The sequence below is a fragment of the Cicer arietinum genome, chromosome 6 (assembly GCF_000331145.2).
Source record: "Cicer arietinum cultivar CDC Frontier isolate Library 1 chromosome 6, Cicar.CDCFrontier_v2.0, whole genome shotgun sequence".
NCBI classification, from domain to species: Eukaryota; Viridiplantae; Streptophyta; class Magnoliopsida; order Fabales; family Fabaceae; genus Cicer; species Cicer arietinum.
In genome coordinates, this window is record NC_021165.2 from 1,576,026 (window position 1) to 1,646,549 (window position 70,524).

The 70,524-nt window shown below is 32.5% G+C and overlaps 6 protein-coding genes across 12 annotated transcripts in view; 3 read left to right on the forward strand and 3 right to left on the reverse strand.

Moving 5' to 3' along the window:
• Positions 1-14,103: 14,103 nt before the first annotated feature.
• Positions 14,104-16,204, reverse strand: LOC101512092 (putative Hs1pro-1-like protein). Its single transcript, NM_001364760.1, has one exon. The coding sequence runs from the start codon at positions 15,736-15,738 to the stop codon at positions 14,362-14,364; it is 1,377 nt and encodes a 458-aa protein (NP_001351689.1). The 5' UTR covers positions 15,739-16,204; the 3' UTR covers positions 14,104-14,361.
• A 9,103-nt stretch (positions 16,205-25,307) lies between these two features.
• On the forward strand, positions 25,308-51,578 carry LOC101512424 (rhodanese-like domain-containing protein 8, chloroplastic). Of its 2 annotated transcripts, none has more exons than XM_073369958.1 (9): positions 25,308-25,702; positions 26,172-26,225; positions 26,577-26,726; positions 26,981-27,143; positions 28,515-28,606; positions 29,004-29,107; positions 42,755-43,027; positions 43,165-43,372; positions 51,092-51,578. In XM_073369958.1, the coding sequence occupies exons 1-8, from the start codon at positions 25,409-25,411 to the stop codon at positions 43,361-43,363; spliced, it is 1,329 nt and encodes a 442-aa protein (XP_073226059.1). In that variant the 5' UTR covers positions 25,308-25,408; the 3' UTR covers positions 43,364-43,372; positions 51,092-51,578. The 2 variants fall into 2 exon arrangements, with proteins under 2 accessions (XP_073226059.1, XP_004503237.1); XM_004503180.4 differs by having other exon boundaries at positions 25,312-25,702; positions 51,029-51,578.
• On the forward strand, positions 38,343-39,662 carry LOC113787159 (ATP synthase subunit a). Its single transcript, XM_073369959.1, is given in 3 exon segments — positions 38,343-38,522; positions 38,524-39,128; positions 39,421-39,662. Coding segments are annotated over 3 exon segments (969 nt in total). The 5' UTR covers positions 38,343-38,357; the 3' UTR covers positions 39,620-39,662.
• Positions 48,390-48,863, reverse strand: LOC140920929 (uncharacterized). Its single transcript, XM_073370262.1, has 2 exons — positions 48,682-48,863; positions 48,390-48,633 (listed from the first exon to the last, which is right to left on the reverse strand). The coding sequence occupies exons 1-2, from the start codon at positions 48,861-48,863 to the stop codon at positions 48,390-48,392; spliced, it is 426 nt and encodes a 141-aa protein (XP_073226363.1).
• An 11,731-nt stretch (positions 51,579-63,309) lies between the features above and the next one.
• The window catches only part of LOC101513507 (uncharacterized), a 12,129-nt gene continuing 4,914 nt past the window's right edge, over positions 63,310-70,524 (forward strand). Inside the window, exons 1-5 of one of the 4 annotated variants that reach the window (XR_189931.4) lie at positions 63,310-63,885; positions 63,953-64,002; positions 64,093-64,276; positions 65,344-65,460; positions 66,297-66,320. Coding sequence is in view for 2 of the 4 variants with exons in the window: in XM_073370077.1 (XP_073226178.1) it covers positions 63,448-63,885; positions 63,953-64,002; positions 64,093-64,180; positions 65,344-65,460; positions 66,039-66,188 (843 nt within the window). In the remaining 2 variants the exon portion in view is untranslated. Of the gene's footprint in view, positions 63,886-63,952; positions 64,003-64,092; positions 64,277-65,343; positions 65,461-66,038; positions 66,249-66,296; positions 66,548-70,524 lie in introns of those variants that run through there. The other 3 variants (XM_073370077.1, XR_003473220.2, XM_004503184.4) reach the window with 3 other exon arrangements.
• Positions 67,378-70,524, reverse strand: part of LOC101512959 (probable ADP-ribosylation factor GTPase-activating protein AGD15) — a 14,771-nt gene continuing 11,624 nt past the window's right edge. For 2 of the 3 annotated variants that reach the window (XM_012716607.3, XM_004503182.4), the window contains exon 7: positions 67,378-68,430. In XM_012716607.3, coding sequence (XP_012572061.1) covers positions 68,188-68,430 — 243 coding nt within the window. In that variant the 3' untranslated portion in view covers positions 67,378-68,187. The remainder of the gene's footprint in view (positions 68,431-70,524) is intronic. The other variant, XM_004503183.4, reaches the window with a different exon arrangement.

The following is a 70,524-nucleotide window of genomic DNA, read 5'->3' on the forward strand; positions in this document are numbered from 1 at the left end:
AAAGAGTGTGACGGCTACCGTGCATATGTCAAATAAAAGGGGAAAATTTCCATATCATGTTGTAAAATAATTTTAGGTTAAGAATATAAAACTCTATATTAAAATTAATTAGGTTTTTCCAACCTCCTTCTGCTCTTCTTTTACTTCAATCTCCCAAGTGCACAATATTTAGCATTTTGAAGTGTGTACTTCACTTATTTAGAATTAAACTAAATAGATACCTTTAATCTAAAATCAAAATTTAGGGTATTTATAGAAAACAGTGACTCTATTTTCTCTTTCATTTTCGTAGACTTTATATAGGAAATTATATTAAAATAAATAAATATTGTTAACATATAATTATATAAAGTTGTAAATGTGATTTATTTAATAATTACTTTTTTAAAATGTTAGGTTGAAAAAATTAAGTACTTAATAAATGCTTATATTAATTTTTTTTAAATAAATGATATATACATATGAAACTTACTTAATCCAAATATTAGAGCTCATTACATAAAAAAAAAAATGGAGGTGCTATAAGATCTTTTTTTAGGAACACATATAATTATAATTATGTTTTTATAAACACATTGACTATAAAAAAAAGTATCTGTAAACACACATGGTCTGCAATGGTCTTATATTTCCTCCTTTGTCACCACTCCCTTTCTTTCTTGTTGAATTTTTGAATTTGAGGGAATAGGAGAAGAAGAGGTTGAATAATTTTGAATTAAATTTTTTTATTTTAAAATTAAAAATTAGTATAATTTTTGAACTAAAAAACTATTTAGACTTGTCACATCAACACTATTTTAATGCATAATCCCTCCCATCACAGTTATAAAAAAATAGTTTTATGATTATTAATAAATTCATTTAATTCTAATTAGTTTTTTAGAATTTCTCTAAAATAAATTTATTAAATTGAGTGTCAACCACTTACCTATCCACATTAAATATTTTTGAATTAAATTGATGATATACTAATAATAATAATATTTAAATAGTTCAAAAATAATTAATTTTTAATTTTAATAACATTAAAAAATTTATTTATAATAGTGATCAATTTACCAACGATTACAGATAACATTACATCTGGTTTTGAATCAATTAAGTTTAAGTTATTTTTGATAAAATTAGTTGATAGTTGTTAAGCTAATTGAATATTTAATAAAATTAACGGTTTTAAATAGCTTAAAGATGCAAAATGATATAAAGTGATACTCTTAATTAAAAATAAATTTAATCAATTAATACTTAAAATATTTTAAAAGTACTATCATAAAAATTCTCAATGTGAATTATTTATTTATTTTAAATTAAAATAAATAAATTATTTACTTTAAAGTATTAATTATTTTTAAATTTAAGTTTTTTATAAATAAATTTAAAATTATCTATTAATCAGATATATTATTTATTTAGTTAGTTTATTTTTTAAAATTCTAATAATTAAATTATTTACTTTAAATTATTATTATTATTATTAAATTTACTTTAAATATATATATATATATTATTAATTTAAGTTATTTTAAAATTTCAATATTATTTATTTTAAATTATGATAAATAAATTTTAAAGGGGAAAAAATAGTTTTAGTTACAATAATAATACCGTAAAATTGTAAGACAAAATGATAATTTATAAGATACTTGAATTGACTTATCAAAAAATGGTATAAATTATAAACTATAGACTCATAAATGACTGATATCAAATAAAGTTTATAATTTATAAATTATAAGCTTGTTTCTCGCTTTTGGGCATGTAAAATTGAAGGGATTGAAATTTGGGCTTCAGAAATTTGATAGTGTTATTGGAATTTTCAAGTGAGAAGGAGCATTGGAGAGTTATGGTTGAAATGGAGAAGAGGGAAAATGGGAAGGGGAAGTGGAAGTGCGCCACATTTTTCTAAAACATATTTTCAGTATATTCATCTGGAATTCTAGATTAAAATTGGAAAAAAAATATGTATTGCAAAAGGTTGGGTGCAAATAGCAGTGTTCTGTTTTATTCGTTATGTTGAATTGTGATGATAAAGTACAATGCCCAATTTTATTTTTTGGGTAGCACAATTCAATTGTATCTAAATCCAAATTATACAAATTTTTATTGGGCCTTGAAATTTGGGAGCCTCCACTGTACACAAATCCCTTACATGGCATTTTAAGGTAAATTTTTTTGTATCCTAAACTTTGTTCGAAATATAGTATTTTGAAGGTAAAATTAATTTAAATCCTAATATTAAAAATGATATGACATTAAATAATTTGATTATAGTATCATACTCAACAAAACTCTTGAACATTAGAATGTTAATGATTTTTTTAATAGAAATAACCGATATTAGTAATTAATTGTTAGTTTTATTAGAGAGATGAGTTAAATTTATGATCTCCATATCACTTCAATTCTTCCAAACTACATTATGACTATTAACTTATTGTTGATATTTTAAATTCATTAGCTAGAAATGACAAAAGATGAGTCAAAATTCAAGAGACTTCAACCCATTAAGTTAGACAAAATGACAAACATTCCCAACGCTATTTAATGTTCACCATCTTCACAACTTATCATGAACAAAGTTTCTTTTCGTGTGATTTTGTGATGAGAATTGCTTATCCTTAAGTAGTATGACAAATCTTCCAAAAAAAAATCCAAAATACCTCTTTATAGATTATAGGATCTAATTTGGTAATTTACTAGATCGATATTGGAATCAAGCATCCCATAGACACCTTGATATAAGGCAAAACACCCTTTTCATCTATTCACTCTATTTTCTAAATTAAAAACTGTCTAAACCTCAATTTTAATTAAATTTCATTTTTTTACCTTAAATTCACACTAAAACTTTTCTTTTTTATTCACCAACTCTTGATCATCAAAAGGTAAATTTTTTGTTTCTATATTTTTTATTAATTTAAATATATTTTTTGTCCTTACAAATATACTTCATTTTGATTTTAGTCCTTGTAAATTTTTTATTTGATTTATACTCTTGAAAATTCTAACAAGTTTTAAAAAAGTCATTTATAAATATTTTTTGGTAAAAAATGGCGAAATGACTAATTTTGGATGAAGTGACACATGGTGACTCTGTAATTATTGTTGAATAGACAATATTAATATTTAAAATTAAATTAAATTTTATTTTATTACCTCATTTAATTATTTAATTAAAAGCTTAAAACTAATTAATTAATTAACCAATTAAATAATAAAAACTCAATAATTTTCATCTTCAACCCCAAATTTTTTTAATAAAAACTTAACAACCTTCGTCTTCAACCATAATTTCTTCATCTTCAAATCACAAATTCTTATATCCGAGAGTATACATGGGGTGCTACTGCTCTTACTTTCTTGTATAGTCAGTTAGGGAATGCTAGCAAGTTGATGACGAAAAAGCTAACTGGTTACTTGTCATTCCTCAAGGTAATTTTGAGTTAATTTAATTTGATTTTTTTATAATATTAGTTGATTTTATTGGGACATTATTTATAATTAAATTTTAATCTATTTTTGGCATGAATCATGCAACATTTTTCTACCATTAAGTTGAATACGAAGAGTCCCTTCCACGCGCATGTATATTCGTTCTACATCGAGGTCATCCACTAGCAAATATATACATGAATACATTGGATCAGGTGGAGGTTGAAGATTATAGGCTTTCTCCCCATGATGACCATCGCCTCACTTTTCTGAGCACGTGCTTAAGCAATTTTGATATATTTAGACCATCCCGAGACATCCAGACATATATGTGCATTCTAAATGAGTATATAGGAGGTCAATTATGCATATCTGGATTTTATATTACATCTAGTTACTCTAGATATGTGAGGGTTATTCGTGAACAAAAGTTGGAAACCGTAGTTGGACATGTTACTTGGTTTTATAGGATTTCTCATCCTTTCATGCAATCATTTATAAAGGAAAATCATTTGAGATATGTAGTCCTGGAGGTCGTTATACAATAGGAGTTCACGTTTGATGTAGTTAACACACTACATATTTTCAAAATAGTTAGAGATCTTGGACTAGAAGCATGTGAGACGATGGACGAGAAAACTCGTGCATATGATTGTGTACAATAGATCCTTGATCACACAAATAATGTATTTTATATCGTAGGAGGAGACCAAGTAACATTAGGAATATAGTTACACAATAGTATTTATGTATTATGGATTATTACTTTTGATTTAGATGTACATCGTTTTAATATTTTGGTTAATTATAATACTTTGGTTAAATGTACATGATTTTAATTTCAAATAATATGATATTCTTGTCATGGTTAAATGTACATGGTTTTAATTTTGAATAATTAACAAAATTTTATATTGATTTGTTATATAAGTCGAATCCATCACCAACACAGTCGAAAAAGTGTTAAATAACTTTACTTATTCAGGAAGAGCTAAAAAAATATCTTTAATTTCAGTTTCAAACTTATCAATCGTACTATATATGTATACATATTTTCGATCATCTAATCAATTAAATAGATGTTGCATTTATGATCTCGTACCTCTTAGAGTCTTCTAGTATCTTTGACGTGCAGTATAAACTTATTTAATTGTAGTCACACTTTCATATCTATGTCTTTCAAAGTCATTAGAATATTTCATTGTGGGACCATGTTCCTTGTCTACTCACCAACAAGTTTCTTCTCATCTTCATTTAAACCACCAACAACGAGATGATCTTATAATTTTTTTTATCTATCTAATGGTTATGTGATCCTAACACAACACTAAGATTTCATTCTTTGATTGTCATGAAATAAACACGCAACCTAAATGGACATTCACATTTCCTATATCATGTGTCTTTGTGTTTCAACTTCTTAGTGGTTCCTTTATACACACCAGTCATATCACAACCTAATACAAAATAAATTATTTTCTTCTATTAGAACTATGATCAGAATTTTGTAATACCAATGAAAATCCAAACATAGTTGTCTAACAACGAACCCAATCAAATATTTTGACAACTATATTTATTATCAGTAATAAATTTATCCCAACATCAATGTCAATCACCAGTGACTATGCAATATCCAATTTCAAATAAGTTGTTTCCTTCAGTTTCAAGTCAGGTATGGACTCAAGTATTTCTTCAACTGCAGACTCATGTTTCAAATTGAATACTGACAAATGTTTAGATTTAGCGTTAGACTCAACCATAACTAACTACAAACATTTAACACGAATTAAAACTCAATTATGCAGAAAACAAACCACTTTGGACTGCATTAACAACTATCAGATGCGTGAATCCTATAGTGTGAGGTTTTTGAAAAACACACTACCGAATACTTGAATCCGAAAATCATAAGTTCTTAAAAAACACACCAGATCCCAGATCAATCTAGTACCACTAAGTATAAAATTTCCGAAACTTTTACAACTAAAATGACAACGAGGAAGATTTTAGAGTTACATTACTTTTGCAATGAAAAAAAAAAAATAGAGTTGATGATGCCAATGATTAGAAGAATAGTGGATTTTTGAACTCCAAAAACGTAAAAATAAGTGAATGATTTGAGGTTAAGTGTTAAAGAAGAAATGTTTGGTGAGAAGGCTGACATGACTTATGTATTGGTGCATATCATTAGCCATAATCTAATATCTTAAATTAATGAATTCAGACATATGAGAAAGAATCGACGTAGAACGTGGGATCTAGTATAGGATAAATTTGAAATTTTGAGAGGTCATTAAACAACGATAGGATGGGCAACTCTCATTTGTGATTATTAGCCATGTGCTTATAGCTTACCGGATAACCTCTTTACAAGATGAAAATCGAATAAAAATTGTCCAGCACCAAATAATTATTTAGGTTTGTTTAGAAAATAGGACTATATCCCTTGTGCTAAAATAATGCCTTCATCCTTGAATTGACAAATAATGTCTCATTGTCTTTGCAAAACACATTCACTTTAGTATTTGTTTTAATCAATGCTATGTTTGTATTGTTAGTAACTGTTAGAATTATACTGACAATGAAAATTAAACTCATAACCTCCTTATCACTTAATTTTTAAATTGTACACGTAATATTTTATAAAATTTACTTAGATGAAGAGATATATTTGATTCTTCATTGAAAAAATAAAATCATACTAACTAAAGAAAAGTCGTCAACAATTGTTAGAAACCAATACAATTATAGTGTAAAGCGGCGTGATTCAATAATATTTTCAACTTTACTATTAATGTTGAGAAGTTAGATACAATACAATAAATAAAAAACAATTATAAAAAAATTAAATTATTTAAAATTATTTTAATAAAAAAATTGATTACGATGAGTATGATACATTTTATTTATATACACTGATCATAGCTGATACATGTTACTAGTATTAATTGCTTGGATTTGTAGATCCACGTATCCATGTTACATACGACAAGTTTGAATCAATACATGTAACACGAGTACATAAGACCGAACCATACCGATATACATTTCACCTCCAAAATACTGACACTGTTTTGATTAAAAAAAAATATGGACGTCTTTTTAATAGTTTTAACACAATTATATTATAGTTTTATTTAAACTTTAAATTCTTTTCTTTTTTGAGATACAAAATATATTAAGTAGTTAATTGCTGATTTTTAACACTTGAGACCTTTTATTTGTGGTAATTAATTATTTTTATATTTTTTAGGCCTAAAATGATATAAAAATAATTTTTTTTTGAGTTCTAAAACCCTTTATCAATTTGTTGTAATTAATTTTTATTTTTTTATTTTTATTGATCCAAACTTACATAAAAAAGTAATTATATTTTGGAATTCTAAAACCCTTACTTTATGATTTGGGCTTTAGAAATGAGCCCGAAACCCACCCAGCAGATAAACCTCAGCACAGGCACGCGGCTGATTAATCACAAATCAGCAACTTAAGAGTACAGTGGGAAGACTGGCAAATTAATTTTGAATAAATATTCTCATTGTTAAAAATGTTATTGTTTTTTTTTTTTCATAAAATTTGTGCCATAGTTTATTATTATTTGAAATTATTACACTTAGTTTTATATTATAACTTCATCTCTTTACTCTTAATTTAAACTCAATTTTTCTTCCACATTTTTTAAATTTCTTGCATATAATAGTTAAAAAAAAAAATCAGTCCTTAAGTATTTTTTCCTAGGCTAATATAAATCACAAATAAATGAATGAATATATCAACTTGACAAGTTTGTCTTCATTAATTATTAATTCTTAAACGTGACATAAATGCATGATGAGATATAATCAGAGGTGGACCCATGTGTAGATTAATTTAAAAAAAAATTACACATGCTACTCATGTTTTTTGCATTTTGCACACTTTATGCAGCACTAACACAAGAGACTCAGGTTTGTTTAATTCACATTTTAAAATCTCTATTTTAGTATTTAAAAATTAAAATATTTGCTTAAATTATTTATTTTTAAATTTTTTTAATATTATATTTTTTTAAATAAAAAAAAACAGATAAATAATATTTTATTTTAGTATTTAAAAATTAAAATATTTGCTTAAATTATTTATTTTTAAATTTTTTTAATATTATATTTTTTTAAATAAAAAAAACAGATAAATAATATTTTATTTTTCATTTTTCAGTTTTTTTAGCTCTCTAAATGTTTTTCTTATCTCTAAATCTATTTTTTTTTATTTAAATTTCCTTAATTCTATTCTTTAAAACAATTTTTTAAATCAAATTTATAAAATAATCTTAACAAACTAAAATACAAAAATGTTTCAAAAGAGACCTCACACTCTCATGTGAGATTTCACTTCTCACTTTTTTTTTTCTTCTTCTCACTACACTCTCCTATTTCATAGTGGGTTTTCAAAGTATCTGATTGCTTTGCTTTGTGTTTAGATAATTAGATTGTTTAATTCGATATGCCTATTTTATTTGTATCTCTTATTTTGCTAATGAAAAGACTATATGCTCACTTACACTCTCCCTTGATTAAGAGTTAGAATAAAGCTATTTTCACACACTTTACACCAACAGCAAATATCAAGTTGATTTGATGTGGATGTATTTTGCAAGGGTTATGATTTTTAGATGTAAGATCAAATAAAGGATAAAGTATTTTGACAAATGAAAGCAATCACAAAATTTATAAGTTTGGTGTGTATTAACCTATTAGATTATATGAGCACGGTGCAACAAAAATAAGTTTTCTACGGTCTTTATATGCTTTATTTGACAAATTGTCTGTATAAAGTGTTGAATTTTTTATTGGGAGTATGTTGCAAATCTTGAATAAGAGGAGGATAAACTTAATGTTCATCCTTGTGTTTTCATTTTTTGCCTCTAAAGTGTCTCTATTTATAGAAATACTCATATCAATTGGTGAAAAAAAAATAACTCTTGAACTCATAACAATTAGTGAAAGAAAACAACTCTTGAGAAAAATTGCAACATTCAGTAACTTAACAAATATATTAGTTTGAATTAAATCCAAATATTGCATCCACTTGACCAAATGATACATTTAAGTTATTTAATAATTTGTTACATTAATATAGCTATTAGAGATTCTAAATATGTTTTTAAAAATTCCCTTTAAATAAAGTGTTATATGAAGTAATATTGAGCATAATCCCACTTTTTGGTATGTATCTAGTTGCATCATTAAGAAGTTGCAAGCTTGTTGTGTTTATTCATTAAGAGTGAAATTTTGGTAGTTTGATTGTTGTTTTGGGGGAGCATCTGTGTGCAAATGATCAAATGCTGCTTGAAGATGTGGTTTGTGAGTGAGATCATCATGGGAATTCATTCATGTGATAAAATTGACTAAGTGTGTGGCCTGTGAGTAATTTTAGTGTTGCCGACAACTTTTTCTTGTCTGCCAGTTGGATTAATTTTGGTGTTCCCCATCTGGTTACATTGTGGATTGGTTTCATACTTTCATTTATGTTGACTGGGAAGAGTTATTGGATGGGTGCATTTTATTGTAAAACTTTGTTTTTGGCATAGTTCCCATTTAATTGATTGAAAATTCCCAATCTTTATAAAAAGAAAATATATCTACCTTTCTCAAACATGTTAAATTAAATAAAAAAATAATACTAACAACTTGACAACTATATGTTCATCTCAATCCTTTGTTCTTTTATTTTCCTACAAATTGTAACTAGTCCTTACTACTCCAATTGTCTAATTGAATGGATCAAAATTTGAACAATGACTTATATCAAAAGAGATTTGTTTAAGGACATGTCGATTATTTAAATGATTTCATAACATTAAATGGTATAATGATTATATAACATTAAATGGTCCAAACATAGGTGGAGCTACTTTAGTAGGTATATAAGGTTGCTACGGTCACTCTAATGTCTTTAATAATTTTTTTAATAAAAATAATTTATAAAATAATTATAAAAAATATCAATAAAAAATACATTATATTTTTCAATTAAAAAAATAATCAAAATCAATTAAATTTTTTTTTTTTTTTTTATGTTTGAGTTTAATTCGAATTAAACCAAATAAACTTAATCCAGATTAAATATATGTTGTATTTAAGAGGATTTTTTTAATTATTTATATATTATTTTTTTTATTGTAGTTTAAAAATTATTTACGTAATTATTTTAGTAGTATAAAAAATTTAATGTTTAAAAAAAAAATTATATTTTTAAAATAAATATCTTAATTTTTATTACTGTCAATTTGATGGAACAAAACTAAATCAACATAATATTCATCCGTTTGAGTTTAATTTTGTGAACAAAATTATAAAAACACAACCAAACGAACTATCTTTTTTATTTAGATTTTTTCTTCTCCAAACATACGAACTAAATTAATATGCTATACCTGTGAATCTGTCTCTCTCAAATATATGCAACTTTTCAGTTCAATTTGTCTTCTTTTTGTAGTTGTGTTTACAAAAAAATTTATATATTTACATCGCAAATTTACAACTTAAAATTATAATATACAATAAAATACTATATTTAATTTATCAATTAAAATTTTAAAAATTCAACACCCACAAAATATTTATTCAAGCTCCGCTACCGAATATAAATAACAATTATAAATATATTTTAATATTTATATTTATATTTTTATATATATGATTATTATAATTACTAATTGGAGTTAAATAATTTGCCCCCTAATCGAAGATCTTGGATCCATTGATGAATATAGTGAATCGAAACGGTAAATGGTGACACAAGTATATTAAGAAGAGATATTGATGATTAAAATAAATTATTTAAACGAGAGAAAATGATCGATTAAAATATACAAGATCTAGTTCAATCATCAAATGTCGAAAGTGTTTATCTCATAGTTGTATGAGAATTTATTTACTATTCTATTTACAGTTAAAAGAAACGATTGAGAAAAATATAAAGATAAAATTGAAATGACTCGCCATTAGCAAAATTTTAACATCAATTAATAAAAGAAGTGATGTAAATCAAACTTGGAGAGGACACAAATTTTGGTTTAGTGTTGTTGAAGGCTAATAGGCTTTTGTGTTACTATAGATTATTGGTGCACTCATCCGCTAAATTGTTTTGTTACAAAGGGGTTTAGTACGAATATAGGAGTTTTATATGTAGGAAGTGATTCACCTATGTTGCTTGTTTTCTACGATGCAAAATTTTTTAAAATATTAAATATACAATTTTTAAAATTAAATTTTTATTTTAATCTTTTAACAAGTACTATTTGTTAGATAATATTATTATATATTAATAGTTAGAGTATTTTAATCTTTTCAATTTTATATATATATATATATATATATATATATTATTTATTGTAACTCTATCTCACTAAGTTTTTTGTTTATTTGGTTTATGAAATTTTAGTGAGTTTTTTTTTTCACTTCCTCATCTCTTCATCTTCCTTCCTTCTATGTTTATCATTGTATCAAAAGAGTTTTAGTTGATTTTAGTATCTACTGTAAAGTGGTCCACATCTTAGTGTGGTTCGGTGCCAATTTGCTCCATCTGTTTTTGATCTGGTTCTGTCTCTATGTTTTCGGTGCGATTATGCTCTTTTGTTTCTAGCGTGATTCTGATCTTCTGTTTCAAGTGTGGTTCTACTCCTCTGTTTCAAGCGTGCTATTGGGCTTCGTTGGATATACAAGATCAAAACTAAGTCTGACGGATCAGTTGTGTGTTATACTCCATATCCCATTGTTAAGGGATTCTCTTAACAATATGGTACAAATTATGAAGAAACGTTTGCTCATGTATCCAAGATGACCATTATTCATACTCTTATTGCATTTGCATTTATTCGTCAATGACATATTTCTTAAATGGATGTAAAAAAATATCTTTTTAAATGGTGAGTTTCATGAGAAGTCTATATGGTCCCTCCATAAGGAGTTTCTCATAATTAGGGAGAAGTGTGTTAGTTAAAAAAGACTTTTTATGGTCTTAAACAGGCTCATCGAGTTTGGTTTAAAAAATTTTCTAATGTGATCACTTTTCTTGGTTTCTGTTCTAGTGAACATAATTCTGCATTGTTTGTAAGGTCTACCACTTATGGTCGCATTATACTTTCTTTGTATGTTGATGATATGATTATTACAGGTGATGATGTTAGTGGAATCAATGAATTGAAATTGTAGTTAGCCAAACAATTTGAGATGAAGAACTTGAGAACTCTTCACTATTTCTTGGAGATTGAAGTTGTCGACTCTCCTAAATGCTACCTTCTTTCTCAATCCAAGTACATTGCCAAGATTCTTTTTTCTTTTTATAATAGAACAATGTATACTTATCTTGAGTTGAATGTGAAATATGTTCCATCAGATGGTGTTATTTTACCAGATCCCACTTTGTACTGTATTTTGGTTGGCAGTTTGGTGTATCTTACGATTAACAGACCTGATATTGCTTATGTTGTTCATGATGTCAGTTAGTTTTTTGTCTCTCCCACTATAGTACATTGGACAATTGTTCTTCGTATTATTCGTTATCTTTGTGGAACTCAAATTCAGAGCCTTCTCTTTCCATCGTCGTCCTCATTGGAGTTACGTATTTATTATGATGCTGATTAGGCTGGTGACACCACAAATCGTAAGTCCACCATATGATTTTGTATCTTTTTTGGAGACTTTATTATTTTTTGGCAGAGTAAGAAACATGACATTGTCTCTCGCTCTTCTACATAAGCTGAATATCGTGCTATGACATCCATCACTGCTGAAATGATTTGATTGTGTTGGCTTCTGTCTTAAATGAGCATCTCTCTTTCTAAGCCAACTTCGATGCACTGTGATAACAAATGTGCTATTCAAATTGCTCATAACTCGGTCTTTCATGAACGCACCAAACACATTGAAATTGATTGTCATCTTACTTGTCATCATCTTCAGCATGGAACCATTGCTCTAATTTGTCTCCTTTTCCTTCCAGATTGTTGATTTATTCACAAAGATGCATTCCATTAAACATTTTCGTTTTTTAGTTGACAAACTCTCGATGCTCTGTATTAATGCATCGTGAATTTAAGGAGAAATGTTAGATAATATTATTATATATTAATAGTAAGAGTATTTTAGTCTTTCCTATTATCTTGTATATATTTATTGTAACTCTATCGCATTAAACTTTTTGTTCATTTGGTTTATAAAATCTTTTTTATATTTATCATTGTTACCACTCTTAAAGTATTTGTTAGCATTTTGAAATTTTTAATTGGTTTATTTACCGGTGGCTTTGGTTTGAAGTCTCTCACTTTTTGTTTAGTTTTGTGCACTGTATGTTGCTGACCAGCCATTTTATTGTGAATCTCTTGTGTGATTTCTAGTAGATCCTTGTTCAATTCAAACTCTTTTGGTGGTTGTAATCTTTCTCAAATCCGTTCGCCTAGCATTTTTTATTCTCTGTTTTTTTTTCCCTTATAAATATCCATTTTCGTATCAATACTTTGAGAGAAGAAAAAATGATAAATATAATATATTAATAATAATAATAATAATAATAATAATAATAATAATAAAATAAAATATAAAAAAATATCGCCATTTTTTTCTTTGAAAAAACAAAAGTGGTGAATCATTTTCTTTCTCGTGTCTAATTTTGTAATCGTATTAACTCGGAGAAGAGTTGAATATCTTGAATTGCACGATAAAAGCTGCCATTTGGTCGACTTTCTTTATTTTCTAGCTGTTTCTTCCTTTGGTATGTCTGCAAGTAATTTTGTTGGATCTTGTTGACTAATCAACATTTTGATTATTCCATTTTCGTACTAGTACTAGTTAGACGGAAAGAAAAGAATATTGATCTCCACAATTGTGTAGAATATTGAACTCTACAATTGTGTAATAGGAGCCACGTTCTAATCTCAACATTCATTCCATTCCATTCTTTTTTTTTTTTAGAAAGATTTAAAATCTATTTTGAATATATAAAATTATTTTGATATATATAAATATGACCAATTGATTTTGTTTAATTTTTAAAATAGAAGTAAAATTATATTTAATAGGAGTAAAAATTAAATTCAAATTTATAATTTTTTAACAAATATATAATTTTTAACGATAAAATTTATTATTTAATTTATTTTTATCTTAATAAATATCAACATAAATCACTTACAAATAAATTTTAACTAAAATTAATTTTATATAATCTATTCATTCAAAATCATATAACCAAATACACAATTAGTTTACCAACCCACCAACTCTTCAAATTGCTTGACATAATCCATTCCTTAATGACCATCTTGCATATGGATAAATCCCACTGTAAAGAACAATTTCAAAACTTTTAGGACAAGTATTCTCATTATTGTTTAATTTAAACCATATAATACCCAATTTAGATTAGTAGGCGTGATCAGATATATAAAGATAGACAACGGATACAAAACTTCAGTATTTTTGAATATACATTTTAATGGTTTGACATACGTTTCAAAATCATCTTTTATAAAAAAAATCACTATTGGCCGTTGAAACAAACACTAGTATAATTTTACAAATGATATATTCCACCTTTTATGTTTAATTAACACGGCTGGAAAGATAAATTTTCAGTTTTATCCTTTGAGACTTAATTTTTCATGTAGGAAGACATTTTTTAGTTTAGTTCAGTCAAAAAAATTGTTATATTTCTCACTAGAATTGACACATACACACCATCCACTTACAAAATTTAACCCACTTTAATATTTTAAAATAAAAAAGGAAAGAATTTAATGATTACAATGTTTTTACTCCTATTTTTTGTGTTTCACTATCAAACTAAAGTGAATGACCCATAAAATGTCGAAGGAGATGTAAGTATCATCACCTAGGTTGTATAATCATCATATACTTGTATTAAAATTAAATTAAACCATCACTTTCACACCCATTTATTATCATTATCCCAAAAGTATCCAAGAAACGTCTTCGCAGCATCCAAACTTGGAAAATAGGTAGGTTCAAGAAACATATGAGTCAACGAGTCACCGCCATCACAACTCAACCCAACTCGGTTTCCATTAGCTTCAGAACTCCCCATCACCACCGCCAACACCTGCTTATACGCATAGAAGAATCTCTTCATCGCAACCTCAATACCCTGCATAGCCTGCAACAAATGAACCTTCTCGAAACCACTTATCTTCTCCATTACATAAAGTTTCATTGCCGCTTCTTGTATCCTGGGCCCACCTTTAGGATCCACTTCAACATCCAATATCTCCGGCACTCTATGCCTCAAATCCCTACACATCTTCGTCACTTCAACTAACTCCTTTGACCGCATACAAAACGACGCCGTTTCGTAACAAGAAGATTTCATCGATAATTGATTCTTCAGTTTCAAGAAGTCGCCTGGATCCATCATCAGATGAACATCCTCAACCTCCGTTAGAAGCTTCCAGATCCTCTCCACCGTGTAACAATCCTCCGCCGCCTTCTCAAACCTTCTTCCGTTTATCGATTCGCCGATTCTTTCTAGAAGCTTCCGCGACGCGTGAATCCATGACTCCACGATCTGGTGCGTCGCGTGAACCGCGTGATTTTCGTAGTTCTCGATTCGGTCGTCGTACGGCGTCGTTTTAAGTGCGTGGATTTCGTTCGGTTTGCAAACGTCGTCGTATCGGAGGGTCGGTTTTCCCGCGAGGTTCGGTTCTCCCAAACCTAGCGTGTAGGTACACCTCATCATTTGGCACTCTACAGAGAGAAGGATCCTCTGCGCTACGTCTTTTGATTTGTACCACGTGGCAAGTCGTGGTAAAAGACTAGTTTCGCTGTAGCTTCTGATATTGCTATTGCCGCTGCTGAGATAAGCGGTTGGTGTTGTGCCACGTGTTTCGGGGTTATTTTCCTCGTCTTCGCATAGCATAGCGATTATTTCAATTTGTCGCGTGGCAATGGACTCTATTATGCGGTTCCATTCTCTGTGGTTAGCATAGGGTCTGGGGTCGGAGAGAACCGTAGAGAGGAAACGGAACGTGATTTCGAGTGCATGTAAAGCTGGTTTTAGGATTGATTCGTTGTTCCAGTTAGGGAATTCTCTTGAATTCCAAAGCTTACGGAGCTCCGGGAGGCGGAGATAGTGGTCGTAAGCTAAACAAAGTGGTGGCGCCGCCGCGGATATGTCGTTGGTGATTGAAGGTAGTGGCAAAGAGGGTAGGCAGGTGCGTGGTGAAGATTTCTCGGAGTGAGAAAGTTTTGGAGCTTTGGAAGGCATGTCGGAATTGGGCATGTTTAATTTCCAATGTAAATCAACCATTTTTGGAGAGAAGTAGTAAGATGAAAGAAGTTGAATATTATTTTTTCAATGATAAGAATATGAATAGAGTTTGTGTTGTGTTGTGTTGAGGAATTGAAATGGATAAGGGAAGAGAGAAGTATATTTATATGGACAGGTAGAGAATTAGATGTGGCTTGTGAAATTTGAAACAGCAAGGAAAGCAGAAAAAAAGACGTGTGGACTGGGATGATTTTAGGTGAGCATGAAGAGAACGAGGAATTTGAAAGTCGCGATGGTTTGAAATATTATTTTAAGATTTGTGTGGGAAAATTAAAGAAATGGAAAAAAAAAAGATTTTATTAAGAAGGTATGCTGATTAATTAAGCAGAGACAGCAGTATTGTTAGGATAAAATAATAATAAAAGTAAAAGGTTGGGAAAGGGAGAGGAATGGTGGAGCGGCACAGGAAGATTGAAGCTTATCCAAAAAAAAAATAAAGACAAAAAAAGAAGGCGTCTGTTTAGTTTGAAGTGTGGAAGGGAATAATAATGAAGTTAAATACCAATTAGTGGGAACGTTCAAGTTGGAAGGACTTTGGATAATACGCGTTGGAATCCATCGCGATATTTCGCCACTGCTATTTGACATTGTGGACAATCACTCGGCGCCTGTTACGTTATTAATTCATTCTTTTAAATATGGACTTGTTATGATACAATGGATTATGGGCTTGCTGCTTTTGGCACCATCCACAATCTTTTTCCCTAGAACCCACTCGCCAAATACCCTTTTGCAACCAATCCTCCAAATACACAATATTTTATCTCTTCTAAATTAATTACCCATTTCAAGGTTAAATGACTTGTCGCTTAATTCCAAGTAGAACATAGCAACTCTATCCTAAAAAATAAAGTAATAAAAGTTTATTCATTAAATATAAACAAACAAAAAATGTAAAAAAATTGTTATATATAATTAAAACATTAAGCAAATGAGACAAAGAATCAATGGAGTAGAAAAGTATCACATCTGGTCTAAGGTGATTTAATGTTTAAAAATTATTTAAAATTTCGACAACTATCAATATTCTCACCTTTAAGTAAAAACTTAACATTTTTTGTGGTTTAAGCTAGGGTAGTATATAATTCGATTGATAAAGATTTGACAAACTCAAAGAAAAAATAGATATAAATTAAATTTTAAAATAGTAATATTTGTTTTACTTGTTCTTTTATATATACACCAACACTTAATAAGTTATATATCATGCCATTCATGACAGCGGGTAATACTATAAGTCTACAAATAAAAAGTAATATCAATTTCTTTTTAGAAAGAAAAAAAATCAATATCAGTTGTGTTTTTGTTTAAATAATTATATCTACGTGGTTTGACTGATAAAAATACATGTACTCAAGTCTTTGGTTAATATTCAGATTATGAAACAATTCGGTCTAATCATTAAGTCGATAGTATTTGGTGTTGGCTGAGTTGTTGAGTAAAGTTATGTCGGTCCAAATTGCTATTAATATTTCAAATTATTTTGAAGTATTCATCGACTACTAACCATATAAGATGACATTTCATTCTAGATGTCGCAAATGAATAGTTATGATGCATGCTTCTTTGGCATGAAAACTAAATAACATGAGGTAGTCAAGGCGTGTGTGTGGATGGGGGAGTCAATGTATTTGGTATAATGTTTGGCTAATTTGGTGGCAAACTAGCATGTTTAGTGGCAGACTACTTGGGAATGGAATGAAAATAGGAATAAGACGGAATCAATCAATGGATGGACATGGACATTACGGCAGCCCCCACGTCATGAGGTGTGAGATGAAAAATAAGTGACTTTTGATGAGAACATTTTTATTTTTCTTTTCTTCCTTTCCAGTACCCATATTTTCACTCAAAATATATGTGAGTGGATTCAAATACTTAGTAAAAATAAATGAGAAATACGTGTGAAATTACGTAAAGGTCCCTTTAATAGATAAATAAAAAATAAGATATGAATAAGTTATTATATCGTATATGAATTCAGTGTTTGATGAACTAAAAGTATAATATGTTTATCAAAAACTCTATTATATATCATGTCTCTTTAGTTGAAAATTTTTATCTTGAATATGAATTAGAATATAAACCAACAGAAAATTAACAAAATAATAATTTATTAAATTACACTTATAAAATTGAAATATAATAAAATATAAATATAAAAATAATTTATAAAATATAATCTAAATATAAAAATATAAATCTAATCAAATATAAATATAAAAATAATTAATAGAATTTGATCTTATATTTAAAAATGAAATATTAATAATTAATTTAATTTTTTTAATGATTTTATCACAAGGATATTTTTGTCTCTTTATATAAGTTAATAAATTTGTATTTAAAATCATAAAAATATAAAAATTAATTAAAATTTTAAAATAAATATGATTTATTTACGATGTATTTATGTCATTTACATATAATATATATCATATCTTTATTAATATTTTAATAAATAAATATAATTATTTAATTATTCGTGATTTAAAAAAAATTGTTTATTTAATAGTATCAATTGATAATTTTAAATATAAATTTTTTTCATTATTTGATTAACTATTTAGTATTTTGTTGTTATTAATTTATAGTATCTAAAATATAATAAATTAATTTAAAAAAAATATTCATAATGGTAATTTTATTATTTAAATATAATATATATTATATTGATGATATATGTATCAAATACATGACAAAATAAAAATATTGCTATCATATTAGTTATCATATATGTATCAAACATTAATATAATAATGTCTATCTCGTTGTGTTATCTTATCATATATATATCTTATCATATGCATTAAACGTGCTCTAAGACTCTACTTGTTTGTTTACAAGAGAATAGATTAATAGTAGGAGTCTCTTTGAGTCACTTGTTAGTCAACTAAAGATAGATATATTTTATTGGAATTTTTGTACATAAAACTTTTATAAGTCTAAAAAATGTGTTTTCTAAATTAATGTTTTTATTTCTTTATTTATTTAACAAATATAATTAGAACATTTAATAGCATGGCTCTGAACCATAATCCATAAGTAGAGTTGTGAATATGTTAGATTGGCAGTCTACGACATAGTTTATGATAGACTTATGTCAGATTAAACTTTTCTTTTTTAGATTTCAATATCAACTTTTTTAAAATCATATTTAATTAAAAAAATTAGACTAATTAAAGAAAATCGTTTAAGACTTATTTAATTATGATGTCATCAAAGTTGAAAGACAAATTAAAATTATATATTGAACAAAATAAAGATTTTGGAGTATTTATAAAAATCTTAAAATATATTAGTCATTTGTATCACTTTCTCATTATACCTTTATTTAAACTATTTTATTTACAATCTTTTTTTAATTAAATAACATAAAATTTAAAATATATAGGTATATAAAATGATACCAATTTTTGGTTTATAACATTTTTTCTTTAATTTAAATTATTTTATTTACAATTCTATCATTCTTACTAATAACTATTTTTTAAATAATTGTACACAATTTTATAATTTTTTATTTTTATAAAAAAACGTGAACATATATTCGCTTGCACGCTAGTTCTCTATAAACTCTCTCAAATGAAATGAAAGATTTCATTTGTTTTTCCTCTCATCTTCACTTCTCAAAGTCTTCTTATTCCTTCACTTTTAAATTTTCAAACGGAATTTAAACACTGAATACTATTAGTAATAATCTTAATAATAATAATAATAAAAGAAGATACATATCTTATCAGATAAAATAGTGTAAAACATATTTCAACAAAATAAATAAATAATGTATTATCTAATAAAAAGTTGTTTGTAAATAAGTTACTTTTCTATTCATCCTTTCAACAGATAAAGATAATGTTTTGGCATGAGAGATACCCGACTTTGCCCCATGATGACCCATAAGTTCAAAGTCCATGAAAATACTCTAAAAAGAAGTGGATGATATATTAATATCCTTGTCAAGAGATAGAGATAGAGATATATAATTATTAAATGATCAGCCACACACAAGAAAAGAAAGATAGAGATGGTATTATAGATAGGATAGAATCTGAGGTTCGTGTTATTATGGTAGGGAAATAAATAGAAGGAAAATAAAATCAACACGATTCGAGAAAAGAAAAGAAGACCGAGGATTTTGTATTAAAAAATAAAACCGAGATTAAGAATGGCAAAAAATTTACATTTTTAATAATATTTATATTTTAATCTATTTATATATTAAATATTAAAAATTATTTAATTTTATAATATTTACGATATATTTATTTTATATATTAAATATTTTAATTTTTAATATATAAATAAAATAAATTACAATAGCAGTGACATACAAATTAATTTATCCAAATCACAAATACTATTTAAATATCACATCATTAATAAAAAAATATATAATAAAAAATAAATTAAAACCAACGAAAATATAAGAATTTGTTAATAAAAAAATGTAAAAATAAAAATATTTTTTTTGTCAAAATACAAATACTAAAATTACAGTTAAGGTTAAAAAATTTAAATCATCTCGTCACTATGGTCGGGGATGGAAACAATTTTTTGATCAATCAAGCTCTGTAATCATTTATTAGGATAATTGGCCGATTAAATGAATATGCGGTCGTATTGTTTGCATGACCCGAGATATATAATGTCCATGATAGAGCGCTTTCACTTCCTATATAAGAAGTATAACTAGTTGAAAAAGAAAAAAAAAAACAGTTACATATTAGCTATTCATTATTGTTTACGCTGAATATTCAAATTGTTTATTGAAAATCAATTAAATTAATTTTTGAATTTGTTAATCAATAGATATATAATTTAAATTGTAAAATATCAATTAAAATAGTCATTATGTAAATTTTTAGATATTTTGATCTAACACTATAATTGAATATATGACTTATTTACGTTGATCTCACATCAATGTCATCTTTTCAAGATAAAATTTACGATGTTTCAAAAATAAATTTGCGAGTAATTGTAATAGTGCATTGATTAGTTTGTTGGAAAATCAAAATATATATTTTAAAACAATTTAAAATTATTTTTCAAGAATGAAAGTTATCCATTGTTATGGATCACACACAATATTACATATACATTGCGGTTAAAGTGACGGTATAAGAGCAGGCACTAGTCTTCGGTGCAGTATTTTGCAGTTCAAATAGGTCCTTCTGAAGTGATATATTGCTAGCTACAGTATAGTGGGCCATCAAAAGATGCTCTGGCGTATGTCAACTGGATAAAAGAGGACGACAGGTTTTCTTCCATCCTGATTCAGATATCTCCATCAGAAATTGGACATGCCTTTCCAACATTGAAGTTGCGGTATAAGCCTTCATTAGTACAGGCAAGTCATATTATTATGCTAATGCCATAAGTTCTTCTCTACAAATTAAGTTTGTTGGCATAACTGTTCACGTCCCCTTCTCCCCCTCAATCAAATCGTGTCTACACTCTACACTCTATTAGACAAGATTTCCCTGTGCTGAGGGTTTATGAAAAGTTTTTTTTTTTGTTTTTGTCTCACAAGATCTAATAAAAGATAATTTATACTATATTTATATATTTCATTTTTATAATTTTATATTTATTCTATCACATAAAAAAGTTGTATTAATAAAATATACATATAGCCATTCAATGTTTTTATCAGTTACAAACACAATATTTTTGAATTATTTTTACTACTCTTATTCATATAAAACCATTATAGAGTCAAAAAAATATTTGCTTTAATATCATTCATCTTCCATGTGTGAAACTACATCATTAATATATAAAATTTATTAATCAATTAAAAAAAAACATATTTTTATATTAATTCTATTACCTTATATTCATTGATTTCAATTCTTCATCTTCTATGTGTTAAATCACATTTATGAGACCATATAAGTTGACAAAACATTTCCACGTTTTTATACTTAAATGTATATGGTTGAAGCGTGGTGGTATGTGACGTGCATTCAACTTCTTCAAATGCTAAATATGTTACTAAGTAATTTAGGAAAATTAGCACGTGTGCGAGATTATTGTATCTCGTTTAATTTGTAATTATTCAATAGCACTTATTTTCTTACAACTTCTAATAATTTGATGTATATTTGGTATAGTGATTCTTTTAATGTTGTATTTTATTTTAGATTATTTACGATATCATATAACGAACAAGAATTCATTGATAATTGAAATTGTATTATCATCACGATATTTTTCAAAACATGTCATCAAGATAATTCTATACTTACGACATCATACAACTAACAAAATTCATTAATAATTGAAATTATATTACCACTAATATATTTCTCAAAACATGTCTATGTACAAACATCACTTTCTACTAATATTATATTTATTGGACAACCAATCAATTCATGCAAAATGATTTTTTTATTCATCATGATAGTTCAAAAAAAAAAACAATTGAGTGAAATAGTGAAAAAATATAAGGTTTATCGAATGACAGAAAAAAAAAATTTAAGTTAGTATATTCATGAAAAAGATAAGCGTAACATAATGAAAGTCTAAGAGAAATTTTATATTTTTTTTTTGTATTAGTTGTTATTAGAAATAAAGATTTATTTCAATATTATAGTTCATCTTCTATTTAATTGATGTTTATATTTAGCATTAGAGATTATCACTTTCTACTTTATGTTCCATCCAATAATTTTTCTAATTTAAAAAATCTTCAACACAAATTTTTTTCCTATGTTTTGCTTTATAAAATGGGTAATCAAACATTTGTTACATAACATTGATTTATGTATATGGCAATATTCTGAATTACGGATAAACGCCACTCTTCAAAGATTAAACACAATAAATTATAAATCATAGCTAACATATATTTTTTGACAAATTTAAACATAGTGTTACACATGTGTTAAAATTAGTATTATAACAAATGACAAAGTTACCATAATTGTAATCTTATAGTATTAAATTGTATAGTGTAAGAACAGAGACACATCTAAGACGTTGTTAATTAGGTATTTAGAAAATTTCTCGTTTTCCGATACTTAATGGACGATTTTTTTATTAGAATAGTGTTTGATAAAAAGTAAATGGTAGAAAAATAACGAACACAACAATATTATCTTGGGTCCTCTTATAACCAAGAATACATCCCGTTCTTTTACACACTACAAAAGATTTTTTCACTATTGTTAGAATATGTACAAATCCCACCATAGGATCTATGCTACAAACTTCTAACACACTGCTTAAGATAGCACACAACTATATTAGATTAGAATACTTGAAGAAATTACAACACTTTCTTTAAAAACAATACAATAACTTCAATGATTTTTCAGCAAATATTATTGAATAAGAACAAGAGTATAATAATTTGTATAATGATATCAATCCACTATTATTTCAAGTATACTAGATAACATTTTTCAACGATATGAAAATGTAGTGCATGTACTTGAAATATGAAAAATAACTTTGAGAATATTTCAGAAAATTGTTCAAAGTTGTTCTAAGTTTTGTAGTAGGATTGATTCGTTTAAAATTGAAGTTATGGGGTACTTATACTCCATAGACATCACTTCAGATCGGTGACTATCGTTCCTAGATGTTTGATGAACATATGCAATGATCCATAACAATTTCAAAAATGAAAAATTGTGTTGTTTCGCAGTTGTATTCGGCTACAACTTGTGTGTAGTCGAATACACCTCTATAATGTTCAATTTTTATTTAAAATTTCAACATTGTATTCGAATACGAAACCTTGTAGTCGAATAGAAAAGAGTGAACTTTGTAGTCAAATACACCATGTTGTAGTCGAATACAAATGTGCAGTCTTAGTTACTGATTTAGCACTTGTATTCGGCTACACCATCTCGTAGTCGAATATAAATGTTCAGTTTTAGCTATTGACTTAACACTTGTATTCGAACACACCATTACGTAGTCGAATACACATGTTCAATTTTAACTACTAACATACCACTTGTATTCGGCTACAACATGCTGTAGTCGAATATAATATTGAATTTTGTTAAAAACTTTATTTTCAAACATTGTTCATGCATTTTGACACTTTGAAAATCCTTTTGATGTGTGTGCTAAAATAAAAGGTTCTCATGTGCATTTGAAATATAAGAATATTAGATTGTATCGTGTACCTTTACATTATAAAACTTCTAGCATATTTGACCATAGTTGACTTTGATTGTTTGACTTCTTTTTTAGCTTGCAATTTCATCAATTTCCTTGGTCTTTGTCTTCATAAAAAACATAAGCATTTTACATATAACTTTCGTATTTTGACTTTGTGAGGAAATTTTGGATAAAGACGAAATAATGGTAGAGATAATAAGAATGTCAATACTCGTAAATCAAGGTTCATTTCTTCTAAGAATGTTCCTCAGACCAAAATTTCTAGATTTGAAGGTATGCTATAATTCAGACACACTTACAACATTGACAAGAATTTTGGTTTTCCTCTTCTTAATGGTATAGCAATTAAGAATGACTTCAAAGTATGTAATCTTTTAAGTAGATTAGGCAATTAACATTGACAAGTATTTTGGTTTTCCTCTTCTTAAAATGGTCCAAATCAGACTCACATGAAAATGTAATCTTTTAAGTAGATTAGGCAAAGTCTTCTTGCAAAGTATGTTATATCATCTATGTTAATTTACTCCATGCAAAACATGTGGCTTCCTGAATGAGCGTGTGATAAAATTGATTCCACCATCAAAAACTTTATATGGGGAGGAAAACAATGTCATTTAATCAAATGATACATGATATCCATGAATAAAGGTGGGATTTCTATCCATCAAACTAGAGCTGCTGATATATCTCTCCTAGACAAACACATTGAAAGATAATCCATCAACTTGACAAGTTTTAGGTTCTAACTTTTATGTGCTAGTTATCTTGATGGCCCATACATTTTCCCAATGTAACCACCTTATTGGAAACTCTTATACTTGGAAATCCACTCTTCAATAATTGGGTTTTCTAGCCGACGACTTTGTTGTAAGAGTCAACAATGACAAATGTTTCTACATGGTGTATGATAAATTACTAGACAGGGGAAAATTATGCAACATTGTTCCGTTTGTTAGTATCCATGATACCCATTTCAAACTTCATGACATATTTGTGCATGATTATTGTTAAAAAAAATTAAAAATTGAATCAAACTACAAAATTTAAATAAATCGAACTTGTTTTCAATTCAAAAAAATTGAACTAAATTAATTTTTAATTTAAAAAAAATTAAAATTAATCAAATTGATTTTTTTAAAAATAATTATAGATAATTACGTAAAATTTAGTCTATAAAAATAATAAATAAAGTTAAAATTAATTCTCAGAATAATAAACGGATTTGTAGTAAAATTAATTATCAGAATAATAAACAGATTTATAGAGTGATGTATTCTTAAATAAAAAATTGGTGATGGGTTTAACTTCTTTAAATTGGTGATTTAGTAACTGAATTTAAGTTGCTGACCGTGCATTTATTATTATTAAGAATTAAATAATAATTCATTTAATAATTTAATTTAATTAAAAATAATTCAACGAAGCCCAGAAATTATCATCTCCTTCAATCCAAACCCAGACAATTGAGGCGGTCATCAAATTGTGATATCACAACAAATAAAGGATGAGGTGGTGCAGTGAGGCTATCTCAGTGTCGGGTGCACATGCTCTCGCTCCTGCATCCTTACTCTGCAACACAAGTTCGGTGTTTCAATTCCAAAAGTCTTTCTTGAAATTAAAATTCAATAACACCTTTTCTTCTAGCTCTCTCACCCATCGGAAGCCGTTGGCTGCTCAAGCACAAGCGTCAATTCCAAGGGATGATTTTGATTTTGTGGTCGTTAATTTCTACCATTTTGTGTTCATCAAAGACCCACAAGAAGAAGTCGCCAAACACCTCTCTTTCTTGGAATTGGAGGTTCGCTTTCATTTTATTTTATTTCTACCATTTTACACTCACAACTCAGAATGTATATAAATTAAATCGTTTATTTATTGTCTTTTCTATTTTTCGTCGTTATTGGAACTTTAGTTAATTTTAATTCTCCATTCAATAAGTGTTACTTAATTTACTTTTATTCTATTAACGGTACATACAACTATGCCTCTATCAGCATAGGAAGAGTATTTCTTTATCTTAGATGGCATATTTGAATTGAGGATTGTGACGTAATTACGTGAATTCTGGTATCATGAACACAGAAGGAAGTATTGCTGGTGCGAAATCAGTTTCTTCAGGAATGCTTTCACAATGTGTGGATGATCCGTTATGTTGTCAGTTGTAATGACAAGGAAGAGGACGAATTTTCAAGCTCATTTTTTCTTTTGCCACAAAATTCACCACAAATTCTGTCTCTTTCTATGTATAATTTTTCTTCTGTTGACAGGGGCTAGACATCCATGGAAGAGTCTATTTGAATGAACAAGGGATCAATGCGCAGGTTAGTTTTACCAATGTTTGGGTCACTGCTCAGTAAATCCTCCATGCATGAGTATTTGCATATAAACTATAGATTTATTTATTTGAGATTGAAAAGTGCCAAGGGTGATATCCAAGAAATCTTGGCTTTTATTGAATCATCAATGAGATTTGAATGAACATTTTATAAAGGGACCTTTTCACTTATACGACCTATTGTATTGCTTGAAAATACACAGGAGGATTCTAATCCTTTTATATCATAAATATTTACTTAACTTACTGCAATTTTTATAAGAGCAGGCACTAGTCTTCGGTGCAGTATTTTGCAGTTCAAATAGGTCCTTCTGATGTGATATATTGCTAGCTACAGTATAGTGGGCCATCAAAAGATGCTCTGGCGTATGTCAACTGGATAAAAGAGGACGACAGGTTTTCTTCCATCCTGATTCAGATATCTCCATCAGAAATTGGACATGCCTTTCCAACATTGAAGTTGCGGTATAAGCCTTCATTAGTACAGGCAAGTCATATTATTATGCTAATGCCATAAGTTCTTCTCTACAAATTAAGTTTGTTGGCATAACTGTTCACGTCCCCTTCTCCCCCTCAATCAAATCGTGTCTACACTCTACACTCTATTAGACAAGATTTCCCTGTGCTGAAGGTTTATGAAAAGTTTTTTTTTTCTCTTTGTCTCACTGTCTTTCTGAATATGATGGCGAATAGCGGTCTTAACAACAACACTATCAACTTACGACTTTTGTTTGTCTACAGTTTAAAGGTCGCATATCGCATCTTCCATTGCTCGATCCTTCAATGCGAGCATTGCCTTTAACACCTTCAGAATGGAGAGATAGATTAGAAGCTATCAATAAAAATGATCTGCAATCAAAAGATTATCCTAACAGGAATTACATTCTATTGGATGTGAGAAATGGTATAATTTCTACAGTTCCAAAATGAATCTACCTTATTTCCTTAACTGAATTCACCCCTTTTTTTCCTTCCTTTCTGTGCTATATTCTGATTGGGGATAATTACATCTCTCCTTAGAACCTTGGGGGATTAATTACAAATCACCCTGAAGCATTCCTCCATTTCATCCACTCTATTTTGAAGCATAATTTTATGTGTGGTTGTTTTTAACTAAAAATACCTATCCTCCTAAATGCACATTAGACTAAATAACTTTTGAATTAGGTTGAAAGTTTGTGACATAATAGGTTTCTTAAATACCTAGGAGATTTGTCAAAAGGGTGGCTGACGCTTGACAAACATGGTGGCTATGGAGGGGCAAGCACTCCCGTGGTTTTAGTGTTAGGAGCTTTGCTCACGGAACCCATGCACATCACACTAACCCAAAATATCTACCATGAATCTTCTTGAACAACTAAAGGAAGAATTAGGCTTAACCAAAATGATACCTGTTGGCAGATAGCAATTAGATATGATATGATTGTGTTTATTAGTTGATTTTCTATTTAAGTTTATTTGTATTTTGGGAAAGAATCAAATCACTCTTGATTTGATTTATTTCCTAATTTATTTTTCCTAATAAAATCTCTGCATTCATTAGATAGCTGACCACATTGCATATATATATATATCTACTATTTCAGTTTCAATTGTAATAAGAAATTTTCCTTCCTTCTCTTGTTTTAACCTAGCTGCATTCTAAAACACGTGGTATCAGAGCTTCGGCTCTGATCCTGTGGCAGCTCACCATGTCTTCACAAGAAATTGAGAAAAATGATTCCTCCACTACTATAATACTAGAAAAAAAATTCTGGTGACCCTAAAATCGTATCAACCCCTACCACAAATGATCCACTATCTATAAACTCTGGTTTACAACTACTAATCCAAAAGCTGAATGGCAGAAACTATGTTGAATTGGCCCATACCGTGAAGTTAGCTCTTGATGGCAAGGGAAATTGTATATGGTCAGCCCATTTGATCTCTTATTTATAGTTTGACTCCTATCTATCAATATTCAACAAAGTAATCAAAGGGGTAATTTGGAGTTAGTCGTAACTTTGTAGCTGACTTAGTTTAACTATCAGTGGCTAAGTTGTGGCCTATTCCCTAGCTGATCAACATTAAATAATTGGCTATATATTTTCTAAAACAAATGCTAATTTATAAAAGTCTAATATGTCTAATGAATGGCTTCTTTTGGCATGATGATCTCAAACGGAAAATTTGTCATACATATTTATCATTGCACACTATTTTAGAAATTAGAATATTTATCGCTTTCATAGTTATAATTTCTGAGGTTGAATATAGTATTGTTGCCATTGTTCAGGATATGAGTGGGACATTGGACATTTTCGTGGAGCTCAACGGCCTAATGTGGACTGCTTTAGGAGCACTTCATTTGGACTGTCTCAGGGAGAGGTCCATTCATATTTTGATGTTTCATTGACCTAGTGCAGGCTGATTTGGGATTGATATGATCTCGTTATAAGTTGAAACAGGCCGTCAAGATGTAGAACTTTTTTTAGTCATCGTAATGCTATATAATATTGGTTTTCATGCATTAAATATATTAATACTGATTCAACAAAAAACATTGTTTTTATTTATTCACTTTTCTTGGGATAAGAGTTGAGCATTCTAGGTTTCTAACTGCCAATATGAGTTGAATTTAAATTATTTTTCTCGTTTAGCCCAGTGTCGAACTGGGCTTCTCCTACATCTTGGGTTGGGATCCATATATCATTGGTTGCAATTTTTGAGATTTGTGTTTCTTTGAAGGATGTTAATGTACTCCTCTTTCATATGCCCTTTTCAGACGACTTCTTCAGATCCTTTATCAAATGTTGATAAAGAAAATGCAAACATATTGATGTATTGTACAGGAGGGATTCGCTGTGATGTGTATTCTACAATACTAAGGTAAATACTATTTCATGATTTTTATTTTTGTTTTGCTTCACTGTGTTAGAATCTAAGAATCAAATTCATATATTTATTATTAGGATTAGAATATGCGGAAAAGTGATTGTTTATTCACTTGATGATAAATCTAATTACATAAGGAGTATAAATAGTACAAGCAATTTAATTATGTACAATCGAAATAAAGCTGGAAATCAGGAAATGATTCCCTATAAATGTTATCCTAAAAGGAAATAAAAATAAAAATGAAATCCTAATTAATACATACTAATAACTATACAAATCAGAATCCTATGATTATGATGATCTCATAATCAACACTCCCTCTCAATCTGGGTGGTAGATATCTATCATGCCCAGATTGGATCAAATATTTTCATATGTATTTCTTGGGAGAGCTTTAGTTAGGGTGTCTGCTGTTTGATTGCACGATGCTACATGATCAATACTTTTAGTACTATTATCAATCTTCTCCTTTATGAAATGTCGGTCAATTTCCACATGGTTTGTTCTATCATGGTGAACCGGGTTCTTTGCAATGCTGATGGTAGTTTTGTTGTCACAATAATCTCATGGTGTAATTGGTTGGAACTCCGATTTCATCCAGTATCTTTTCTAGTCATATCCCTTCACAAATGCCTTGTGCCATGACTCTTAATTTAGCTTCTGCACTACTTGTAGCTACCACATACCGTTTCTTACTTCTCCAAGTGACCATGTTTTCCCATACAAAAAAGCAATAGCCGGTACTTAACTTTTTGTCAGATGTACATCCAACCCAATCTGAGTCGGTGTATACATCAATACTCCTATTTGTGTTTTTCTTGAAATGAAGACCTTTACCTGGTGTGCCCTTAAGGTAATAGAGGGTTCTGTTCACAACTTTCATGTGAACTTCAGTAGGACTTATCATGTAGCGACTTGTCATGCTCACAACACATCCAAATATCAGGCTGAGTATGAGTTAGGTACATTAATTTCCCAACTAGACTTTGATACCTATCTTTGTCAGCTGGAGGACTTTCTTCTAAGTTTTTTGTGCTTACTGATTCCATAGGAGTATTGGCAGCCCTACACCCAAGCATTCTGGTTTTTTGGAGTAAGTCTACGGTGTATTTTCTTTGAGAAACATATATTCCCTCCTTTTTATGAGCTACCAGGGCCGACCCAGTACGTTATGAGACCTAAAGCGAAACTATCAGACGAGACTTTTTCGACAATTAATAAATAAATTATTAATACTTTATTTAATAACTATAGAAAATTTCTTCAGCATAAATCATGACATTTTCAAATTCATTTTCTCTATATTTTTCATAAAATGAAATAAGACATTTCAACTTTACTACAACAACATCAATAACTGATGTAGAATTTTCCATCTTTTAGTTGAAGAAAAAAATAGTGTGTATGTACATTGTATCACTCTAAAAACTCATGTTAACAATGTGCTCACTACTTTGTCTCGTGATTTCTTAATTTATAACTAATATTTATCATGTTAACCATGTGTTCACTATTTGTCTCATGATTTCTCAATTTATAACTAATATTTCTTCAATTTGTACTATCTTCGTTAGTCAATTTACTTGTTCTAGAAAGAGCATTCAATAATTTGCAACAAAAACAAAATGTTTTATCCAGTTATTATAAACCAACCATATTCCGCGTATTTCTTCGTTGGATAACTTTTAAACGTAAGTGATGAAGAAAAATATTTTGAAAATTCATTTTAGGAAAATCTATATCAATAAATTTAACAAATGACATTTTTCAATCAATAAATCTCTCAGTATCAGCTTGTAATCACTAATATTCTCAAGTTTACTTGTTTTGTTTAACCACCTTTATGATTAGATTTATTTATTAAATTAATATAATGAATATTGTATAATATTTTTTTTACAATTGATAACAAAGTCAATTGATTTAATATTTTTTAAGACAACGTTAAATTAATATAAGATTTTATCATTTTTATTTTTCAGAATATTAGAATGCGAGACATTCGTATTAATTTAATTTTTGAGGCGTTTTTGTTAAGTAAAAAAATTTGTTTATTAGGGAGGCCTAAAGCATTGCTTTTCCCTTTGGGTCGGCTCTCTGAGCTACTTCTATTTCTAAAAAATACCTAAGTTGTCCCAAGTCTTTGACTTCAAACTCCCTAACCAAGAGTTTTTTCAGGTGTTTGATTTGCTCATGATCATCACATGTGATAACAATGTCATCAACATACGGAGTGAATAAAGTTACCTTGCCTTCAAAGGAGTGTTTGACAAACATAATGTGATTTGATTGGCCTAGTATGAATCTATCTTCTTTGACAACTCCAATCGATCTATCAAACCATGCTCTTTAGGATTGCTTGAGACCGTACATGGATTTTCAGAGCTTGCACACCTTGTTTAAGGTGCTGGATGATTCAAGTCCTGGGGAATCTGCATGTATACTTCCTCTTCTAACTCACCATTTAGGAAAATATTCTTAATATCTAGTTGGTGTAGTGATCAATCCAAGTTTGCAACCACAGATAGTATGACTCGTACTGAGTTAAGTTTGGCCACTGGAGCAAATGTATCTTCATAGTCTATGCCATATGATTGGGTGGATCCCTTTCCTACTAATCGAGCCTTTACCGATTTATGCTCCCATTAACACTGTACTTGGTAGAGAATATTCACTTACATTTGACCTGCATTTTTCCTTCCGGTAGAGCAGTAATCTCCCAAGTGTTATTTTTAATCAATGCATGAACCTCTTCTACTACAGCTGCTGCCCACTCAAGTTGTTGAAGGGCTTCTTGAACATTTCTTGGAATATATGTGTTATCAAGTGCTGCTACAAATGCCCTGTATTTTTGTGATAATTTTCCATACGACACAAATATTTCAATTGGTGTTGAGTAAAAGTTCTCTTCCCTTTTCTTAGTGAAATAGAAACGTCTTTGTTAGTTGAACTTGTATGGACAAGTTCTGAGTTAGGAAGAGTATTACCTAAGGAGGTTCCATTTTCTAGAGCCTAGTTAGATTCATGGCTTTGTACTAGAGCAATTTTTAACTCTACCACCAAATTGTTTTTCTTCCTCCTAGTGTAAACTTTCCAGTCAGTTTGTGATCATCGATGAATATAACAAACCATTTAGAGAATTTCTCTAAGTACATGAGATTTGAGTGACCTAATCGATAGTGCCACAACATTACAAACTCCTCACTATTTGGAGAAACCACTGCACAAGCATTGACTGAGTTATTTGGAGGAAGTAATCTTCAACTTGCAACTAGTAAAGTCCAACACACTCTTTAGCACTACCTATTGTCGTACCCGACTCCAATTACAATATCATCAATATACACCATTAGTAAGATGCTACCACAATTGTTTTGTTTTTTCAGTCCAAATGCCAGAACCACTTCATTGAATCTCCCAAACCAAGACCTAGGTGATTCTTTCAAGCCATACAATGATTTTCTTAAAAGACATATGTGTCCACTCTCCCCGCGAGCAACAAAACTAGGTCATTTCTCCATATACATCTCTTCTTTTAAGTCGCCATTCAAGAAGACATTCTTCACATCCAGTTGGAACGAACAAGAGCTGGTGATGTTTAGCAGCAAGAGATATAAGAATATGAACAAATGAAAGTTTAGCAATTGGGGAAACAAATGAAAGTTTAGCAATCGGGGAAAAAATATCAGTATAGTTAACTCCATATGTTTGGGCATTTCCCTTGGTGACTGGTCGTGCTTTTAAGCGAGCTACAAAACAAAACCATCAGGATTCATCTTGAGCCCGTACATGTTTTTCTTTAATTTACACACAAACTGCTCTTTACCTTTGACTTCGAAACTCTTTGGTTGCTTTATATAGATCTCTTCCTCCAAATTGCCATGAAGGAATGCAGTTTTCAGATCAAGTTGTTCAACTTCTAGTTTCAAACTAGTTGCTAACCCAAGCACAACTCTGATAGAGGTCATCTTTACCACATGTGAAAAAAATTCATCAAAGTTAATACCTTTTCTCTGGTTAAAACCTTTCACAAACAATCTTGGTTTGTATCTTAGTTGTGAACTATTCTCTTATGCCTTTATCTTGTATACCCATTTGTTCTTGAGTGCTTTTCTGCCTTTAGGCAAATTTACCAAATCAAATGCGTGATTCTCATGCAAGAAATTCATCACTTCTTGCATGACATTCAACTACATTTCTTTATCATTTGTAATAGCTTCTTGATAGTACTTTGGCTCTCCACTATCAGTAATCATCACATACTTATGTGGAAGATATCTTTGAAAAGGTTGACGTTCTCTAGTAAATCTTCTCAACTCAAACACGACTGGTGGCTCAGTTGGAATCTGCTTATCATGGTGAGGTACATGATCATCAGTTATGTTCTCATCATCTACCTGTATATCTCCCCTATTAATAGTGGTTTCTGCAGAGGCCTTAGGCGCAATATCAATGTAACTTATGGAATTTGATATATGTTTCTCAATTTTATCAAAATCTCAATAGTCTAGTATTCAAAAAATATCACATCTCGACTTCTGATAATTTTCTTGTCAACCAGATTCCACAATCTATAACCAAATTCTTCATCACCGTAACCAACGAACACACACTGTTTGAATTTATTATCAGACTTAGACCTCTCATCTCTTGGAACATGAACAAAACATCTGCAAACCAAAACTCTCAAATGACGGTAAAAGATATTTTTCCTTGTCCACACTCTATTTGGAACATCATCATCAACTGGAATAGAAAGAGAAATATTGATCTAATCCATTGCAGTTTTCGCTGCTTCACCCCAAAAGGTTTTGATAATTTTGCATGAGAGAGCATAGATCTGATTATATCATTAATTGTATGATTCATTCTCTCTGCAACACCATTATGTTGAGGTGTTTATGGAACTGCTTTCTCAAGCCTGATTTAATGTTCTCTACAATACTCTTCAAATGGACCTTTGTATTCACTATCGTTATTTGATCGAACACATTTCAATTTTCTTCTCTTTTCTTTTCCAATACTTGCATGAAAATGCTTGAAGACTCCAAATACATGGTGTTTAGATTTCAAGGAAAAAATCCACAGTTTTCTAGAGTGGTCGTCAATAAAAGTAATAGAATATTATGCACCACCAAGAGATTTACTATCTATCATACAAACATCAATATGAACTAAATCAATAATATTTTTCCTCCTATGAGGACCAGTATTATGAAAAGAAACTTTATTTTGTTTTCCAACAAAACAATGAGTGCAAGTTTCACTCAAGTGACCAAGCCGCCACAAATCAAAAGAGGCGTCTTCAATTACAACACCATTATGCTAAGGTGTTTATCGAACTGCTTTCTCAAGCCTGATTTCATGTTCTCTACAATACTCTTCAAACAGACCTCTGTATTCACCACCATTATCTGATCAAACACATTTCAATTTTCTTCCATTTTCTCTTTCAACACTTGCATGAAAATGCTTGAAGACTCCAAGTACCTAGTCTTTAGATTTCAAGGGAAAGACCCACAGTTTTCTATAGTGGTCGTCAATAAAAGTAATAGAATATGATGCACCACCAAGAGATTTACCATCCATCATACAAACATCAATATGAACTAAATCAAGAATATTTTTCCTCCAATGACGATCAATATTATGAAAAGAAATTTTATGTTGTTTTCCAGCAAAACAATGAGTGTAAGTTTTTAAGGACGTACCTTTTGCAGGAAGAAAATTTTTCTTCGCAAGTATGTTGAGTCTTTTCTCACTCAAGTGACCAAGGCCCATATGCCATAAATCAGAAGAGGCGTCTTCAATTGCATTCACTTCTTCATTGCATAGCTTTGTAGGCATCTTATAGAGAGAAGTGAAATTTTGCTCCTTTACAATCACTAGGGACCTTTTGGTTATTTTATATATACCACCACAAAAGTAAATGTGATAACCCTCAATATCCAAGTCTTTCACCGAAATCAAATTGAGACAAATATTAAGAATATGTCTAACATTCTTCAATTGAAGCTTGCAACCAATCCCAATTTCATCCCAAACATCTCTCATACCGATAATTTTACATACTCCTTCATATCCCATTTTTAACGTGCAAAAATCATCAACACGGTAAGATGAGAAGAATTCACGTCTAGGAGTAACATGATTTGAGGCACCCGAATCAATAATACAAGTTGAATCATGACATGCAAGGTTTATGGAATTATCATCACAAACAATGTAGACATTATTAATAGATCCAACTGTTGTATCTTTATTATTTTTCTTTTCTTTATCTTTATCTCATTCCCTTGATTAATCTCTCTTAAGGAACCTTCAATTTATTTTTATGTGATCTGCTTTGCCACAATGATAGTATATCACTTCTTTTCTAGTCCTCAACTTGCTTCTTGACTTGCTACGACTTTTAGAGTTGTCAGGTCTATGGTAATGTCTAAATTGACTTCTCCTCCGTGACACTGTAACTAATGCTTCTGACTTTGAGAAAAAACCAATCAAACCACATTCATTTGTTCGAGCTTCTTCATTTAACATGCTCTCTTTAACTGCTGACATTTTCAGCTTTTCACATGGAGTTGAATTGATCAACGCTACAACAAGAACTTCCCAATTATCAGGCAAGGAATTCAACAATAACAACGCTTGCAACTGATTCATTGTATTCTGAAAAATACTCATATGTTCTGTCATTGAATCCTCATCTTTGTATTTCATATTCACCATATTTCGAATCAAGAATGCTTTATTTTGCAAATTCTTTCGTTAATAGAACTCTTTTAATTTCTCTCACATTTTGTTAGCATCTATTTCAGTTTCAACATGTGGATATACACTCAGATCTAACCACTGTCTTGCCTTTCTATTCATCTTCTTCTAGTCAGCGTCAAATTTATCTGTGGGTTTAGCAGTGTCATCCTCGATAGGATCATACAAATCTTTACTGTATAGCATGTCTTTCATGAGAGTATTTCAAATAGTGTAATTAGAAGAGTTGAGTTTAATCATATTCAGACCTTTATTCTTCTCCTCGATTTAAATGCATAAATCAAATCACTTTATTGGAAAAAACCAGAGATAACTGTCTCAATAATGTGGAATATTTTTACCCCAACTGTGTAGATAAATGACCAAACAAAAAATATAATTCCACATAACAACAATAATAGATAGAAAATTAAATATGAGACAAACACAATTTTTAACGTGAGAAACTTCCCTCAAATTGAGAGAATAAATCATGGGACCTAATCTAATAAAAACTTCCACTATAATAATTAATGGGTACACTAGAGTTTTCCTAGCAACACTAGGGAACATTAATCAACAATAACAACAACCTTTCACTAAAGTGGGTATTTCAAAGCAACTACAAGAGAATGTAAAACTACTAAGACTGTATATTAAAAGAACAAACTCAGTGGTAGAAATAAAATACTAAAATTGTAGACCAAACGGAGCAAGTTTGCTACACACCTATTATCACCACCGACCACCTTCGGAAGTCAGTTTTTCCTTCTTCTTTTGGTACTGTGCGGCTGCCTTTTTTTCTTTTTGTTCCTTACGGAACTATTACTTCCTTTTTTCTTTTTAACAATTACGAATTTAACACCCTTATTCTAGGTAAATTTGGAACATTAGCTCGGACAAATCAAAATATGAAACATATGCGAAGTAAACTTGTTGGAAAACTATTACGAATTTATCATCCAAGTTTACCTAGAAAAAATGAGTTCCATATAATCTCAAGTTTGAACCCCTAGCTACCACATTGAAGCCACCTCAAGTCTTCTCTTCGGCCTGATCCATCTCTTCATGAATGAGCCCCATGGGTGGTGGCTTCACATATGAATCTACCGTCATATTTCCAAAACTTATCTAAAATCAAATTTTCCACAAAGGCCTGATCCATCTCTTCATGAATGAGCCCCATGGGTGGCTTCATATGAATCCACCGTCATATTTCCAAAACTTATCTAAAATCAAATTTTCCACAAAGATCCCATCATTACTCTTTGCAAGTTGACCTGGACATTAGTGCCTTCGACAAGATCACTATTGAACTAATAGAAGTTGTTTAGTTCAAGAAGTAGTTTGGCTTCCCTTCCCGGATGTTGGTTTGGAGTTGACCCAGTAGCAGGAGTTGAACACAGCGGATATTGATCCGCTGAAAGATCTGTTGCCAGTTCTGATCGATGGGGATAGGCATGAAGGCCAATCATTCCGGTTATCTGAGTTTCCCTCGACAATGCCGGAGATGTTCTCAGATGCTCTTAGATCGGGGGTTGAGGTGGCATATCATAAGGAGTAGCCAGTTTCGATAAAACCGAAGCTAAGGAGAAAGAGAACTACTCGACTAAGAAGTCAGTGTTGGAGGGGGACTAATCCCTCTCTTCTAGCCAATACCAGGGAAAGACTTTCTAACCAATTCAATAAATAAGCTAAAGAGAAGTTACAGAAGTACGGAAGTGACAGAGAAGTCAACCTTCTTTGCCAAGGGACTAAACTATCTGCTCTATCTGGTACTGAACTAGATGCCGCAAAAGCCCCAACTCTGGCTCAAGAAAAGAAGGGATATCCATGAGATGAGTGCCCGTAAGTCGTAACGTTGAGTTACGGATGTGCTCCCATCTCTTTCTTTAGGGGCGGTGGAAGCTCGACTAGGAAGGTTTGGAGGGAAAGATAATAATCTGCTCAACAACTTGAGAGATTCAGTTCATCTGCGGACCAGTAACAGCCCCTACCTGCTAGCAACTATGGAGCTAATGAACCTTGGCCTTTGCCTTTCTTTCTTATTTTTCTATCCCTGCCTGTATGCTATCCTTAGAGCTCCCCTTTGTGTTGATTATAGGTCTTTTCTTTGCCCTTTCTTTGAGAGAGGTAATGTATAGAGCTTGAATCCCCCAGCTGACATCTTATTCTCCATTGGGCATCCTCATGGCATCTACTTCTTTAAATAAAAACTTCTCTACCACATCTTAATTAATTTGGTAGAGAAGGATATAAACTTTGAGTGGATTTCTAACCGGATGTTTTCACGCATCAAAGTGAAACCGCGTGAATACATTTCAGGGAAGGACCACGTACTTGGTTCGGAAAATAAATAAAGTCTCACACATCCTCTTGTTCCCAAGAGTCCTATGTCTTTCTTGATTGGTAAACCCAACCAGCTATTTACAACAAACAAGTCTTTCCTCTTGTTGGAAAGAAGCTGATATTATATTTACTACACAAATCCATGATTCCTTATTATTTCCCTAGGTTTGATTCGATTGGGAGTGATACATCCTCCAGTTCTCACCATTTTTATAATCAATCTACGACGACTATTTCCGATTCTAGTTTAAAATCGTCCGAAACTTCGGCTCCTTCTAATTACGATAGTCATGGTATTTTTGAGGATCATCGGTCTTGACCTGTCTATCAACATCCCCAGCCCTCTGGAACAATTTGAGATAATCCCTATTCTTCCTATGAAGATAGGGGACTTGTATTTCTCATTCACAAATCCCTCTTTGTTTATGCTGCTCACTCTAAGTTTGGTCTTACTGCTGGTTCATTTTGTTACTAAAAAGGGAGGAGGAAAGTCAGTACCTAATGCTTGGCAATCCTTGGTAGAGCTTATTTATGATTTCGTGCCGAACCTGGTAAACGAACAAATAGGTGGAAATGTAAAACAACAGTATTTCCCTTGCTTCTCGGTCACTTTTACTTTTTCGTTATTTTGTAATCCCCAGGGTATGATACCTTATAGCTTCACAGTTACAAGTCATTTTATCATTACTTTGGGTCTCTCATTTTCGATTTTTATTGGCATTACTATAGTGGGATTTCAAAGAAATGGGCTTCATTTTTTAAGCTTATCATTACCCGCAGGAGTGCCACTGCCGTTAGCACCTTTTTTAGTACTCCTTGAGCTAATCCCTCATTGTTTTCGCGCATTAAGCTCAGGAATACGTTTATTTGCTAATATGATGGCCGGTCATAGTTCAGTAAAGATTTTAAGTGGGTCCGCTTGGATTTCGTTATTTTGTAATCCCCAGGGTATGATACCTTATAGCTTCACAGTTACAAGTCATTTTATCATTACTTTGGGTCTCTCATTTTCTATTTTTATTGGCATTACTATAGTGGGATTTCAAAGAAATGGGTTTCATTTTTTAAGCTTCTCATTACCTGCAGGAGTGCCACTGCCGTTAGCACCTTTTTTAGTACTCCTTGCGCTAATTTCGCGCATTAAGCTCAGGAATACGTTTATTTGCTAATATGATGGTCGGTCATAGTTCAGTGAAGATTTTAAGTGGGTCCGCTTGGACTATGCTATGTATGAATGATCTTTTATATTTCATAGGAGATCTTGGTCCTTTATTTATAGTTCTTGCATTAACCGGTCCGGAATTAGGTGTAGCTATATCACAAGCTCATGTTTTTACGATCTCAATCTGTATTTACTTGAATGATGCTACAAATCTCCATCAAACTTGCTTGTTATTTATTTAAAATTGAACAAAAGCGAGTCTGAATGGGTATACTTAGTCGTGGAGCATTCCGAGTATTTGCTTTAGGGATCGTTCCTGCGCATCTGCTTCCTTTATAGCAGTTATTGCTCCGGTTCCAGAAGGTATAGCTCTTGCTTGCCTCGGCTTCGCCTTTGAAATCGGAGACTGTTCCAATTTCCTACTGAGATAGGCAAGCGGAGGGAGAACTAGACGTATCTTGCTAGGCAAAGACAGGTTAGAATGGATAGCTTCGCGAGGTGCCGCGCAATCTGCTGCTGGGTTGAGGAAAGACTAAACCAATTTTGCCCAGGAAGGATTGATTGCGAAACCTACCAAGAATTTATTTTAATTTAAGGATGGATCATAGGATCAGATGTGATCTCTGGTGTCTCCACCATAATGCCCAGGTTGGAACATGAAATTCTATTGATTGGCAAAAAAAGAAGGGAACAAGCAACGGACATAGAATAGAAAGGCAAAGAAAGAAGGCAAGCTGAGGTGGAGGGAAGCTAGGATCGACTCGGTCTCTGACAGTGATCATCTTTCCCTGTCCTTGCTAACCCACAACTAAAGCATCATGACTCTTTGATTTCACATCACACGCCCTAACTCCATGAAGGGATGGAATAGACACTAATCTTACCAAGATATACTTGTATTCAATCCTGAAAGAGTTAAGGAAGTGAATCAAGCAGAAAGATCCACCTCAGCTTGTCCTAGAGCTAGCATCAGACTCAGAAGTTTATGTTAACCATACGGGTCTATCAACCGCCTCATTTGCAAGGCTAAGAAGAGCAATAAAAGAAGAAAAGTTGTTATAGTATGCATTACAAGGATTGATTCTTTTAGGAGCTAGCTTAGCCGGACTTCCTAGAATAGCCGTATCTGTATAATAGAAGAATAGAGCGAGGGTAGCTTTCTGTAACGGGCTACTAACTACGACTTTGCTTCCGCAGCACGTCCAAGGTCTTCGTCAGGTGTCGGAATCACATTTAGATTGTGGTCTATGAACTCAATACCAGATAAAGAAGCAGCGAACAACTGAAAGAATAGAGGGAAGGTTGCATTCACACTTCTCTCTTCGTCATTCTAAAGCAAGGAATGAAGTTGATCTTCCCTTAAGGAATTAACAAAGATAGATGCCATTATCTTATATGTCATATCTATTTTAAAATAGGCCTGGTTCAACTCGACCGGATGGTGTTGGCCAAGAGTGACTAGCAACACGGAGTAGGGATGCCTTGAGGAATCGGTATCATCTTCTTCACCGGATGCCAACTAAAACTAAATGCTTTAGTGATAACAGCCTTTATGATAACATTTATTTCAGCATTCGATTGAAACTAACTTTCTCTTTGATACCCTATCTTTTAGGGGAATTTCTTGAGTTTAGAATGCATTATTGTGTCAGACTCGTTATAAAATATCAGCGTAGATTTAACCGGGTTTCTTCTTTTTCTCTGTCCCCTATTAGAGAATGATGGGATCGTTATAAAGACTTCTATTCCTTTGATGTTATTAGAATATTAGAAAATATCTTTTGTATATGATGTTAGAGTATCTTGAGTTATTTCCTAGAATTAATTTATAGACATCTTAGAATATCTTTCATTATTATTATGATTTTCTCCTTATTTAGGATGAAGTCTGTGTATCTGTATAAATAGAGATTTACATTGAGCCTTTTGTATCAAGTTAGCATAAAACTATTATAAATAATATTCAAGCTCTTATTATTTTCTCTCCTCCTTTTATCTAAAATCCAACAACTTCAATATGGTATCTAGAGCTTATTTTGATCCTCCTTGAATGATTCTGCATCTACTCCATTGTCGAATTCCCAAAAGTTTGAGAATATAATCATAATTTTTCTTTTCTGACGTGCTCATTCTTTTTTTTTCTTTTTTCTGACTGCTGTCACTTCAGCCCACAACCGTTGCTGCTGGAAAAGTTTTCCAACAAGTTTTCCGACATAATAACTTCCATTGTGTACAAAATCTCTCAATCTATACAACCCATATTTTTCAAGCCAAAAGTTGCTCCATGCGCGCTCACGCGCCTCCAAGATCCGCCACGTTCATCCCACGCGCCGCTGCCAACAACCTTGAGTGCAGACGCGTCTGCCTTTTTACATGGTGTTTCAGTTGTCCAGATTGGGTTTTCTCCTCCCAGTTCCAAATTTGTTTTCAGTTTTTTAATTCGAGCCATAAGCACATGCTGTCTCTTTTTCCGTTGATGGTCATTCTGACGGTGTTCTTTATTTTCACGACTCACTTTAGCTTGACAATTTGTGCTAGATACACTGGCCTTATCTTTGACCCACATGTACTGGTTTTGCCTCTCTCTCTCTGAAGTCGATTAAAGTTTAAATATTTTGGATCTCCGGTATTATTGGTTTGAAGCTTCCAAGTGCAGTTTTTTAGACGAACAAACTTTGCTTTGTTCAATTGCTTTAAATGAATTTCTTTCAAATTGATGATCATTCAGGTTATATGGCTAGGCTATATTTATTGCTACTGTCTCTGCTTTCATCTGCATCCATGAGTTGCCTTTCCATCCATTTTTATTATTTTGTTGAGCAATACATTGTTTTCTTGTAACAAGCTAAAGCATAGTAAGATTTAGCTTGAGGGAGAGTGTTAGAATATTAGAAAATATCTTATGATATCTTTTATATGATGTTATAATATCTTGAGTTATTTCCTAATATTAATTTATAATCAGAGATATCTTATAATATCTTTCATTATTATTATGATTTGTTCCTTATTTAAGATTGAGTCTGTGTATCTATATAAATAGGGATTTTCATTGAGTATTTTGTATCAAGTTAACATAAAGCTATTATCCATAATATTCAAACTTTTATTATTTTTTCTCTTCCTTTTATCTAAAATTCCACAACTTCTACAAATGAGAACATATTAACTTGTGAAATCTCTTCATTTTGAAAAATCTCTAAATTTATTATCCAAACAAAGTAACTTATATCAAAGAATTTGAATTACCCTACAAAATGAAATTCGTTTGTAAAATTCTCCCATCCAAAGACACTCTAAGCAATTTAAGTTGCATCCTCTTTTTCCCCTTTTTCATATTACTAATTTTGATATATTGCTTTGATGCCATGTGGCAGGCAGCATGGATTTCAGAATTTGTATACCTTGAAGGGAGGTGTTTCTCACTATATAAAGAATGAAGGTCCTGCAGAATGGGTTGGAAATTTATTTGTATTTGACTCTCGATTGTCTCTTCCTCCTCCTGTTTACTATCCTCAGGCCACAGCTGAAGGTGGGACGACTCTGGTTTCTGGAGATGGTAAGTTCGCAAAATGCTACACATGTAATGCGGGAGTCAGTGAACTGAGACATCGGAATTGTGCGAATCTTGACTGTAATTTGCTTTTTCTGTGAGTCGCCTTTCCCTGTTGCACTTGTCTTCTTTTTAACCGAGACTTAACCTGACGTCTGATTTTTGGTGATTTTTATTTTCTCTTCTATTTGAAATATGATTCATTCATGTCAAGCATGTTAACCTGTCTTGCAGATGCTGCAGAAAATGTGTAAAAGATCTAAGAGGATGTTGTTGTTTGACTTGCACTACTGCTACTCGACTTAGACCTATTTTAAATGGGGACCAGAGATACAGAAAATGGCACACCTATCGTGACTTGGATTTGCAAGGCAACATAAAAATTTCAACTTCATCGCCCGTATTAACGACACCACAAATTCATCTTAAATAATGGATGCTGGTGAGTAATTATGTGCACAGCTAGCCTGCCTGTCCCTCCTCCCCCATCTCTCTCATATATATAACATCTACAATCTATATAACAATAGATAGAAGGAGTAGAACTTTTTGATATGGCTTTGATCTTGACAAATATACCCTTTATATCCACATTTCATCCACCATTAAAACTTAACTGCAATTGCATCAGATATAAAATGCCTAAATAATTTATAAATTGTAATCAAAATTATTAAAAAAAATAATATAGTAAAATATATACACATTTGCACGATAAAAAAACCGTGCACGTTTGGACGCTAGTATAAGAGCATCTACAACGGTGAACTCAATATGGGTTCTTTAGATGGGGTCCACTGTGCCACATCATCTTGAAGCAATTCACTCATTTTTTACTCCAACGGTGAACTCAATATGGGTTCTTTAGATGGGGTCCACTGTGCCACATCATCTTGAAGCAATTCACTCATTTTTTACTCCAACGGTGAACTCAATATGGGTTCTTTAGATGGGGTCCACTGTGCCACATCATCTTGAAGCAATTCACTCATTTTTTACTCCAACGGTGAACTCAATATGGGTTCTTTAGATGGGGTCCACTGTGCCACATCATCTTGAAGCAATTCACTCATTTTTTACTCCAACGGTGAACTCAATATGGGTTCTTTAGATGGGGTCCACTGTGCCACATCATCTTGAAGCAATTCACTCATTTTTTACTCCAACGGTGAACTCAATATGGGTTCTTTAGATGGGGTCCACTGTGCCACATCATCTTGAAGCAATTCACTCATTTTTTACTCCAACGGTGAACTCAATATGGGTTCTTTAGATGGGGTCCACTGTGCCACATCATCTTGAAGCAATTCACTCATTTTTTACTCCAACGGTGAACTCAATATGGGTTCTTTAGATGGGGTCCACTGTGCCACATCATCTTGAAGCAATTCACTCATTTTTTACTCCAACGGTGAACTCAATATGGGTTCTTTAGATGGGGTCCACTGTGCCACATCATCTTGAAGCAATTCACTCATTTTTTACTCCAACGGTGAACCCACAAAAAACTGGAAGTTAAGTAATTACACACTGGCGGACGAACTCATTTTCACTCCCGTTGTAGATGCTCTAAGGGGCATATCTAGTGAGAAATATTGTGAGGGTGAGAGGGTGAACTCTACCTTTAGATTAAAATGATTGGTTCAGCATTTGAAGACCTAATAAATCAGTAACATGCCTCTATGTCTTACTCTTCTTATCTTGTCATTATTCGTTTCCATGTTAATTGATCAGCTTCACCAAACTTTCATCTTCCTTCTTGTCAAAAAAACCCTTTCATCTTCCAGGGCTTAAGTACCACTCTACCACATTCTTACTTAATGGCTTCCATCGAAGACTCATAGCTGCATTTTTTTCTTCTTCAGCAACGAAATCCTTTTGTCGATGCCACCAAAAGAGGCAGGGTCAGAGGTCGAGGTATTATCAATATGGGAATGTGGAAGTTGTTAAGTGTGTTTTAGGGAGCGGCTAAGTTAAAACAAGAGAGGGAAGCAAAATTTCTTATTATAATTGAAACTGAAACAGTACAAACATATATATATATATATATATACAATGCTGTAAGCTATCTAATGAATGCAGAGAATAAAGAAAAAACATATTAGAAAATAAATCAAATCAGAGATATTTGATTCTTTTCCAAAATACAAATAAACTTAAATAGAAAATCAACTAATAAACACAATCATATCAGATCTGATTACTATCTGTCAACACCCTCCTCAAGTTGGTGCACATATGTCTAGCATGCCCAACTTGTTTACAAGAAATCCAAAATTGGGCCAGACTAGACCTTTGGTAAGGATATTGTAAATATGTGATTTATGTGTTTCTTGTGTCTCTATGAGATCACACACTTTCCTATTTATAATGATGCTGCAATAATTACATTCAATGTTTAGAAAATTGTATTGACTAGGACTACTAACAATTAGCCTAGGATGTTGCACAATCAAGGAATAATTAACACATTCACTGAATTTTAACACTCCCCCTCAAGCTAAAGTTTACTATACTTTAAGCTTGTTACATCTAAACATTTTATCACAAAAAAAATAAAAAATGAAACTAAGTTTGACAATTCTTGGACTAGTTTGAAAAGAGAAGCCACCATTAATGATTCATGTGTGAAAGAGTCACCATTGAATTGATTATCGGTGGGAATAAAACGCGCCACTAATATGATTCATATGTGGGAATAGAGTCACCACCAGATTGATCGTTGGTGGGAATAAAAGGCGCCACTAATATGATTCATATGTGGGAATAGAGTCACCACCGGGTTGATTGTCGGTGGGATAAAATGATTGTCTGAGCAAATGATACCTTGTCCTTGAAACTAAGTTCTCATAACAACAGATACAATGCAGAATGAAGAGTTGGAAAATGAGGTTGCTGAAAAATCACCACATCATGAAAAGACCTGCAGAAGGAGGCCGGAGACAAGTGCATGCGTTCTCACGCACAAATTTGGTGGAGGTGCGTGGGACCCATACATAGAGAAGACGGACGTGCGTGACAACGTGTGCAATGTTGGTTGGCAACGGGAGAAGCACCGTTGTGCTCTCCGGAGGATTGTGCAGCGGTGTTTGTTGGTTTTGGATGCGCATTAGAAAAGAGGCAGCTGGTGTTGGCACAGAGCAAAGGCGGTGCTTTTGAAGCCAACTGTAATGTCGTGGCTGATTGCTAGAAAGGCAGCCGGAGTTGATGGTGGCAGATGATGTCTAGGAAATTGTATTGACTAGGAAATTGTATATATATATATATATATATATATACACACACTAGATTACTCAACAATCAAATCCTATTAGTACTCATATATAACTAAATCCCTACTAGTATTCCTATTCAACTGAATCCCTATACTCGAGGAATATTAAGCAAAAGCATATTTTGACACTCCTCAAAAATTTGATAGCGTTTCAGCAATTGTACCGAATCGTTGCAAGAAATAATAAAACGGTAGTACCGAGTGTCGAACTCAAGGATTGCGTTTTACTATTGAATTATATTTAATTACTACAATTGAACAAAAGGTTCCCAAATTGATTGAAATAATATTTAAAATTAACAATAGTAATAAAATTGATCCTTTATAATGAGAAAAATGTTAGGGATGAGATTCACTTCGAATCCAACCTTGGTGTCTAATTTGATCCTAGTTACTGAATTCCTTTATTGAATTATTATTGAATTCTCTTTATTATTCTTGCCGTAATGTCTTAGTGACAGAACCTTTAATTCCAAAGTAACCCCTAATTCCTTAGTGAATTTAAGATTAGAATTAAGCCTTACCGGATAGGAATTCTCTTGTAAACTATTGTTTTGCAACTAATTTAATTGGTTTCATGACCTGCATCTATCCCTAAACTACAAATTCATGAATTTCTCATCTCAAGTATTCGTAAAGTCCACTTCCGTTTTAAAATACGAATCGTAGAACATTTTAATGTTGATCAAGCAATAAAAAGCATCAAGCACAAAAATGAAAAAAATAATTCAATAAACTCATCATATAACTAAAAATCAAATCAGAAAAATAAGGGTTTCATCTTGTTACACCCATCCCTAACAAATAGAGTTTAGTTACTCATGACAGATATATAAAAGATGCGCGGCTGTTGCGCTTCAGGCGCACAACATCTGCTGTCTGATTTATACTGCATTTTTCTCCTCTTTCGAGTCTGAATTTGGTTCCGGTGTCTTTATGAAAGTTGTAGCCATGGAGCTTAGCTTTCATTTGCACTTTGTTTGACTCCAATTGAACATTTACAACTCCAGATATGGCTGAAATACTCCACATAGATCATGTTGATTTCTCACCAAAGTTCAGCACTGCGCTAAAACAAAATAACACGCAAAACTCCGAAAAATCTCTACTTAAACAAGGAAATAAGAACATAAACATTTCATTAAATCAAAGAAATAAAATTAACAAAATATATCAAATAAATTCTTAAATTAACTAATGAATAAAAGATAAATAAGATTAAAAACAATAAAAAATATGTATATGATGAAGAGTCATCAATATATATATATACTAGATTATTAAACAATCAAATCCTATTAGTACTCATATATAACTAAATCCCTACTAGTACTCCTATTCAACTGAATCCCTATGTTTGAGGAATATTAAGTAGAAGTATATGTTGACACTCCCCCTCGAGCTGGTGAATAGGTGTTCTCCATTCCCAGCTTGAATAAAGTTCTTTAAAAGTTGCTGTTGTTTATCCCTTTAGTTAGAAGATCTGCAAGGTTGTTATGGGAGGAGTTATATGGAGTGCAAATTAGGCCAAAAAGAAATCTCAAGTTGCTGCAATGAAGGCAGCAAAATGGGCCACAATGAAGGTGACTAAGGTTTTAGGTAGATAGAAACCGCAATGAAGGCAAAACCGCAATAAAGGCGGCAAAAAGGACCACAATGAAGGTGAGTAAGATTTCAAGAAAATAGAAACCACAATGAAGGAGAAACCGCAATGAAGGCAGCAATGTTACAAAAGAACCTTATCTTTAAAGGTTTTTATTGATTTTAAAAAAAAGGAGTTATTGTTGTTGAATAACTTCGGAGCTGAGTCTTGGTTATCCAAATAAACAGGTACTTGTTCTCTAGCATGTCCAATCATCCTCCCGAGTGCTTGTCTTGAATGTGCCAAATAACATGTACGTGTGGGTTTCTCCAAACTAGTGAGCAAAGATTTCAACTTTTCTACCTCATCTTGGTTCAGTTGCATCATACCTTCTCGACTTTCTTCACTAGTACATGTAGTTATGTGTGCTTGATCTCCCTTTTTTTTCCACTCCTTGTCTCGATTTTGAGAGCTCCACTCTCTATTAGGTGGCTTCCCGTTCAATTTCCAGCATTCTTCGTGAGTGTGGCCAGACTTGTTGCAATGGTACACCACACTCCTTCACCTTTCTTCTTCACATAGGCTCCTTCTTCTTTCTTTTGGTCAGTCAACCTTCATTGTTGAGCTTTCTACAGGTGGGATTGTCAGCATTAGTCCCCTTCTACTTTCTTCATTTCTCACTATAGCCACTACTTCACTAATTCCTGGTATTTTCTCCTTACCAAGGATTTGCGCTCTAACTTGATCAAAATCAGAGTTGAGTCCCACCAAGAAATCATAGACTCTATCCTGTTCAATATACTCTTTGAGTAATGCTGCATTTGCTGAAGACTTGGCTTTTATAACTCTTTAATGATCCAACTCCATCCACAAAGCTTTGAGATGATTTGCATACTCAGTAACAGTCTTGTTTCCCTGTTTAGCAGCCACAGTTTTCACCTTCACATCGTATATTTGGGCAACATCTTTAGCTTTGGAATAAGTCTCTTCTAAGGCCTTCCAAATCTTCTTCGCAGTGCTGAGAAACATGCAAGTGTCACTGATTTCTGTGGTCATTGCATCCCATAACCATGCCATGATCATAGAATCTTCTTTATCTCACCTCTTAAATTTGGGATTTGTTTCTTTGGGGGGTTCATCTGTTAAGTGTTCTGCCATCCCTTTACCTTTCAAAAACGTTTGCTCAATTTGAGACCACTTCTTCCCATTCAACCTGTGAACGGATGAGAGGTTTTGCAATTCGGCTTGGAATTTTTTATTTCCTGTTTCATTCTTGTTGCAATTCGGCTTGGAAGTTTCTCTGATTTACAATCTATGAAAAACGGCGGCGAACGTCTGATTGGAGGGCAGTGGTTTGATACGGTCAGTGTATAGTGGTCAACAGTCTTCAACAGTGGTGAGAGAAGTTGAAAGTTGTGTTCGCAGTGACGGCTGGTTTGAGAACAAAAAAGGCAACTAACAGACTTCAGAGATCACAAAAAGAAGGCTGGTTCATGGAGATCTAGAAGGCTGTTAAATAGGCGTTAAGTTGCTGCAATGAAGGCAGCAAAAAATATATTTATTGAATTGAATTATATTGGTAATACATCATATATATATATATACTAGATTACTAAACAACCAAATCCTATTAGTACTCGTATATAACTAAATCTCTACTAGTACTCCTATTCAATTGAATCTCTATACTTGAGGAATATTAAACAGAAACATATTTTGACAAAGGTTGTTATAAGCATTGCGAACAAGTGTTTGATCATATTCCATCATGCCAGCAAACTGCGGACGTTCTAACAAAAGCCCTTCCGAGGAACGTATACGACAATATCATATCCAATACCCAATCTGGATATGATCGACATCTTCTTCTTCTTCTTCTTCTTCTTCTTCTTCTTTTCCCTTGATTTTTAGGCTACATTTCTGCTCCAGTTTCTGCCCTATGTATTCTATATATAACTCTTATGTATTTCTCATCATCTTCAAGGAAATATAAATTATATTTCAATAGTGTTCTCTTTATTGCAAAAGGCCTTAAACGACGACACTGTTTTCCTCTCAACTCTCACTTGGTTGTTCTCCCTTTTGAAAGTGTCTTTCTAATGTTCTATTGTACATCCATTGCTCTATTTTCCTTCCCTCGATTTATATGTTTAAATAGAAAGTTAAAGATAGCCTTGTGAAAAGCATTCCAAAATCCAAATAATTAGACTGATAGCAGATGAAGAATGGACTGAGAATTCATATCGAATTTTACAGTAGCTTTATATTGTATAGACTTAATTGTAGTTTTGGTCACCCTATTTTCACTAATTCGCAAAATTGGTCCCTCTAGTTTAAAATCTCACTGTTTTGGTCCCTCTTTTATATTTTTTAACTAAAATAATGATGATGTGACATATTTTAAACGATGTGTCATATGATACGACGGTGTTGAATGATTAATACTATGAAATTGCAATAAGACCCTCTAAAAACTTCAATTTCAACATATGAAATTATTCATTTTATAATTTGATTAACCTTAATTGCAGTTTGATTATTCTATTTTGACAATTTCACGGAATTGGTTTCGCTATTTTAAATGTCAACAATTTTGGTTATTCTTTTAGATTTTTTAACTAAAAAATTGACAATTTAACATGTTTTAAATGATGTGGCATACAATTTCATGATATAGAACCATCTAGATGTATCAATTTTTCATATATAATTAATTAAATTACAAAAATAAAAAATTTCCAAAATTGAATGTTAAGTTTTAAGAATGTTTTATTGCGATTTCATGAGTGTTAATCATTTGACATCATCGTGTTATATGTCACATTACTATTTGTTAGTTAAAAAATCAAAATGAGATATCAAAACTGTCATATTTTTTTAAAAAATAGACTAATTTCGTAAATTGGTAAAAAATAGGGAGAATAAAACTGTAATTAAACCATTTAATTATTAACATATAAAAAATTAATGCATCTAAATGGTTCTAAATCATAAGATTGTACGCCACATTATTAAAAATATCTCAAACCACAATTTTTAGTTAAAAATTTGGAAAAGTATTCAGTGCATTACATACTCGGCAGTCATATGCAAGGTGATTATCGAATAAAATGTCTTTCAATAGTAGAAGTAGTACAGAGAAAGGCTCTGCTTGATTTTTCCTTGGCACAGTTACTAATTCAGCTTGACAGTACCTTGTTGCGTCTTTTGTTAATGCATTTGTTATTGCTGGATTTGGTCAGGTACAATGAATCTACCAATTATTTTGTCTTGAAAGAAGTTTGTACTATGTGATTTGTGTGCAGCTGACATACTTTCTACAAAGAAGTTTGAACATATTGTGGGGAAGATGGGAATGGTTTGTGGATATGCTGATGTTTGAAAGGGTTGTGTTGTTGCCACATACTAGGGTTAACATGTGCTTGAGAATACGGGGCGTTAGCGATTTCACGGTGGTTTTCACCTATGGTGAGACTAAAGTTACAAATTAGAGCTTCTAGTTTTCACAATAAAAACTGCATTGGAACGCAACAATTGACAAGCCACTGCTTTTCCCAACATAAACGTGACTGTGGTGATGTCTTGAAGTGCTGGCAGACTAGAATTCATGTGATTACGATGTTGTTTCAAGGAGGAAAACCAAGAGATTTATTATCAAAACACAACTTTTAATGAATAGTAAATTCTAACCGTGCATAATTCAATAATTTTCTATGATTTTATTTTCTTGTATATCGCACTCGGCACAAGTCCAGTTATTATATAAATATTGAGTGCACAGTTTCCATTTGATGACAATGGTAAGTAAAAAGACAGAGTTACATGAAAAGAAAAATAGGTACAACGAACTTGAAGCTATGCAGGAAAGTAAGTGGCATAGTAATGGCTAAGGACCTCAACAATTATAACTCATATAACCTGATTACATATCCAAAGGGATATGCATTTTTTTTTTGAGGAAGGGGGTTGTGATGGGTTGGGCGTAAACAACTAATTTGGTGTTGGAAAGGAGAAGAATTGGTTTTTGTGACATATGAGAACGTAAAACTGAAATGCAATTTCTACCGAAACATGATATGTTTTGGTATTATCAAATTAATTGATCAATTTAATTGATCAATGGTTAAATAACATTACTTTAATGAACTAATATGATTAGATCATGACAAATGTATTAGTACTATTTATTTAATCAACTTTTAATATGAAATGTATGAATGTTGATATAATGAATTAACAAGAAATGATCTCAGTTATTAGTCAAATTTTAATTGAACATTTTTTTTTCTTCATAGTTCCGTAGAATTTTCAAGATGAAAATAGAGAATTAATTGAGCAAATGTGAGAAAATATTATATTCTTTTAATAAAAAGTTATTAACTACAATTTAACCGATGTAATCTATTATTCACATTTCTCACACTAATTAAGTGTCATCACATATGTCGTTCCCTATAATAACAACTGCTAAGTACATTATAGCTATGAAAGGAGAATGAGGCTTAATGTTTGAATTTGGGTCTCTTTCACAACATAGTACACTGAGCATGGTGAACACAATGGTCACTTACACTTCCTAGCTATAATGAAATGAGAAGGAAAAAATGAAATGCAACTTCTACCGAAACATGATATGTTTTGGTACTATCAAATTAATTGATCAATGGTTAAATGGCATTACTTTAATGAACTAATATGATTAGATTATAATAAATGTATTAGTAGTATTCATTTAATCAACTTTTAATATGAAATGTATGAATGTTGATATAATGAATTTAATAAGAAACTAACTCAATTATTAGTTAAATTTTAATTGGATATTTCTTTTTATTCATGGTACCGTAGAATTTATCAAAATGAAAATAGAGAATTAATTGAACAAATGTGATAAAATATTATATTATTTTAATAAAAAGTTATTAACTACAATCTAACAAATGTAATCAATTATTCATATTTTAATTTTTTAGCGTTTTAGCGCTTCAGTTAATAGATTAGTGTAACAACACATATTCACTTTTTTTAACTTAAATATAGTTAATATTAGTGATTTAAATCAATTACTAAGACAAACCTACAAAACAAACATGAAGAAAATTATAACACATTTCAAAATTCATAATAATAGTAGTGTATCATTATACTATTAAAATATAATAATATAAAATTGGAGTGTTACATTTCTCTTCTTGTTGAAGAAAATTCTGTCCTCAAAATTTACCTAACGAAAACAACCCTGGATAAGAATCGCACGCCAGACTTTCGACTTTTCACGTAGCACTTTCACTAGTAGCACCTCCCTAGACAACTTAACCAACAAAACCGTCTTACCAGTTAATTCCTTGACCTTCCAATCCTCAATCTGTAGCGGTAAGGTCTCAAAAGATAGAATCTCTTTTATTCGAACCTTGTCTCACTCAATCACATGTGAAAGATAAAAAATGTATTTGCGAAGTTGAGATACGTGAAATAGACGGAGGGAATGCGATCTGATATGCTACGTTACCGACACATTCAAGAATTTGGTAAGGTCTTATAAATCGAGGAGTAAGCTTTTGTATTTTTAACGCCCGACCAACCCCAGTTGTTGGAGTTACTCTCAGAAATACATGATCACCCTCTTGAAACTTGAGGTCTTTCCTTCTTTTATCATGGTAACTCTTTTGCCTACTCTGAGACGCTCTCATCTTTTCCTGAATCATTTTTACTTTATGAGTAGCCTGTTGAACAATCTTCGATTCTAACACAAGATTATTGCCCATCTCAAACCAACACAGAGGGGGTCCTACACCTTCTCCCGTACAACGCCTCAAAAGGGGTCATTCCAATACTAGAGTGGAAATTATTATATGTGAACTCTATAAGTAGCAAAATGCTATCCCAACTTTCATTTTGTTCCAACACATAAGCTCTCAACAAGTCTTCTAAGGATTGGTTGGTTCGTTCAATTTGACTATATGTTTGTGAGTGGTAGGCTGAACTCATCATAAGGTTCTTATCCAAAACGCTCTGTAAACCTTCCCAAAACTTATAGGTAAATCTAGGGTCTCTATCTGACACTATACTTGATGGGATTCCATGCAACTTCACAATTTCCTTTATGTATAGCTCAACTAACTTTTCTATGGAATAAGTTATGTTTATCAGAATAAAATGAGCAGATTTAGTTAATCTATCCACAATAACCCAAATACTATGATACCTTTTTGGAGTAAGGTTTTCCTCTATTATGATGCATAGGCCTCTTGTCCTTCATGGTTCCAGTTTTAAAATAATGCATAACAACATAACTCATTTTTAATTACTTCATTTTGTACAAATTAGTCTTTTTGTTCATCTTAGGCTTTTCCTTTATGTTTTTACTTTTGACATCTTATATAAGTTTAATCATATTTTTCTTTTCATATTTATATAAATTTTATATATTATATTTTGTCAATATTTCACTCTTTTATGTATTATATAAGTATAAATGTCAAATTTGAATAATGTTGCTGGTTGTGGTGTAATACAATGTATAAATTATAATTTACATACATTTATTATTGATTGAATTATATGGTGAAGATTTGTCTAAGGTAATTGTTGAATATAAAAAGTATTGAGAGGCATATTGTGAATAACCCGTATGTTTCAACTACACAGCGGAATTTCTTTATATAGACAAAGGATATTAAACAACCCTAATTTACAGTAATACTAACGGGCCATAATACTTACAACCCATCTACTATAATATACTATTTACATTATAATATTTAACACTCCTCCTCAAGCTGGAGCATATAAATCAAATGCACCTAGCTTGTTACATATATAACTAATTCTAGGACCTCGCAATGCCTTTGTAAACACATTTGCTAACTGATCATTGGAATTGACAAAGCTAGTGATGATGTCACTCGATTCGATCTTTTCTATAACAAAATGGCAGTCAATCTCAATATGCTTGGTCTTCTCATGAAAAACAGGATTCGAGGCAATGTGCAATGCAGCTTGATTATCACATATTAGTGTCATTGTGTTGACCTCTTTAAATTGAAGTTCTTTCAGTAACTGTTTCAACCAGATGAGTTCACATGTTACTAGTGTCATGGCCCTGTATTCTGCCTCAGCGCTGGATCTTGCAACAACATTTTGTTTCTTACTCTTCCAAGATATTAAATTTCCTCCAACAAGTACACAATACCCAAAAGTTGATCGTCTATCTATGGATGAGTCTGCCCAATCGGCATCTGAGTAGCCAATTATCTGAGTATGTCATCTATCTTCATAAATGAGACCTTTTCCAGGTGCACTTTTGATGTATTTAAGAATCCTAATTACATCATCCATATGTTCTTGGCAAGGAGAATTTAAGAATTGACTTACCACACTGACAACAAAGGAAATGTCAGGACGAGTGACTGTGAGATAGTTTAATTTTCCAACCAATCTCCTATATCTTCCTGAATCTGATAGAGGCTCCCCCTGATTGGGTAGGATTTTGACATTTGGATCCATATGAGTATCAACTGATTTGGCATTTAATAGGCCTATTTCTTCAAGAATGTCCATAGCATATTTTCTTTGTGAAATTACAAGGCCATCTTTGGATTGGGCTACTTCAATACCCAAAAAATAACAGATTTTACCAAGGTCTTTAGTCTGAAATTTATTTGAGAGATGTTGTTTTAACTAGAGTATTCCTTGTTGATCACTTTCAGTTATAACAATGTCATCCACGTAAACAATAAGATAGATGCACCCTTGGGCTGAGTGGTGATAAAATACAGAGTGATTGGCTTCAATACGGATCATACCAAACTCTTGTACTATCGAGCTGAATTTGCCAAACCAAGCTCTAGGAGACTGTTTAAGACCATAAAGGGACATGTCTAGCCGACAAACCATGTTGAAAGACTCCCCTTGAGCAACAAACTCTGGTGGTTGCTCCATATAAACTTCCTCTTCAAGATCATCGTGCAAAAAAGCATTTTTAATGTCAAGCTGATGGAGAGGCCAATGTCGAGTTGCTGCAATTGAGGAAAACAGTCTGACATATGCTATTTTGGCAACAGGTGAGAATGTGTCGCTGTAATCCAACCCAAAAATCTAAGTATATCCCTTGGCTACCAAACGAGCCTTAAATCGATCAATCTTACCATCAGGACCAACCTTCATTGTATAAAGCCAACGACACCCGACTAACGACTTCCCACGAGGTAAAGGAACCAATTCCCAAGTACCACTGCTTTGTAGAGCACACATCTCATCAAGCATTGCTTGCCTCCATTCAGGGTGGGATAATGCTTCACCTGTAGTTTTAGGAATAGAAACAAAAGACAAGGTGGACAAGCAAGTGTAATGTAAAAGAGAAAGACGATGACAAATCAATATAATGAGGAGATGGATTACGGGTGGTGCGAATATCCTTACGAAGAGCAATGGGAAAGTCAGGCTCAGGTGGCAGGGCCGGATCCAGAGGTGGCGTCGGAGGAGAGTCTGTAATGGGAACAGGAACAGGCACAACAGAGGGTAAGCGACGACGTTGATATGTTTGTAGTGGTCGGGGAGGTTGAGGGGCAGACTCGACAGGTTCAATAGGAATATGCGTGGGTGGGAGAGGTATAACTACTTGAGGAGGTTCGAGTGTAATGTCCTGATAGGGCTCAATAGCTATATGGGTAGGTTTAAAATATTGTACAGACTCGAAAAAGGTAACATCGGCTGATGTAACGTAGCAGTGTAGTGTGGGAGAATAACAACGATAGCCTTTTTGGGAACGAGTGAAGAGGATTATGGAGAAAGAGGACCGAATGGGGGATATTGCCATCAAGGACAGAAGATGGCATACGATTGATAAGGTAACATGCTGTTAAGACTGCATCCCCCCAAAAACGGAATGGAACATTGCCATGGAGAAGTAAGGTTCGTGTGGTTTCAATGAGATGCCGATTTTTGCGTTCGGCTACCCCGTTTTGCTGAGGTGTATGAGGACATGATGTTTGGTGTAAAACACCGTTGGAAGCCATAAAATTTTGAAATTGATGAGACAAATATTCCCGAGCATTATCACTTCTTAAGGTACGAAAGGAAATTCCAAATTGGGTTTTAATTTCTTGATAAAATTGCTCAACGATGGAAAACAATTCAGTTCTATTTTTCATTAAAAATAACCACGTACAACAAGAATAATCATCAATAAAACTAACAAAATACTTAGACTCTAAAGTAGACACAGTACGAGAGGGACCCCAAACATCAGAGTGAACCAAAGCAAAGGGAGAGGATACTCTTTTATTGACTCGATCGGGAAAATTACTACGGGTGTGTTTCCCTAACTGACACGACTCACAATGTAAAGTAGACAACTTAGACAAACGAGACACCAATTTTTGTAGTTTGGTAAGACTTGGGTGTCCTAACTGAGCATGGATAGTATGAGGGGATTATGTGGTAGAACACGTCTTGGAAGATGTAGAAAGGTAATAGAGGCCTTGTGACTCACATCCGATGCCAATCGTCCATCCCGAATTTCGGTCCTTCAAGGTAACATTATCATTAGTGAAAGTAATAATACAATTACGAGACCAAATCAATCAACTAACTGAAAGTAAATTAAAAGGGCATCCAGGTACATAGAGAACAGATGCAACTGAGATGGAAGGGAGGATGTGGACAATGCCAACTCCTTGACACCGAGTTTGAGTACCATTGGCAGAAGTTATAGTAGGTAAAAAACCAGATGTAGAGAGTGAAGAAAAGAGACCTTTATTACCAGTAACATGATCAGACGCACCAGAATCAAGAACCCAAGGGCCGAGAGAAGATGAGTGAGAGAGGTAAACGAATGAGTTACCAATGTGTGCAACCGAAGTAGGAGAACTAGAGTTCGGATGACTCTGAACCCATCGGAGAAAATCTTCATAGTTTGCTGGGGAGCCTTGTGGAGATGGTGTAGTCTGAATAGTTGCAGAAGGATCAAGCTGAGTTGCATTTATCGAAGGCGAAGGCTTACCATGCAACTTCCAACAGCGATCAATAGTCCAAGCCGATGACAATGCTCACACTTGGGACGACGCTTAGAGTTGGATGGTCCTCCACGAGAACGATGTTGATTATGTCCCTGAGATGCAAGGGCAGCAGTGTCACCCAAAACTGAAGTAATAGACTGCTCAACTGGATGTTTTGCTAGTACTCGAAGGAGGATCGTTGAGGTAGTAGACATATCCGAAACAGTAAAATGCCCCAAAATTTGAACACGAGTTGCAGAGTACTCCTGGGGTAGGCCATAGAGTACAAGAAGCATGAAGCATGAAGAAGGTGCTGCGTTGATCCAACTTCCTCTTCTGTTCAACTGGATTACTTGCAGCAGGAGGGAGAAGCTCATTAAAGTCATGAAGTGCACTATGAACGGTGCCAAAATATGCAGAAATAGAGCCATCGAGTGACTTCGGAGTAATGATATTCAACAAGCGGTGACAAACTCCATAGAGACGTTGTGTGTCGTTAGTATAGAGTACCTTTGCTTGACTCCAAACCGATTCACACGTGAGATGCAGACGAAAAATTGGTTTAACATTTGGATGAAGTGTAGACTTGATGACACTACACAACTAAGCATCAATCTGACTCCATTTGGATGTTTCAGTCACACTCACCTTTTCAGAGTTTTGGGTGAGATGATCCTCGTAACCTTGACCACGTAGCCATAGTTTGATGTCGGCAGCCCAACTATCATAATTTGATCCATTCAATTTTTCAACAGAGAGAGGATAAGTGATGTAGTTGGTGAAGATGCTCTTTGTTTCAGACTGGGACGCCATGGTCAGCACAGATTGTCAGAAAACGCGTTGGAACCGGGAAAATAGGGGTTGTTTGAACTGGAACTCGTATATCCGTAACTCGAAACTGAAAACTGGGGGCAGATAAGGAAGCATGGGGCCGAGGCGAGTGTAGTGGAAGAAACGGCGCCGTGAAAGGCTGCCGGACGTGCCGTCACGCGCGGTGGCAGCGGGCGGCGTGTGGATCTCACACGTGTGAGGACAGGCGGTGTAAGACCCATAATTTTAAAGTACACTTTATGTATTTTATGTGTTTTGGATTTTGGCTCGGAGGCTTTTTAGCCAAAGTTAATAATATTATGGTGTGTATAGGATCAAAAAGTTATTTTGACCCCGTTTAGAATTACTCGTCGATAAATAAATTTAAATTAAGTGCGGTAAATCCTTTACGGAGAATTTAATGCATTACGGGTGAAATGGTAATTTAACATTAAAGTACACTTTATGTATTTTATGTGTTTTGGATTTTGGCTCGGAGGCTTTTTAGCCAAAGTTAATAATATTATGGTGTGTATAGGATCAAAAAGTTATTTTGACCCCGTTTAGAATTACTCGTCGATAAATAAATTTAAATTAAGTGCGGTAAATCCTTTTCGGAGAATTTAATGCGTTACGGGTAAAATGTATCGATTTGGGGAAAAACCAAACTAGTGCGTTATGGGTAACAACCTTAGAGTTAGGTTTTGTTTATATTGATGAATGTTTCGTGGTAAATGAATTTGAATGTCATTGTGTGTGATTATGAGTAAATGAAATTTGATGTATCTGTGTGTTATGTTGCTTTGATTTGTGTTCGTTGTTTTTGACATGCTCTTAATTGATATTGATGAAATTTGATATGTGTATGGTTGGATTTGTGAATAAATGAATTGATATGTTTTGATGTGAGAATTTGTTGAGTTTGTGTTGTGTGAAATTTGAAAACCATTAAGTTAAATGAGTATTAAGAATGGGGAATCTCTTAATGTCTCGTTTACTTAATGTGCGTTTGTTTGTGAAAAATCGTTTAAGTTAACTGGGCGTTAAGAATGGGGAATCTCTTAATGTCTCGTTTACTTAATGTGCGTTTGTTTGTGAAAAATCGTTTAAGTTAACTGGGCGTTAAGAATGGGGAATCTCTTAATGTCTCGTTTACTTAATGTGCGTTTGTTTGTGAAAAATCGTTTAAGTTAACTGGGCGTTAAGAATGGGGAATCTCTTAATGTCTCGGTTACTTAATATTTTGTTTTAAAGAAAAATCGTTTAAGTTAACTGGGCGTTAAGAATGGGGAATCTCTTAATGTCTCGGTTACTTAATATTTTGTTTTAAAGAAAAATCGTTTAAGTTAACTGGGCGTTAAGAATGGGGAATCTCTTAATGTCTCGGTTACTTAATATTTTGTTTTGAAAACCGTTTAAGTTAACTGGACGTTAAGGAGGGGGAATCTCTTAATGTCTCGGTTACTTAATATTTTGTTTTAAAGAAAAATCGTTTAAGTTAACTGGGCGTTAAGAATGGGGAATCTCTTAATGTCTCGGTTACTTAATATTTTGTTTTGAAAACCGTTTAAGTTAACTGGACGTTAAGGAGGGGGAATCTCTTAATGTCTCGGTTACTTAACATTTTGTTTTGAAAACCGTTTAAGTTAACTGGGCGTTAAGAATGGGGAATCTCTTAATGTCTCGGTTACTTATTATTTTGTTTGGAAAATTGTTTAAGTTAACTGGGCGTTAAGAATGGGGAATCTCTTAATGTCTCGGTTACTTATTATTTTGTTTGGAAAATTGTTTAAGTTAACTGGGCGTTGAGAATGGGGAATCTCTTAATGTCTCGGTTACTTAATGTTCGTTTTTGAAAATCGTTTCAGTAAATGAGTATTAAGAATGGGGAATCTCTTAATGACTTATTTACTGAATGTTTTGTCTTGAAAATCGTTAAGTTAAATGAGAATTAAGAATGGGGAATCTCTTAATGTCTCGCTTTTTTATGTGTGTTTCGGTAAATCGTGCTGACCCGGGATAGGTGGCACCTTGGTAAACAGTACGGGCCCGTGATAGGCAGTACGTTTACGATTTACGTTTGGTAAGTCGTGCTGACCCGGGATGGGTGGCACCTCGGTAAACAGTACGGACCCGTGATAGGTAGTACGTTTACGACTTACGTTCCTGAGGGAATTGTGTTTGGTAAGTTGTGCTGACCCGGGATAGGTGGCACCTCGGTAAACAGTACGGACCCGTGATAGGTAGTACGTTTACGACTTACGTTCCTGCGGGAATTGCGTTTGTCCGTGAGAGACTGCGCAGGGGTTTGTCCGTGAGAGACTACGCCCTGGTTTAAGTTAGATGAGAATTAAGAATGGGGAATCTCTTAATGTCTCGTTTACTCGTGTATGTTTTGGTAAGTTGTGCTGACCCGGGATAGGTGGCACCTCGGTAAACGGTACGGACCCGTGATAGGTAGTACGTTTACGACTTACGTTCCTGAGGGAATTGTGTTTGTCCGCGAGAGACTACACCCTGTTGATTTGTGAACTGTTGGTTCATTTTGTTTGTGTAGTAATGTGTTATAAATGCTAAGTGTTATGTTTTGGAATTTGGTGATAACATGTTTGATTGCAATACCATTTCGAAATCCATGATGTCGTAGTAATTGTGTTATCAGTGTTAAGTGTTAAGAATTGGGATTATGCATGAATGTGATTGAGTTAGTTTATGAATTTTTGAAAGAATACACAGGTAAATCGATTTCCCAATCGATTGGATAGTAAACAGGGACTTGGCCAAATGGACAAAATCGATTAGCCAATCGATTTTGTAATCAGTTTTTCGAAAATCATTTACGAAATCGATTGCCCAATCGATTGGGCCTAAGTCAGGGACTCATCCATATTCGACCAAATCGATTTGGAAATCGATTGGCCATTAAGTCAGGGGCTCAGCTATCCTGTCAATCGATTGCCCAATCGATTGAATCAAGCCAGAGTTCAAAATTTCACTAAAAACCTTCAGGAAATCGATTTGGAAATCGATTGGTATTAAGTCAGGGGCTCAGTACTCACTCAATCGATTTCCCAATCGATTGATTTCAGCCCAGGATTCTGTTTCATCAAAATCCTTCACCCCAATCGATTGCCTAATCGATTGGCTCAGTGAAAATCCTCAGTTTTAGTTGTATGATTGTTTGCTCATGAAACTATCGCTGTCTTGATTTGTTATGTTATAATTAGGGGATTGAGAACCTCATTTTACCTTCATTTTCATTGGCAAAGTATTGTATGAACCTTTCGCATATTGAAAATCCTGCTAAGGTGCATGCTTAGTTGAAAAGTTATTTTTAGCATTTAAAACTTAAATGTTATGTGTTAACTGTTATTTTCGGTTGGTGACCTTTACAATTATTGTGGAAATCTGGGCTTTGCCCTCAGATGAGAGTCAGGACGATCCTACCGGTTCGTACCCTACGGACGGAAATGGAGATGGGAACGCTTGACTGCAGCTACGTTAGGAGAATCTCACGGGGCGCGTGGAGATTAGTCAGGGTGTTTAGTTGTGTTGTAAAATGATCAGATTAGATTGGCATAGAGGGATCAGATGTCTTTCTTTTGTATTGCATTTATTTTAAAATGGAAGACTGTACCTATACTAATATTGTCAGCTTGACATGTTATTTTCGATGGGTTACATGTACCATTTGTTGTTGGGTAAATGGTTTGGATTTATAATTGGAGTAACTTTTCCGCTGCTTGTAAATTATAATGACTCAATTATTTAACCAAAGGCATTTCTTTATTTATTTCTCTGCTTTATTTTAAATTCTTTTGAAAAAAAAATATATACTCTCGCTTTGAAAAACGGGGTGTTACAGGCGGCGCGTGAGGGCGCGTGAGGGAGTTGCTGATGATGCGACGGAAGGGTTTGGCCGATCTGAGGTGGACGACGCTACTGGAGTTGTCGTTCGTCGAAAAAACTCGTCAGAAATAGTACGGCAGTTACATTAGGGCGTGAACGGCTGAACAAAAGTTGAGGAATCAGCGTATCAACAATAGAGGGGGAAAACCGGAGTTGAGAACACGGTTTGCCGAAGAAAATGTTCACCAGAGACATTGGATCGACCAGGTAGTTGACGATTAGGGTTGTCTCTTAATTGACTCTAGATACCATGTTGAATATAAAGAGTATTGAGAGACATATTGTGAATAACCCGTGTGTTTCAACTACGCAGCGGAATTTCTTTATATAGACAATTTGTGAATAATTTACGGTAATACTAACGGGTCAGAATACTTCCAGTCTATCTACTATAATATAATATTTACATTATAATATTTAACAATAATAAAAAGAAAATATATGCTTAAAATTACTCGTAGTTTTGTCATCATAGTTTCATAATACATCAAATTCTTGAAATTAACAAGTTATATCAAGTTTTCGTATATAATGTCAAATTTTCAAATTAATCAAAAGTACGTAAATCAGTGAGAGATATAATGACTTTCTTCACTATAACTGATTTTAAAATTAGATTTTTCGATACCTACATGATCAAAAATCGATTATTTAACTATAATTAATTTTACAACTGATTTTAAATAAAAATAGATTTAGTTATAAATCTTAATTCCTACAATGAGTTTAAAATGGATGGGTTAAGTTTTTTTTTTTTTAAATCAACCATCCATATAAGACAGGAGGTTTAACTTAAATATCGATTGACAAACAGTTATATAAATGAAATGTCACCTTGTTCTAAAAGAACATAGAATCAGACTCAGTTGTTTAGATGAGTGAAATTTCTCACATAAATCTTTGTATGTTGTATTGTACATAAGAAAAAGAAAGGTTTCAAATCAATGGACAAGGGTAACACTCTCATACTCAGTTTTCATGTGGCGACGGCCCCATCAACCAAACGAAATCGGCTTCCTGCACGCGCCAAAGCACAAGCACATCAACTCCAAGAAATAAGGGTGTGCACCAACCGTACCTGTCGCAGACAAGGATCCTTTCAAACCCTAGAAACCCTCTCTGGCATCGCTCCTCCAAACGTCGCCGTAAAGTCTTGTGGCTGCTTGGGGCGGTGCGGCTCCGGCCCCAACCTGGTGGGCCTTCCTGATGGAATTATGGTTGGCCATTGTGGGACGGCTGCTCGGTGTTTGGAGGTCATGATAAGTCTGTTTGGTGTTGGAGATAATTCCAAGAGTAGTTTGGATGCTCTTGCTTTGAGGAAGAGGGCGGATCTTGAGTTTGAGAAACGAAATTTCACTGAGGCCGAGCTTTTGCTTTCACAGGTACACTCGTTTCTATTATTATAATTAACAGGAAATCAAATAAACATAATTGTTTTTTTCATTGCAGGCTATAGATTTAAAACCATTTGGTGGCATACATGTCACATTTAAATGCAGGTTTGTTAAACTTGATGATTATTTGGATTTGGAATTGAAAACACTTGCAAAAATGGTTGTATATGTGATTATTTGTAATTTGACATTCAGGTCATTAGTGAGGCTAGAGTTGGGCAACTATTCAGGTGCCCTCCAAGATGCTAAGGAAGCGTTGATATTAGCTCCTGGGTATACAGAGGTGACCCAAATTCTTCTATTCTTTTCTAAACTACACCGTGAGGCATCTCTTAGAAAATTATGGGATCACAACGGCTATCAATGTCCCTGCTAAAAAGTACTAATTCATTCATTCTCATTAAAACTTGCTACTTTGTCAATTACAAATGCTAAAAATAACCACCTAAAATTTTTATTTGTGAGAAGTTATATGGTTTGGGTGGTTAATGATGTGCCTCATTGCTAATCACACCTTGAAATCACCAACTTTGCTACCAAATAACTTATGTCATGAAAGTTTTGAGTAATGAAGTGACAAGTAGTCTCCAAAGTTAATAAAAAGTTATGCGGAGAGGTGAAACTCTTAGGAGGTTGAATTTTTCCATATAAAAATTGTTTTGAAAATGCAATGTTAATTCTGAACTTGTGTATATTTTTTAATCCTTTATAGGCCCACCTTTCGATACAAGTATCTCAATCATGGTTATCAAATCTAGATTCAAATTGTGAAAGGAAAGTCTATTTTTTGAATTGGGAATAGATTCTTATTATGAATTGTAAGATACGTTGCCGATAAAATATGACAATTTATAGTAAAAATGTGTAACATAACAAAATTATAAGTTGATGACATATACAACCACGGAATAACTCAAGATTTGAGTCATAAAGCAAACAGCAAAAGAAAAGTGGTTGGCTATCTATTCAAACTTGCCAAAAGTTGGCTAGTTAAACTAAGTTTAGATAGTGATTTATTAGAATGAATGGAGATTCATTATAGTGAATCGGGATTCAAGATGAGATTCATGTCCAAAATAAATACATGCTAGGGATTTATATATATTGAATTCGGTTTTGTATCTAATCAAGATACAACTCGTATGTGTATCGTAAGATACCGATAACCTCAATCTGAATGCTAATTCAATTTCCCATGCCCAGTTCCCAGATTTAGGCAGTCCGTGAAAGCTTTACCTTCTGGTTGTTCCCAAAATCTGTTGATACAATGTCATATAGTAAGAGATTTTGGTCTTGATCTTGCCCAATTTTATTTTCCTATCATCAACGTGGGTATGCACATTCACTCGTATTTGCTGTGCCTGCATTTTAAACAAACGGATAATCATCTAAAAATAATGATTTATAGCTTCTCATCAGTCTATTAACTTTATATTCACTTTGCAGGCTTATATATGCCAAGGCGATGCCTTTTTGGCATTGAACATATTTGATTTGGCAGAGCACTCATATTTAGCATCTCTAGATATCGATCCTTCGATCCGTCATTCTAAATCATTCAAGGTAGCGTTGAATCTTTGTCTTGAGCTATTCTGACCATATTTATTTCTTTTAACCTAAATAAAACACAGCTGCAACTTTTTATGCGGTAAAATTGATAAGAGGAAACGATGATTGTATTTCCCATTGATTTTTGAGATCTATGCCATGCATTAATCTCAATGTAAAAGAAATTGTATGAAGAAATAAAACAGTATTGTCAATATAGCGGCGTAGCGGTTTTCGCTACAGCTATAGCTTCGCAGTCCACACCTCAATGAGGTAAAAAAATATTCCAAAAAAGTCCTCAAAATGTAAACTTCAGGATTTTTATTGGGGGTTCTAGGATTTTCGCAATTATGTTCTCTCTCTCTCTCTCTCTCTCTATGTCTCACTCATGCTATCACATTTCACCCTCTAATTAGTCAATTATGTTGTCTCTCTCTCTCTCTATATATATGTCTCACTCATGCTGTCATATTTCACCCTCTCATTAGTCAGTTACAACTATTTGTTGAGTTTTTATGTAAATAGTATATTTATTTAAACTGTATAAATTTTTTAAAATAGTAGTCATCTTGCTATCCGCTATCTCACTACAGTGTTTTTGGGGCTGGACACCGCACTCCAACAATCAAGGATTGATAACATTACCATCAAATAATATTCAGTTATGGGTTATTATCCTCTCCAAAGAATCTATTTTGAACAATCTCTTGCATATGGAAAAACTTAAAACTCTTATTGTTTGATAAATTAATTAGAAAGTCATGATATCTCTTACTGTTTTACCTGTAAACAAATTTGAAGGGGCTATTCTACTGGAGTAATTACTTTTCTCCTCATTCATGTTTAAGCAGGCTCGAATAACAAGGCTTCAGGAAAAACTAGCTTGTGTTAATACATCATAGGATCTGGCTTGTGAATTCAATTGTAGTGATGACAAGAGGAATGTTATTATTATCGTTGACAGGTGTGTATGCCTTTGGGCTTTTGCATTTGATTGTATTATAAGTTAACTTTTTTATCTCTAACTAGGGGACAGATGTGCCCGTCTTACCACTTTTTCTTACCCTTCATTATATATTTATATATATATTGTTGTGTTTTATTATATAATGTTCGATTTAATTTAATTTTCTTGTTTGCCGTTTCATAATATCTATATCATCAAAACTTTTAAATTTCAATTTGGAACAAAAATTGTGTTGTTAAGGATAAATTTGTGTAGAAAAATCAAAAATATTCTGACTTGAATTGATAGTTACTTTTGCAGTTCCCTTTATATATGAACTTATCTAAATGTCAATGTCAATTTCAATATCTATATTTTTAAATTTAAATTTGAAAAATAATTTTGTTGTTACGGCCAAATTTATACAGACTGAGGACCAACTATATATGGTAGTTACCTAGCTTACAGATTTAGTAAATATATCCCTCATCATTAGACAACGAACCTTGGATAACAACAAACAAAATTTTCATCGGTAAGTATGGCAGAATATTTAGCTTACTCAGAAAGAGTGAGGAGTGGAATTTAAATTAAGCATTTCACTCTTTTAGCTATCATGCTTGGGGCTGTGGACCGTTATGGATCTTAGTATCTTAGAGCATTCATTTCACTCATACAATTGCTCAATCCTTTTGATACCTATGTATATATTGGAGTTTACTTTTTAATGTCAAGACCGCACCCTAAACATTTATTTGCTAGTATTTCTGATTAATTTGCTATCAAAACAAAAAAGTATTTACAATTAAGACATATATGAGGACAATGCATACAGAATGATGCATATGGTGTCGAAACGCCTGTCATTTTTATATATTTTTAACAGGATAATCACCAATTTGTTGCAATGGTCGTTGTCTAGGTATTTGGATCGATAAGAACAATGAGAAGGCACAACGAAAAACATGTAAAACATTGCTTGCATATTGAATAAAAAATTATGGTGAAAGAAGAAGAAAAAAATCTAACTGTTATTTCCTCCATCCCTTTTCCATCTCAAAGGGGTGTGAGTGCTGTAAGAAAAAAGAACTACGAAGTACCAATTTTTGGACGACCACATCGCCAAAGTGGTATAGTAGATATAAGCCTAATTTATATCTTGCTGCAATGTGTTCACTCAACTTTGTCCTCAAACCTTTGCTACAATGTGTTTATAAAATAATGTAACCCACCAACTAAAAATACACTTCTCTTTGGTGACATCTAAAAAATGCTACTGCAATGTAATAGGGGTATTTACTCATATTGTATTAACAACTAAATAAGAATGGATTTTACTTAGCTCTGGAATGAGAAAAAATTGCGAGGTTGGTCAAAATATATGAAAGTACAAATCAAATCACATCGTTGAAAACTGATACACGAGAAGAAAATCATACGCCAAACTTAAGCAGCTCAATGCACGTGCCACATCACAACACAACTCTAATCTTGTGACATATTTTTTCATAAGCAATCTTGTGACATCTGTGCCAAGGGCTAGCAGAACGATTTTTTGTATATAATCTTGCACCATTGAAACTCCTCCTGCAAACATATACGCACTCGATTAATAAAATTTGTAACTGTGTATGTCATGAGAAAGTCCCCAGCATGTGTTATTAAGAAATGCAACCAGCGTGTAAGGGATAGAAAAAAAGGACTTTCCAGGTGAATCAAGTGAAAACAAACTTAAAACAATCTTCAAATTTTATCCACATCGATATCTTTCAATTCTATTATTCTGAGGACTCTTTTTACCATCGAAATAAATAAATAATATGAAAGATTACAGATAAAAAGTATATTACTGTCTTACAATCAAATGTTGCCCAGCTTGAAGGAGGTACAGTTGAGAAGTTCTGTTTATTGTCCTGGATGCAAAGCAAACTGAAAAAATCAGCACTAATAATGCTCTTTCCTGGGAACTTGTCAAAATCAACCGATGAGAACGGTCTCTTTAATGGAGGTGAACTCTTCTTTTGCATGTCCAAAGAGCCCTGAAATTGCATAGATACACATAAAAAGTGTCTTAATTTTTGTAAATATTGTAAGGCAGGCAAAAATGCAGTGTGAGTAAAAGGATAGAACTTAGCATATTAGGAGGGTTGAAGAGCTGATAGAGTTGCAAGTGGTTTACTACAGTTAAAAGGACCAATGCAGAAGTTTATGGCTCCCTTCTACCATGCCTTCCAATCCATAATTGAAATAAGTATAAAATTCCCATATTAGAGTATCTAGTCTTAAGGACACTCTCACCACTAGAGATCACTTTCTCATTCAATATCAAACAAATTAGTATGAGTTAGTTACTGTTGAATAAGAGAAAATGAGAGACATATGGTAAAACTGTGTGTTTGAACTACACAACGGAGTCGGTTTTATATAGGCTCAAGGCAATAAATACAAAAATAAATACGGGATATATTATCCCTATTTACATGATATGTAATAAATATAAATATATTTTCAACACTGCCCCTCAAGCTGGAGCATATAAAATCATATGCACCAAGCTTATTACATATATAACTAATTTGAGGACCTCTTAAGGACTTAGTGAATACATCTGCTAATTGATCATTGAAACTAACAAAGTTAGTGGTGATGTCGCCTGATTCAATCTTCTCCCTTACAAAGTGACAATCTATCTCAATATGCTTGGTCCTCTCATGAAAAACCGGATTAGAGGCAATGTGCAATGCTGCTTGATTATCACAAATTAATGTCATTTGTGTTGCCTCTTCCAATTAAAGCTCTTTGAGTAACTGTTTCAACCAAATGAGCTCACATGTCACTAATGCCATAGCACAGTATTCAGCTTCAACGCTAGATCTTGCAACTATACTTTGCTTCTTACTCTTCCAAGATATTAAGTTTCCTCCAACAAGTACAAAATACCCAGAAGTGGATCCCCTTTAATGTCCTCTGTTTTCATAAATTAGACATTTGAGTATGTCTTTGAGTATGTCCTCTATTCCTTTTACAAAATACCAACTATTTGAGTATGTCCTCTGTTTTCATAAATTAGACATTTTCCTGAAGCACCTTTAATGTATTTCAAGATTCGTATCACAACATCCAAGTGTTCTTGACAAGGAGAGTTTAAAATTTGGCTTACCACATTGACTGTAAAAGAAATGTCTGGACGGGTGACTGTGAGGTAATTTAAATTACCAACCAATTTTATGTATCTTCCTGAATCTGAAAATGGCTCCCCATGATTAGGTAAAAGTTTGACATTTGAATCCATAGGAATGTCAACCGGCTTGGCATTCAATAAACCTGTCTCTTCAAGAATATCCATGACATATTTCCTTTGTGAAATTACTAAGTTGTCCCTAGATTGGGCTACCTCAATACCCAAGAAGTAGTGGAACTTGCCAAAATCTTTAGTTTTAAACTGATGAGATAAATGTTGTTTCAACTGGAGTATGCCCTGCTGATCACTACCAATTATGACAATATCATCTACATAGCCAATCAAGTAAATGCACCCTTGAGCAGTGGCGGAGCTTGCCGGAAAACCTTGGGGTGGCCGATATAAAGATAAACAAAAAAATTCAAACAAAAATGCAAAAAAACTCAATCACCTTGTATGCAACAAAAAAATTCAAACACTTTAGATGGACATAAAATCAAACACCTTATGTGCAACAAAAAAACTCAAACACTATACATGGACATAAAATCAAACACCTTACGTGCAACACAAAAACTCTAAACAAAAATCAGCACCATCGTCTAATTGAAACTCCAAACCAAAATTTCAAACTCCAAATTAGAGCTCCAAACTCAACACTAACAAAATAAGCTTTAAATTTCATGCTAACTGAACAATAAAACAAAAAGTAGAATTCCACAAAAACATCGGGTACTGCCATATAAGTTAAATTCTTAGGATAGGTAAAAACTCAACAAAATGAAGAACTCAAAACTGACACAGGAGCAACGAACTAAGAAAAATTGAAATTAACAGAGTCAAAGGAGCGACGAACTATCAAAATTAACTAACAAAGGAGCGACGATTCAAAACTAACAGAATTCCAAATCAAAACTAACAAACAAAAATCAACACTAACTAACAACAATCA

Coding starts and splice junctions, on each gene's coding strand:
- LOC101512092 (NM_001364760.1), bottom strand. CDS start 15,738: ATGGTTGATTTACATTGGAAATTAAACATGCCCAATTCCGACATGCCT.
- LOC101512424 (XM_073369958.1), top strand. CDS start 25,409: ATGAGGTGGTGCAGTGAGGCTATCTCAGTGTCGGGTGCACATGCTCTC. Junction 27,144..28,514: donor TCTATTGGATGTGAGAAATG/GTATAATTTCTA, acceptor GCCATTGTTCAG/GATATGAGTGGGACATTGGA. Junction 43,028..43,164: donor GACTGTAATTTGCTTTTTCT/GTGAGTCGCCTT, acceptor CCTGTCTTGCAG/ATGCTGCAGAAAATGTGTAA.
- LOC140920929 (XM_073370262.1), bottom strand. CDS start 48,863: ATGGCATGGTTATGGGATGCAATGACCACAGAAATCAGTGACACTTGC. Junction 48,634..48,681: donor GGAAACAAGACTGTTACTGA/GTATGCAAATCA, acceptor GGATCATTAAAG/AGTTATAAAAGCCAAGTCTT.